Here is a 60948-nt window from a genome sequence, read left to right as displayed (position 1 = left end):
AAAGGTTCGACCACCTGACTTTACCGTACACGGACATGTTTCACCTAGGTGGACTGTTGCAAGAACAATAATACTGAGCCATTAAATGAAATGGTTCGGGCATAGATGCATTTTTTCTTTAATCAATACAACGACCTGTAAGAAAGAAAAATTCGGGCGACGCGCGCAAAAGCGATATTGTAGCTGACAGCTGGCGCCGCTTTTGCTCATAGCGGCAAAACAGCCGCACTCATTTTTCACTGTGCAATTCTAATGTCCCAGGTGGGATTTATGGGTTTCGGCGTGTTTCGCGCGTGTGTGAGCGACCGTGCGACTTTTCTCATCGGTTTACGTTATTGCCGCCGACGATATGCCACCGGCACGCAGCTTCGCAATGCTTCGCGAAGTGCACTACTGCGTTCGAATATTTCCGTCCACATCGAACAGGGCGATAGCCCGCAGGATGTCTTCATTCTCCTCCAATGAAAACGGTTCGGACGCGACGGAGTTTGATGAAGGTGATCCGACTTGAGAATGTCTGATGCGCTTGCTTTTGCTGGCTTTCGATGCACTAACACGATAGGTAATTGTTTCAATAAAACAAATGACTAGTGGTGCCTGAGAAAACTGTTTGTGACTGCGATGTGCATCAAGCCGGAGTGAACCTCCGAAATTATCGCTTTCGCTCGCGTTTGTTGCGCGAACATGGGTAGAACCTCTGGATTGTGTAAATCGTGAAGTTTTTTTTTAGCAGATGTCACTTGTAAGTGAGCACACTGTCCCGTGTTGTTTTCTGTATTTGTTATCTTGTACTTGTTTTAGTTACGAACACGCACAAGCTCTCACAGCGTACCTTGCCAAACACATACAAGCAGTAACGAAAAAAGTGATGCAGTTGTGCTTTTGTTCCAGAAATATTATAGTGACTGCAACTGGGGTGAAAAAAAGGCAGGAATATGATCTTTGCTATAAAAAAAGAAACAGTGCTTGAGAATTTTGTCAAACGATGCACTAGGCTTTTTGCTGCTTGCAGTATTCTTGGCGTAAAAGCTTATTCAATAAAGGTAATCAGAACGACTGCATCGGTGCGCACATGATGGTTTGCTTGCCCGTCATGGCTGATAACTTTACTCGCGAGTCATATCCAGCTGTAACATAACTGCGCTGCCGTTTAAGCTCTGCAGTTACTGGTAAAGAAACCATGTGATCAGCTGAGTTAGTACTCTACATTTGTTATTATGCTGTTCTTCGCAGATCGGAAGTTTCGAAAGCTGGATCTCTACAAGCCAAAAGAAGCACCGAGGCAAAAGAGGGCAGAAATCAAGTTTGATGTGAGCTCTTACCTGTGTCATTAGCAGTTGCTTGTTCATAACTGCATCTTCACAAAAACACTCACAAACTGCTTTTAAGACAAGGGGAGCGGATAATGACAATAATTTTTTGCTGTTCATTGTGTTGAGGAGTGAACGACCGTGTGTTTAAAAAAAGGTTCGCACCAGTAAGCTTGTTTTTGTTTTGCATCCACTGAATGTAGCAGCATTGCGGCACATCTTTGTGATGTGTTCTGTGTTTTGTTTGCATTGGTTCATGTGTTTCAGCTAAGTAGTCACATTCGTATAGAAATGTATTGGACTGCACATTTAAAATGGCATGTTTAATTTTTGTGAGTATTTGTAAAGGCTGAGTTTCCTTGATGTGCCATGCTTTTGTAACTTTTCAAACGTTTAATTTGTCATTCACAAAATAAACTGAAACAGGCAGAAGTTGCTAGCCGTTCAGTATAAAGGAAAAAAAAAGCTGTTTCAAATAATAAATGTGCAATTAATGAGATACTAGTCTAAAATTTTCCTGTGCAAGTCAGTGCAAAAGCATGGAAACATTTAGAATGAGAATGTTCGTTCCAGATGAAGCTAACCCATCATTGCCAGTAAATTTTCTATTACCTGCCTTTGGTAGTCATGAGTTTCTAATAACCGACATGGTTCGGTGTTTGTAATGCTATTGTGCCACAAACCAGCTTCCAGAAGAGCAACGGCATAGGCCTTTTAGGCAATTTAGAAAGATAAATTGCACATATAAGGCATGGACTGTACCGATAGGTTGAAACATAATTTAAGGCTAAGTAGTGCATATACTTTTGTTTCTGCTGCCTTTAGTTGGTGTCATATTGGCACAGTTTCCACTTGAATACTTATATCATAGCGAGGATTACCTTTAATGGCTAGGTTCATAGCAACATGACATGGTTATGACACATAGCAACGTGACATTGCAAATCAGTTCTGCGATATTCAGCAAGGTGGCAGAGTAGTTAATAAAGGGAACTTAGCGACCACCAATATGTAGTAGGAAGAAGACTAAAAAAAATTCTTAGATTTTTCAGAAAATTTCTTAGTTGCCAAAAAATTTGTCCTGGTCTGGTGATAAAACCAGGGACCAATGCCTCTTTGGAGTGGTTGCTCTACCAGTGTGACTAGTCTGAGACACTGCCCATCATACCAGTTATTGTACCAAAAAGTTTGGTGTGGCATTTGAGTCCATGAGGCTAAAAAAATTCTGCATGCAGGAACGTGACAAGGATGGGCTAGTTGGCAGGGGTTCATGGTAAAAGACGGTAGGCACACTAGTACACACAAAAGAGAGAAGTTTAGACTACACAAACTTTGTGTTGTCCCTTATATCTACGGTTGCACGCGTACCATCTTTTACCATGGACATGCCTGCTGTTTGTGCATGCAGTTCATTATTTTTGTAACACACTCCTGGAACAGGTTCCGCAACCACGAAGCGAGCGCATGCCAGTGGACCAAGACTGGACCAGCGTATGGCCCACGGCACAGTCCTTTCGGCCCTCAGTGGTGCCACTTCCGCTGCGCCAAGGCTATCGCGAGAAGGGGGCACCACCGGGCAAGTATGCCAATCTGGAGTTAATGAAGGTGCCCAACTTCCTCCACCTGACACCCGCTCACCTCGCCAAGCACGCCAAGGTTCTCCGGCGTGAGTAGGCTCCACCTCAAATCTTGAGCTTAGTAAGGTGACACTTTTTTGTATATCTGAACAAAAGAGGGTAATTGATTGAAGGCTCATTTCTTTTTGTTTGACACAGGCTAATGAAACCAACAAACGGTGAAGCTGAGTAAAGTATAGGGGACACTACTTGTACATTTCAGCTGTAGTAGTAATTATAACATAAAAAATAGAAAGCAATTAGAGTGGATAAAGAATTCATGCACACTCTAGCACACTGTCCATGAATTTGTGAATTAATGTTACTACACGTTTTTCTCTTCCTTAACCACAGCTTTGGAAAAATGGGGGCCAGTTATAGTGTACTCATTTACGAAACAAAGGTGTTTATTGTGCCTGGACTCTACTGCTACGATGTACTGTTTTCGAATTTGTATTATATCCAATGTGTATTTCATTATGTATCATGGTGTGCATAGGCAGAGAGTACAAGGTAAGGGGGGGGGGGGGGGGCTGGGTGGCTCAGGCCTCCTCCGGGCTGCTTCATGGGTGCACAAGCCCCCCTCCTCCTGCCCCCCCTGGCACTGGCCCGGGATACTTTTTCAAGAGTTTGGCTTAGGCTCTCGTCCATTGCCAACAGACTGTTGGCCAACCTGTCCAGCAGCAGCTCTTTCACAGGGGACTGCTTTTGCCCTCTCCTTTTCCTTTCAGGCTTTTAAAATTTGGATCATGAGTTAGTGGCAAGTAGGGGGTCTGGTGCCATGGTCACATTGAGAACAAAGTAGCAGGAAGGCGAAAATTGCGGAATTTGCATAGCTCTTGTGCTAAATAGGTAAGGGATGTACGCATCCAGAAAATGAAACTTTTGTTTTACGAAGCAGACACCTTTTTTTATTCTCTTAATACTTTTAATAGGTATTTCTTAATATATATAACCCCTTCCGAGAATACGAAAAGTCTGCACCTATGATGGTGTGACTGTACTTCTTTTGGTATACTATTGATAAAGACTTCTTCATTTGGCCACAAAAGGTACACAGTCTTGGTCAAGAGTTTCCAGGCCACACTTTCATAGAAGTACATGGGATAAACTTTTGACCACCCTGTACATATGTTGCCATGGTCAGTTTGCCGCTACACTCAAGCCTCAATACTATATTTAACAAACATAGATATGATAGATTATAGGCTATGGAAGTACAGTCACGTCATATGTACATACAGTGTTATGTAATGGCATTTGTAACGAATGTTTTGATAAAACAAGGTTATGTTTATCTGATATGCAACTGTTATAAGGAGTGCATGTCACACGTAGTATTTGTGCAAAACCACTTGCGACAGGTGTGACAGAGCAAATTCGTATTTCAGTGTCATGAAGAGATCTTGCACTGCAGCTCATTATGCTCTCATTTCACAGCATTCTGCACCCCATGGCCAGCTGGCCTGGAGACGGATGAAAAATGTGAGGAGCACTTTCCCGTGGAAGTCATCGACAGTGACTACTGCCATGCTGGCCCATCGATCAGGGACCCCAGATCCAGGATTGTCACACTGAGGGTATGATGCAGCACTTGTCTGTTATGCCACCACTCTCTTTCACTCGCTTGCGTTTCTTTATTTTCTTTTTTCTTTAAGCATTATACTAATTTTGGCTTTTAGTGTGCTGTTATGAACTTGTATGGGATATTTCCAGTGACATAAAACCACGGGAAAGTTGCAGTGATATTTATGCATAGAATGTAAGTAGCCATGTATCATGGTTCAGTTGGCTGCAGGCAATGATGCTGGTGTTCCATTCATATCCAGGTGGCAATGAAATGCGGCAGCGCAAAATTACGGGTGACCTCCATCAGAGATCAGATTGCTGTGTCAGAAGATGCTGATATCCAACAAGGTTCAATATGCATGTGAACGGCACCCCTTTGAGAGCCACATTTCGAGGGCCAGTGCCAGGTTTTTCACATCATATAACGAAATCTGTTAGCTGTAAAAACTGCTTTAAAAAAAGATATATTTCCACTTAGTACACATCTCAAATCGGACATCCTGACAGGAACACATCTTTAACTCACCAACTAGTGCAATTTCAAAAATTACACACCCATGTATTTGTATTTCAGTTTATAAAACAGCATAATCAACATGACGTGTGTATGTTCACTGAAATAAGACATTATCATACGCGTTTTAAAAATATGCATGCTTGTGCAAATGATACACTTATGTACATTCCTTGAGGAGTTTCTTTATAGCTGCTTATAAATTTTCAGGTGAAACTGTCCGACTTGGAACTAGACTATCATGCGAGGGATAAGCTCCTTCGGTTGGTTCGTGACCGCTACGATCCTGCTACCGACGTTCTCACCATTGTCACTGACAGGTAGGTCATACCGATGACAGTTCGCTTTTGTTTCTTTCTTCGCTCTTTAATTATAAACTAGTAGTCAGTAAGTAAAATATTATTGCGTCTGTTCACTTTTACAGCCGTCATAGTAATAAACTGTGTTGCTCTGCCATTTTTCACATTCACACACCTGCCAACCTTTTTAAAAACCAGCTGCTGTGGCATAGGATACATGTGCGCTTCATTTACACTGATCCTCGGATAACTGCAGTGCAGAAGTGGCAACAATAGCGATTGACAAGCAGTGAATTGTTTTTAGGTCACTATATTGTCACAGGAGTGGGATTATTCAAAATAAGAGAATGTATTTACAAAATATACAGACAGAGAGAGAGAGAAAAGCAGGTGCAGCCTAAATGGAAGAACAGCAGCAACACAGGCTTTGCTGCCACTGATCTGACTTGTTTCAGTAACTTGCTTCAACAAGGTTGAGGAGCATACTCTACTGCCATAGGCGAAATCGCTATTGCTTCTCATGCACTTTTTCTCCTTTTCTTGCAATATCGCCCTGCCGAATCTTCGATACTTAAAAACGTTCTTGTAGCCAGAACATATTTTTCGCAGAATGTGATGAAACATTCATAAAGCTAGCCCAAGTTTGTAAACTTGGAATATTCGAAATGGCAACATAATCCACATCCAATAAACAACTTGGTTTTTTTCTTACTATTGAAACAAAAACAAATGAAGGAGTTGTCGCCATTTCTTCTTTTTCCCCCACGGCAGCTGCTTTTTTTCACTTAGTTGTTGGGATAAAAATAAAATTTAAGAACAATCTCTCTCTTTGCTCGCACGCACACACTCACACACATCACGACATACATGCCTGCAGTCTTGCATTTGGAGAGTTCGGAAGTCCTCATTTTAGCATATGCACAAGAGTCATGTGACTTGCTTATTGTGATAAATTCTTAAAGTAGCCTTGCACACTGCCCAAGTAGATAGGCCTAAATAAACATTCTAAAATGACCAGTCAAGGTTGACATAAGCTACATTTCACTTAGCCATAATCCTAAGTATTGCTGACTTTGTGAAGGCACCTAGGTGTCTCCATGCGCAGAGTTTAAGAACTGGCATGCTTGTGCAGATTACGCATGAACATACACACATGCGCACAGAGACAGACTGTCTCCAAGTTTGAAGTGCGTTGCGAGTATGTACTAGGTTCACAAGTAAAGACATGCTGCTGCCTACATCTTCACATTTGCTATGCTCTAATGTCATAACTGGGATTGTCATGGCTGAATGAATTGTGGTACATAATATTGCATGTTGTACAGTCGCTTTTGACAGTGTGTATACTATGTAGTACATGTGAACGCAACTGTTTCCATTGTGCCTTGTGTTCTAGGTGTCCACTAAAGAAGCAGAACTACGATTACGCCCATTACCTTCTCACTGCTGTGTACCACGAATCTTGGGTGAGTGTGTATGTCTTGTGGTCAGTCATGTCCGTAGTACCGTAAATAGATTGCTGGCTTGTCTGTAAAGTACTATGAAAGTGAAAATCGACAGCCACCTTTATGTAGCACTAAGCTACAGTGAAATCCGTATAGATTCCTCAAAAACAAAGCTTCTTAGCTGACGAAAAATCCATCTGGGTCCAATTATTGAACCCAGGACCAATGCCATTCTGGGACGGTCACTTGCCGATTGAGCTACACTGGACGCTAGCAAGTGAGAGTGCGAGGGCGAATTAGTCAAAAACTCAAAGCACATGGGAACAGAATATTGTATTGTATATCACAGAATTGTTTAGTAATTTTAAGCTTATAACTGTTTATAAATTTTTCAGATTAGCCTTGAAAGCTGTAGCAACATCTTCAAATGTTTTGTTCAAATATGAAACAATAAAAAATTTTTTGTGTGGTGTGAGTACTATTTTCTAGTACCATAATCGAGTTCAAATCATAAAAAAAAACTGCATCTTAACAGTTATGTGACTACTAAACAACAATTAAGTCCAATATGGTAGATCACTGTAGTGCCCTCTAGTTAAATAAAACTTTTATCACAAGATGTTGTTACTACACATTTTTCTAATAAATTCGCTATTTCTTAAACAGCAATACACTTTCAAACAAGCTAAAACTGCAGTGTTATAAACGCTTTGTAGACATTGACGACCCTTTTTTTTGCATTTAGTCATCATGCCTACCGACAGCATCACTGCTGCATATATTAAGGAAGTCACATTTGTGTGCAAGCAGGTGTGCATACAGAAGAATGGCCCTTATTTCCATGAGTGCATACAGAAGTCTTTCCTTAGCTCATGTTTCTACTCATTTGTGTAATGCCAGTTGACATTTTAATTAAAGGACAAATGCTTTGCTTTTGTAACTGCCAAAAATGGAGGCATGGCTTTCTTTTAATTTGCATGGGTATAGAATTCGCAGCAGCATAAGGTATCATGGTATTGAAGCACATCCTTGGTGAAGCTTCGTGTGAAATTTATCTCTACAGTGACGTTTCTGTATGTTTTTGTGCAAAATAAGTTACAATGCAGCAGAGTCTTCTACCTTCAGATGCCTACTAGCTGCTTTGCATGTCACTTCTTTGTAATTTTCTAAATTCCGAGAGGAAGAAACCTTAATCAGATCTAACATAAATTCAAAGTCCCAGCTGTGAACCTGTTCGAGCATTATGCAATGTTCACGAGCTGTGAAGTGTGAAAGGCCGAACAAGGGCCCTCACGGTTGCGCAGAGTCTGTGTTCATCGTGTGTGCGAGACTAGCACAGAAGTTCTGTCTCTTGCAAACACAGAAAACAGAGCCATGGGAAGCAGACAAGGCCGAGTCTGACATGGAGTGCTACTTGTGGGAAAAGAGCCGGTCGGAAGCCAATGCAGTTGGCTTTTTCAAACGTATGCAGCAGTCACTGGCCGGTCAGGTAAGGCTGTCACTACACCAAATTATCCAGAGCATGCAACCATAATGTGTCACTAGTCATGTAGAGCAGCAAAACAGTAGTAGGGACCAATTTTAATACATCCGTGCTCCTTACTTCATTAAAAATGTACCTACAAGAAAATTTTCAGTTGTCTTTCTTCTGTTTTTTCATCAGATGAAAAACCAAACCATCAGGAGCCTAGAAAATGTACTAAGCTTGAGTGCACCCCAATAAAGTAAATACAAAATGTTTTTAAGGCTCGTTTGGGTTCCTACTGTACCCTGGTGTCACAAGATGGTATGAATTTTTGTCACGTGCTTGCACGAGATATCGTGACATTTCCACAGCCGCTCCCCTCCGTGGCTCTGTTGGTGATGCACAAAAGATAAATTTTGAAAGTTTTGGTACCTGATGTCATCGCAACTTGCCATGCTGGTTACGTGAAGTCGCCAGAATGGACGCTGCAGCCGGAAGTCAGAACAGTGTCAATGTCATTAGGTGCGCCATGCGAAAATCAACTTTATTGTCAATATAAGATATCTTATAGACCTTTACTGGGATTCATGTTTGCTTAGAGCGGTCTCTATATAGTACTGGATATTGGCATGGCAGAGTGAACTTGCCTTCTAAAATTGGCATCAGTACCCCTTTAATTTGCACTCAATGCAACCTAATCCTTATGTACCTTTCCATGGCCACTTGTTTAGTACAAAGATTTAACAAACTCATACTGTGTTTCTCCCTTGTAGGAAGAAATCACCCACCCCCACATACAGCATCTGCCACGAGATTGCACAGATGACGACGTCAAGGGTGTCGTTCAAGTGAAGGACTATGCCGAGGCCGTGTGCGGGATTCACAATGAGGGAGAAAGCCTGCAGTCGTGGGACAAGTACAAGCGCTCAGTATGCTCGCTGTTAGGCCTAAAACACAGTGAGCTCAGTTCGCTGGCTGGAGAAGTGCACGCATCGTGAGCAATTCACGAGTTGGACATCGCAGTTAGATATGGCTGCAAGGTTCTTCAAATGGCATAGTAAAGGAACTGCACTGTAAAAGAGACTGTGCGTGGTATCTTAAGCCTGCTCGCAAAACAATATTAACAGTGCCATCACTGTTGCTTGTCGCTGTAGAATAATAAAATATCTTGAGTTGTTGCACAACATGTTGTGGATGGATGACTGGTTTTCTTTTAAACACTTGCTCAAAGGTGTACCGACAAGCCATTTCTAACTTTTAATTTTGTGTTAGATTCAGTTCTTGAGGCTTGCTAGATACTCTACTATAGTACTAACTTAAATTGCACAATGCCAGCTTCGATGCATGTGTGTGAAAGTTATGTCAGAGCAGAACAATGTGATGTTCTGACACTTGCTGCAGCTCGCTCAGTAGTCTGTTATGTTGCTGCTCACTGCATGGATAGGTGTGGCAGCAAAGCTTGAAAGTGATTAAAAACTTAAAGCAAAACCTATTGATGCATAGCAATAATGCAATGTACAATGATATTCCTTCAAAAAATATATACAAACTTGAGTACCATGCGAGTTACAGAGTTTGTTTGAAGGAAACTAAACAAGAGGCAAGAAATGACCTTTTACAAGCATATTCTGATTTCGCAAAACCGGAAAGCACAGTTCTTGCCGCGAAATAATACCTGGAAAGCTAGGAGATGTGTAGAAAGGTGTGTTTTCTCAAAATCAAAAAAGAACAATTGAAAAAGATATCGCTATTGGGAACAACTAAAAAGAATGGCATTTTTGTCTAGTGATTGGTGTAGATATAAATGCTGCGCTAAATGTAGCTCCACTACTATGTTGCACGGGAGCCCAGCGATTCCCGTCTGTAGAGTTCCCACTTCTCTGTTTACTAAACCGCCGATGAAGCTAATGTTTAAGGTAAGTACGTATGGTTTGCCCGGTATGAAAAGAATTTTGTTTGGGACATTTGTAAACTTCATATTCAACATGCGCGCTACTTTTTGGAGCACTTTATCAACTTTCTGCTTGTTACAGTTGTTGAGATATGTGCTGTCTGCAGCGGGTGCTGCGAGGTTGTGTCCCCCTTCAAATGTAGCAACCAAGCTCTGGCGAAGCGCCCGTGGGAGCTAGGAGCGATCGTGCGCTTTGCCTAATGGCAGCACCCTCTCTTCCGCAGCGCAGGAGTAAACTGCACGAGTCTGTACCATTCTTAGCGATTTTAAATTAATTATCGCAATCACCTGTTTATTGTTGTTAATTACATTATTTTAGACATTCTGTTTTGTCCTAGTTTGTAGCGTTGCAAACCTTGTAAGCTTGTAATGATCATTGAGTGTGGTCATGCCACACGTGATCTACAGATTACAAGCTGGGCCCGTAGGGGTACTACACAGATGAAAGCGACACTGTTTCGTGGTTTCCGCCCTAACTCGCTGTGACGTCATAAATTCTCATGGCGTATGATGGGGCCCACACATGGAGGAAGGAAACAACTTCCTTCCCTCGTGGTCCCACATGATTTTCTGTCGCTCATAATTGGCAACATTGTGCTGCAATACATCCAGAGACTCACGGAGGAAGGAAAGATGTGCAGAGACTTGACTTGGCAAGTTTCACGCAATTACAATGTTACCAAAATACAAAGACAAAATGCGTGACGTCACGTTGACATCCAGGTGACGTATTACAGCGCAAAATTTAAAAATAACATTTTGATTTTTTTTTGAAAAAACGAATTAGTGGTGACGTGAAAGAATAATTCATAATTTCACATTGATCTGGATAAATTTGAGCTTCTCTTGAAATAAAGAAAGTAGAAAAATCGCGTTCGATCGTGCGCCGCCGATGATGCGACTAGTAAGCTCTAGACCAGCGACGCAACGTTGGGAAGCATATAAATAAAGCGCGCGCAAAAAAAATGGATAGTTCCGTTGTTCTTTACGTAAGTACCAGTGGTGCGAGAGAAACGCTTCAAATTGGCGTGGAATAAAACTTGTTCAGGCAACAGGGGCGGCCGTCATGGCCGCGCCCTGCTAAAGTAAAAAAAAAATTCTTGTCTGACCGTGTGCCTGACAATCCTACACGGTTTTCATGGTCAGCAGCCCTGCACCAAGTACTGGCAGGCGTGATGTGAATTTCATCGAGTAGCACCGGCATGAAATGCAGTAAACGAAGCTTGATGGAACCGAGATGAGGTTAGTATTAAGCCACCGATCACGATTGTAGCGTGCAGCATTCGGCGAATCTTCGGAATCCAGCAGAGTCTGTTCAGGCTTTACATTTCACGCGCTTCCTGTACGATAGTTTCTAGCAACTAACAAACTCACTCGCTCGAGCAAAAACTGGAGCGCGAAATGATTGGTCAGATGTTTCGGACATGAAGCAGGTTTTCGTAAGCATGCACCATCGAGTCCTGGCTAAAAACGAACACCAAAAAAAGAGCACCTACTTGATGCATTCATAATCCAAACGGTGAAATGCGGATATGTCCCGAACGAGGCGCTAGTATCATGCGCGAAAGTACAAAGACGAAATGCGTCACGGAGGACGGAAAGTGAAATGCGTAATAAACATCACTGCAGTTGCATTTTGGGAACCACTCCCAATGCGCCCCTCCTCGAGAAATCGCTAAACGACTGGGTCCGTGCATTTGTCTTGCTCGCGCATGATGCGACTGACGAATCGAAAGCTTTTAGTTAACGGTTCTCGTTTCGGTCAATGCGAGTTTCAACTCGTTTATGATAATCTGAAACACCTGGATCATAACAGGGAAATTGTATAAATCAACTTTGTATCAGAAATGGCTTGGCGTACTTCATGCCACAAGCTAGCTACAAAACACAAACGTATGTTTCAGAGATGCATGCCAATCTGCCTACTAACAAATTGCAGAGGAAGAAGCTACGTACAAATAAGTTTACGGGTGATTTGCGTGCTATTGGCCGAATCGGTAGGCTCTACAGTGTGTAAGAGCTTTCACAAATTCATAAATTTCAGGAGTCGCTTTATCATTTAAACATTTGCGGAATACATGTAAAAAAAAAAACGCACCATGCTTGAGCTACTCCAAAAGGTCTCGCACAGGTAATACATCTAGCCAATAGCCATTTTTTGCTGTGTTCTCTATTGATTTGTACCACTGAATCACTCCATAGTTCTGACAGCTATCTTTAATGGAATAGCAAAATATTTGTCCCGTCATCAATGTGGGGCACATCCACCATGAAAACACTGAAGTTCAACAATGATGAACGTTACTCTAGTTGGCAGAGTAGGTGAACACGATACACCAATAGTACTGGTGGGGAAAGAAATGCAGAGGAGAAATAGAGGGTGAAATTGGCATAGGCATAAGGAACTTTACAAAGCACAGATGAAAAATCTATTGACATGGGACGTCAATGGACAAACAGTCCCGCCTTCCCCAAGGCTGCAAATACAGCCCTTCTAACCTTTCGTCACGAATCCCCCACCCAACCCACTCATTTTTTTTTTTAGCTGACTGTTTTCTTTTTCTTTTTGACTTGTCTAATTCAGCACACCGGTTCCTTCTTTTTCTCAGTTTCAGCCAGCCTTGAAAAAGACAAGACTGCTCGATGAAACATCGGCTCCAGCAACACTTCGCACTCACTAATGTTTTCTTCTCTTTAAGCTTCATCTTCCGCTTATGCCTTTTTTTTAATTTACAAAGTGAGGCAATACGGTACTATAACTAGGCGCGACTATTTACTGACGTTTTGCCCCAAGAGAGATGCCATTAACCACCACTGATCAGCTGCATTGTATCCTCTCACAATATCTCGCAGTTGCAGCTGGCGGAGGGTTGTGCCAACACCGCGCACCCTCACCCTCTTTCTGGTACTGTTTGGCTTTGGGCTGGTGCTGTTCATCTACCTGCCGCGATCGTTCGAGGAACGCCTGGTCCGATCGCCGCGCCGAAGAATTCCAGTGCTGCTAGCATACGAAGGCGAAGCAGAGGTGCACACATTCTTCTGCGACACCCACACGACGCAGTGCCCACGCATCGAATTCACACCGGCATCCGGATGGCAAGGAGGGATACCGGGTGTACCTGACCTGCACCTGCTCTCCGCCCACTACGACACCCGTGTATGGGTGCACGGTGGAAAGAATCGGCATTATGTCAGGCTACTTGGTGTCATCAAATCAGAAGATGCAGACTCCCTCCGCTTCTTCTGCCAGATGTGGTGAGCACGGTGAAGCTGTTCGTGGTTGAGTCTTTCATGTTCATGCACCATTATAGATTGTAGGGAGACTTACCCACAGAAAATGGGTTGAAGTTCTATTTATATTATGAATTAGCTCATGCTGCATTAAACATTTGATGCAAGTCCTACTGTAATGTTCTGCATGCTTTGTTTATTACTTGATATGACCCCTACTGAAACTCTTACAATATTCCTCATGAATGTTTTGATTATAATGTAATATGCATGTTTATTTGAACGTTGTATGTTGTCGTGCCAATGTAAGGGTCTTCAGGGATTAAGTTAAGCTGCCTAGAGCAGCTTTTTGTCCTGAAGACCATTCTGAAGTTTCTGGAAAAATGAACTGTTGATTGATTGACTGAAACGGCGAGATTTGCCTGGTAGCTATGGAGATTTTTTCAAGTGAGTGCCATATTCATGCCGGTTATTAATATGCAGGTACCAGGAGCTGCCACATCCCATAGTTGTGGAATCCGATCGCACCGAAATATGGCTTCCAGCGTGGGATGGGCGTGCCCCGCCTGGCCGCTATTACCGGCCTTTCGTCTTCTCCTGCCCTGTGCCATTTAACGTCTCTAGTCCTCTCAGCACTGGTCCTGCCAATGTTTCGCTCGTTGCCGAGCCGTGTGCCTGCCCTCCCAATTCTCTAGCTCTCTCGAAGACTCCTGAGAAGGACCCGAAACGTGGGATTGCAGTGTGTGTTAAGGGGCTAGACTTCTCTGAAGACATCTCTGCCCGCCTGGTGGAATGGCTAGAGCTCCAGTTTCTTCTAGGTGCCGACACGGTGTTCTTCTACATCTTCCAGGTAATGCTTAGGGCAGTCTTAAAGGACCAGTAAATAGGCTCCAACTTTTTTTTACACCCCTCAAACGTGCTCGCCAATTAGTACAATAGACCGCAGCGATCAAATTTTCTGAATGTTACAGTGCTGCGCGCAGCACAAAACCTTCATTTCGAAAAAACAATTCCTGCGCCCCTTTCCTTTGGCTGTCACAAAAGTGTCACCGTGCACCTTACGAGTTTACTGGTGTCTTAGGACTGCCTGATTCAAGCAAGTAGTGTCAAAACTATTGGTCATGCTGACTGTTTTTGGCTTTCCATTTGTGGAGGATATTGCGTTTTGAGTCGTGTGCCATGATTTTGTAAAAGTGCAGCATCTTCACAAAAGGTTTCCTCGATAAACGTTGGAAGTTTATAATCCATAACTTTTGTGTAATGGAAAAGGAGAAAGTAAGCATGATGACATATACACAGAAAAAGATCCACAAAAGCTTTGGGTGGAAAGAGTGCCTTGTTCAAGTTTACAACAAATCAGGTTTATGCAAATGCAGCTAATAAGTGAAGTTGTTACCATGTACACGCACAACAAAAATGAGAACTTAAACACTGTATAACTTGGATATAATTATTGACAAATAAACTCTACAAAACACAATAAATGAAATCACACATTGTAAGTTGAATAACTATAAAAATAAATTCCTTTTTTAAACTGCCGATAATATGAGAGAGCTCGTTGTTTACAATTGACATTTAGTTCTCCAATATTGTGCACGTGTTTTTCAGAATGAAAAAATGCAACTTTGCAGCTGCCAATATCTAACGTATCACAGCTACAGTGCACGTAGCTGGAAATCTGCCTCTATAGTATAAGCTTTTGAATTAACACTCACTCAAGCATACAACTTCTCGCAAAGTTTATAATTGCAAGCATGACGGTTCCACATAGAGTCTGTCCATGTAAGCTTTTGTGTTTGTTTTGAGTGCTTGGATTTTTTTTAAAGTACAATTGGTACAATTCTCAGTACAGAATTCGAAAGCTGTAAAATTGCAATTTTGAAGCCATAGTATGATGCGATGATTAAGTAAATACCTACAAAACACTATTGTAATCACTGTTGAGTATTTTATGAGGTTCCTGCGGCTGCTTTGTGATGTACACAAGTAAATAAATGCACAATCCAAGTTTTCATTTATATAAGGGCTCGGTTACACCTGCAGCTACCACTGTTTATGTGACCATTTTTGACTGGCCTTCAAGAAGTAACTCTGCCCATCTTACTGTTCACACCTCGTGCGGACCATACCGATTGTCGCACACAATTCAGAACTGCTCACATTGCCATGGCCCCATAAAATAAGGCGGCATCCTGTTTCTGCATATCCAATTGGTTCAGAAATTTGTGGCTGCAGTTGTGTCACGGAAAAATTTAGCAGCTAGTGACTGATCTAAAGTAGTCACTTTGCGACCTCAGTGGCCATTTGCAACCGTTTGTGACAAAATGCTCTGTGACTAACTTGGTGGTGCGACCAGTGCTAGTTGCAGGTGTGTACTAGCCTTTAGCATTTGGTAGGTAACGGCGAATTTGGCTTGCAGGTGCATCCAAAGGTGGACCTCATCTTGCGCTACTACCGCCGGTTTCGTCGTGTCCAATTCGAAAGAATCCAACTGCCGGGTTCGGACGAGCCGCACATTCCAGCCAAGCGGAGGCAGTACCTCGCTAACAACACGTGGCAGAAGCGCCGGCACGAACTGGTCCCTTACAACGACTGCTATTACCGACACATCCCGACCCACGAGTTTGTCCTTCTCATCGACATCGACGAAGTTGTTCTGCCGCGCCGGCACTCAACGTGGCAGGAGCTGCTCGACGACATCGTCTCCGCCAAGCCTAAAATGCTGGCGACGTATGCCTCCCTGGCCGTGCCCAACACCTACTTTTTCGACCACTTTGAGCGCGAGAAGAGCTGGTCCTGGTTTCTCAGTCGTGTTACGAGATCAGCCAACTTCACCCGGCCCGGGTTTGCGGTGAAGAGTTTCTTTACCACAAATTCCTCCCTGGCCGTGTTTAACCATTACACTCTTGTCCCACTCTATGGGAAGCTCCAGCGAACCGTCCTGTTAAGCAAGAAAGACGTGCAGCTAAACCACTACAGAGCGAAATGTCCTGCTGAAATGGAAGCCCTCTGTAAGGATGACTACTTCCGCTTTACTGTGAAGGATAAGACGTTATGGAAGCTCGAGAGCAAGTTTCTGAGTAAAGTTAAAGAAACAAAGGAAGGTCTGAGAACAAAGTTTCTTGTTCATGTTGGAAAAGAGGGCACCAGTTAATGCCGTCACAAAGTACCAGTTGACTCAATTTCTGTAGTGCAAAGTGTCATAATTAAGAATTCTGCGCTGAAGCCAAATGAGGCCAAGTTAGATTATACTTTAACATAGAAAACTTTTGCTCTTAAGACTGCTAGAAAAGGTTGCGAACGAAATCTAAGAGCGAAAAAGGCCGTTCATGAGTTAAGTTTCCGTATTGTACCCACATTAGCAATATCGTAAACAAAGGTCATGTGAGGAATCTGAAATACTTGGTATAACTTTACTTTAGCAATAATGAATTTTTAAATATTATTCAAAGACCAACAGCAACAAAATTTGGGTAAAGCTTAAGGGCTGGACAGTGTCCTCTCTTCCTTGTGGTCAGCGGATGTGACACAAATCTCAGACCACGCCACGAAGATGTTTAGCGCAGTGCAATTCCTTGCGATCTCCGAGGTAATTTCCAAGAGTCGACCACACTGGTTCTTCTTGCAGGGCGGACTGTATTTTTACAACTTTGCTTTTAAAATTGTAAATATTTGGTAGCGTTTCGTTATCCATCCACTCAAACTTCAAACTGTACAACTGAACACGGGGGGCCGTTTTGAACCTACAAGTCACAAACCGAGCTTTTATGCATTTTTGAATTTGCTTGCGGTGGGCCTTTATAAGGCAACAGATGTCTTGCTTTTGTTATGCTCACTGCACCTTATCATGAGTGCAGCATTTAAAGAACAGTGTGCAAAAGTACCTTTTCACCTCACCCAATCCGGCCATGCCATCTCTTATCAAAAATGTGATAAGAGTCACCAGGTACATAGTGTAGGCTTTCTGTGATAGTGAATAGCAAACATGATAGTTTTGGTGCTGCTAAAAACTCGAACTAGTGAAGAGACAACAGAAGTCTGCATTTCTCAAGCTTTTACATCCACTTATCATACTTATGTTGCTTATGATATTTTAGTCATGACAATGAGCTTAGTCCATAGATCAATTTCCATAAGTGCCGATTTTGGCACTACGTGCATGTTAGAATGCAAGTTTGTGAGAAAAAATTCGCAATTACTATAAAACACTGGCATGCAGACTGTCAGAATAGCTAAGGCTGTACTACTGATACTTTCCTTCAACATACAGAGAGAAATGCAGGAAGAGCCCTTCATAATGTAGACATCACTCAGATTATAAGAACAATATTTACGATTCTAAAACTCGCAAAGGTAAAATTCCAAGTTCTCAATATTTTTTTTACTTATAGCCAGCTGCAGAGATGGAGTTGCGCTCTCCCCACATGTTCGATCAGGAAAACCACCGGTGGACTCGAGGCACCACTTTAGTTTCGTGCCACAGAGATGGGTCCAGCCCTTAGCCAAGAGACTGGATTTTATCCGCCATTGCAGTGTCTAACACCATGTGCCCATTTTTGTGCAGCATTACTCACTGTCAAATCACGGGCCATTACACCCACCTGTCTGGCCTAGAGCAGGATTTATTTATTTAGATATTGTGTTTCTCTATGACAAGATCACAGTAATTGGAAGGGATGTCTTTGCAGCGAATGCTTTGACAGGGGGACTTGGGCAATGTTACAGGGTTACTGAAAAACCTTTCCAACTAATCCAATGACCTCAATATCAGAGTCAGTACCTCACAAATTGGTTGCCATGCAAACTTCTTGAATCCGCCAAGAACGAACAGAGGTATAGGGATGTCTCGCAGCACTTGAGCGCTCCTTCTTTTGTCTCGTTCAGACCAGCATGCTTGAAGCTACACGGGAAAGAATGGCACGAGCCAAAAGACGAGGCAGGCCTCATCATCACAGTATGGTGGTTTTGGCCTCTCTAAATGCCCATTATACTCTCTTGCTCGAGTGTGTGCGTGTGTGTATTCTTTATATTTTTAACCCTCTTGTTCTTCCTTCTTTAAGCTTTTGTTCTCCCTTTCTCAGTGCAGGATAGGAAGCACAAATAATTTTCCCTGGTTAACCTCTATGGCTTTCACTTAAGCTCTCTCTCTTGGCATGCTGGACACCAGAATTGTTATCACCCTCAACTGGGTAGAAGAATTAGCATCGGCACCAGTCAGAGTGTATACCAGTCGCATGGAGAATTTTATAGATTGTAATCAAGTCTAATTGGGATAAGTTTTCTAGATTGTGACATACCCTCTTATACAGCTTACATAAACAAGCCCATTGCGATCAAGAAGTTTCATCATGATTAAACATGGCCTGTGGTTCAAAAAGAGGAGGGCTGTACTGCAGATTCACCCAAGTAATGCTAAAAAAAAATTATCACTCTCTAAGTCTGTTTTGGCAACCCAATGAGCTCGTTTGCACTTGACATCTAAAGGGTCCTTCATCCACGTCTGTTTAGGCTTCTAGCATCGACAAGTAGTAGCCTTGACAAAGTAATGACTAGACATCCATATGCCTTTTTTCCCTTCATCCTACATCATTTTAAGAATGCAAAGTTACTTGCGGACATCAGCAGAGCCATTTTGGTGACTTAATGCAATCTCAAATGTTTTTCAGCATGTAAATTGAAACTGTGGTTTATTTTTTTAACTACATCCATTGAAGTGATATGATGAACAAAGTCAATTTTGATGTGTGCCATTATCTACTTGTGCTAGTAGACATGATTTTTTTATAATGAACTTTTTCATTACTTGTTCATAATTTAGTGGATACCATGGGCAGCTGTTTTAACTCTCCCCTGCAATGAAAATGTTTTTACCGGTGGCCATGGAGCCCTGAACAGTGCCTTACCAGCATGGACAAGCTGTGTTGATACCAGTGTTTTTGTAGGGAATGAGTGTAGATGTGTAACCACATGTCATGATGCCAGCTGTATCCATTTACTTGGCCATGTTTGACCTTTTGTTACTTTTTTAATGGCATGCCTTTTCATGCTTGTGTGTATCTCGTCTTTAAAGAATCTCACATACGTAGTTGCCTTTTTGTGCACTTTTAGCAAGAAAGATTAGCATTGCCTTTCTTGGTTCTTGTTCAGACAACCACTGTGTGAAAATTGATGCAGCTTTTGAAATATATCTACATATTTACACTTTGGTCATTGCTGTGTCATTTTAATGCTCACTTCAAACCAATTTCGAGTGTTACTGCAGTAACGACAATCCACTTGTTGACGTAAACATCAGTTAGCGTTGCTGTAAAACGTAGTCGACGAGAGTTGCGATGTGGGCTTGTTGGCGACGCATTTGATAGAAATTTATGTAGCGCGAAGCAAAATATGGAAACAGGAAGGCACAGATGAACCTGTCCATCTTTGCCTTCCTGTTAAAGTCAACAAATGGTGACTTTTACGATGTAAGCATGAAAAGTGACTATCAACAGCGAGTGATGCGAAAAATCGTCATCATGTGACGATGTCATCCTATACTGTCACAGCACGCAGAAATTTCTTGGTCAAAGCTGAGAGAACCCCAAAAGCACTCTGTAAAATCATGTTAGGTGCAGAAAACATCTAAGTGGGGCAATCGGTACAGTCAACTTGGAAGAAAGAGAAGGTGCTTTTCTCTTTAAAGTAATCACAGGCAAATGGGACCATGTGTGTTTTTTTTTATGTTTAAAACCATGCTCTACACTACAGAAATAGCATGCTTTCAACATCAAATAACGTACATTTTTTTCATGTTCCTTTAAATGAGACAGAAGTTAAAGGTTGAGGACAAGAAGTCATGAAAGGGGACCTGCAACACTTTTTCGAAGTAAATAACCATTGAATGGCTTCATTACAGTTTATTACATCAAAATTGACTGTTTTCAAAATTTTCAGGATCTGTCAATCTCTTTCAGCAGATCTTTCAGGATCTGCTTTCTCTTGTTCTGACAAGTACGTTGAAAGCTGAGCTGAGAGGGATGACATTGGCAAAGAAGTCATGTGATATGTCATGACTTGGCCAATAGGATTTGAAGAGAAGACTTCCTTTACCATGGCCCTCATGAATACAAGCCCCATATTTTGAAACAGTGGCCCCCAACAGTTTCTCATTGAAGTTCCAGCTAGGCACTTCCCTCACATCTACATTTACCAGGACAGTATTCAAGGATTGAAATGCGACATTCTTTATCATTACAGCAACTACTATGAAAAATCGCTCACAACCGCACCATGTCAGTGCAAATCTGGCCGCTAAAGGTAATGCTTGCTATGATTTTTTTTTCTGTCAGAATTGGGCCAATATAAGACAAAGCATAGATTTTGACAATGAGAGTACGGGCATAACTATTCCTAAATTCTCACATTTCAATGTGCGATCACTGCACATACTGCGCTCCTCGTAGTGTAAATTTCTAATGACTAAAGAAAGGACGTCAAAATCAAACTGTAAAAGTGCACAGAGCAAATGTTAAAGGCCACCTGAAGAAAATTTTCGCTTTGACCAAGTTTGTTGCATACACACACCACATTCCATCAGTTTCAGTTTATTATCGTAGCATTTGAAAGCAATCAACTTTCTCTGTGTGTGAAAGAAAGTCCTGGTTAAAATCTTGAAAAAAAAAGAAAAAAGGATATTGGCAAGGTTCCAATTATCAAAGCTTCCGATGAATCGGATCAGTCTTGTTTGCCAGGAAGTGACATTGCTATTTGGAAGTTGGTCAACTGAGAAGAGGACATCACAACCTTCCAAACTCTCTATGCAGTCGGTTATTTCATTTCATCAGGTTCTAATATGCATAGGCAGATCAGACAATCAAGTGAGAGTGCGAAAATGAAGATATGAGATGTAAACTTCATAAGCAGCAAACAAAAAACACGAAAATCAGAACAATTATTACAGAAGCTGTAGAGCTAAACAAGGCACGTGATTTCTATTCAATATTAATGAAACATGGAGTGTTGCAAACATATGCAGGCTTGCTGCACAAGGTGGGTATGATGAGTTAGTTTGACAAGAAATGTTACATTAGTAAGGTACAACTTTTAAAAGAAGTGGCATTTCCACCTCACAGAATTTCTTAAATAAAAAAATTCGAAATTGCAATTTCCTAAATTGGGAAAAAATGTCTTAAAAGATTCACATCGATGGTGTTCGTATTGATGACAAGATGCCATTGCAGCACATGTTAATATCCATTCTTGCAGCGTGTTTTCTGTTCTTTTAAAAACAATGTTAATCCAGCTATTGTCGCTATGCTTCTTGACCAGAAGACAAAAGCAGCACGAGGCCCAGGTGACCTTTCAAATGTTCATCAATATTCTGAAGCAGTTGCCCCATTTCTTGCATACATTTTTGGCCGGATGACTAGTGAACAGCATGTGTAAAGTGCGCACTCAAGAAAGGGGACATTGCACTTACAAATTATTGTCCAACTTTCAGGCAATTTTTGGAGCAGCAAAATGTCACTTGTAAAGCACGAAAATCCAAATTTCGAGCAGGTTATGGGGAAAAAAATTATTTTTATCAAGAAATCACAAATTTGGAGCAGTATAATAAAGGAGGCTTACATTTAAAAGATATGCACAAGCAATTTATTGCCTAAAACATGAACATCATCACTGCTATTTTGATTCTAGTGTTACTTTCAACCATCATCACAGTGAGAAAAACAAAGAAATCCACATTAGTATTTGCAGTGCCTGTTATATCCTTTGATTACCTGCAAGCTCAAATCGATCTGCCAAGCAGGTGACCTTCAAATTCAAGATATTTGTAAAGCAGTAAGTGGAGGTGACAAAAAAACTATCAGTTGTGTGTACGAATATTTGTCATGACTGCTGAATGACTGCTCCAAATGACTGCCAGTAATATTTGTACCCATCAGCGATCATACTCACAATCACGTGGCGTGCACACACATAATTGATGAACAAAATGTGCTGCGACCCATGATTATTGCTAAAATATCCTTCTAAATCTTAAACAGCTTTTCCGCAGCTGCGGCAAAGGTAGTTTAAGAAGCATTCCACATGAAATGGAACAATCCCAAAAAATGTTGGAACCGCTACCTCTCCCCACAGCCATTTTTTTAATTTACAGTGGAATTAGGTTTAAGAAACAACTAGAGTTCAACGGCTCACCAGTTTAGGGTTCACTACGATCCGGTGGGCTCCAGGTGAACTGCAGCTTGCAACATTCATGGAGCGAGAGAAAATACCAAGAGGGAGAGGAGGCAGAAAGATGCCCTTTCCCTCCTTCCTCCTGGAGTTTTGAACACCGTTTCTTGTAGGCAGCTTGAAAGAAATGGTGCCTACGGTTGCTGCTGCCAGATACACCTCTCCCCGCCACCCTTCGCCTATACACCCCTCTGCAAAAACTTATGGACCCGAGATGATGGGATACGAAGCAGTAGTGATGGACCCGGCAGTAGTATGGACCCGGCTGAAACAGGCGTCGACGCAGGAGCTGGAACAACGGTGTGAAGTGAAACTTGGTGTAGCATTTACTCGTGCAAATGTTTATTTGAAACGCAAGGACACGGGAGACGTGTTAGGTCTTGTGTAAGTTTCATCGCAGATAAACGAGTTGAAAGGGTGCTTCCACTTGACGTGCGGTCAGTCGAGCATTGTGGGCAGTGGTGAGGGTGAAGCGAGATAGAAGTGTGTTGCGAGCGGGCGGAGGAGCAACACCACCTAGGTGTGTTGGGAGGATCCGGCAGCTGCCGCTGGTAAGGGATAGAGTGACGTCAACATGTAGCTGCAACCTGACCTACTTGGCATAATTCCAACAACTGCGGTGGGGGAACGCGGTGCAGCGCCTTGGCACGGAGACACGACAGACAGCATTACACAGGCTGGTCAAAGAGCTGCTTCGCATCTAAAAGTTCCACAGGCGCCCTTGAGCGCCACGTGCTTTCGCGAGCCTCGGCAGGCCAATCTGTCACACTACCACTCTCTCGTCGAATTTTAAAACTTGGACATGATATTGGCCGGACATGATACTGGTCAAGTCTGCGGAGGCTGTGCATGCTACCCATATAATGGATATTGCTGCTCTTAACTATCGTGACTGCAAAGGCAAAGGAAAGCTCCCTACCTAAACGCCAGGTGTTGGCAGGGCCCACACTAGTCACGTCAAAGCATGGCATCATCTGCTTATTAACGCTCCTCGTGGGCAATTAGCAGCTTTTTCTCTCTATTTGCTGTGCAGTGCTCATGTCTACAGACAGTGGCCACGTGCCTGAAATTAAGACTAGTAAGTCAGTGCTGTTGTCGTCCCCTTCATCCCTGTTGCAGCAGTAAACCCACTTTTTGTAACTTTGGAACCCTTCACCTTTTGAGAATTCATATTACTGCTACAAAGTAAATGATTACTAAGGTAAAAGAGGAAATACTAATGGGCACTGTTGCATTGTCCAAGATATTCTTTAACGAAAAAAAGAAGCACCTCTTTTTTGTGCTGCTGCACAGGAGTAGATCCAATGGCATCGTTACTGAAAAGAAAGGTCGCCTTTTCAGCATCAAGCATATTTACAACATCTCCACAAGCAATTACAGCAAGTGCACAAATGCACTGCAGCCGTAATTTTTAAACAGATGCACTGACGGTTGAATTGTCCACACTGAGCGCGAGAGAATGCCCTTTACAGTTGAAAAGTAGATGAGGGATCTACTTCCAAGCGAAGGAACCATCCGAAAAGCAGCACCTGTCGGCTGTGATCGCTGCCTAGTGCCGGTACTCGTATCAAATTTTGTCGTGCATCACTGTGAGTGGACTCCTTTTTGGAAGACTTCCTTCTACCCATTGAAAAGTGTGACGAAGCAGGGAAAGCGAGAGCAGACGACGGAGTGGCCGATCGCTGGAAGGCGAGAAAAACGAAGGAGCTCGGGCTGCAGAGAAGATTAAGAAGGGCGCGCGCAGGCGAGACAGTTTTTTTTTTTTTGGAACGCCGGCAGAACGGGCGGCAGGTTGTTGGAGAACCCGCATCTACGCGCGAGGTTCGCATACACAGGGCGCCTGTCTTCGGGACAGCGAGCGCCTCACGGTCCTCGCCTGGCAAGACCTGGGACGCGGCCTGCTGCTCTCGGAGAACCCGCACCTACGCGCGAGGTTCCAGATTGTCCACCGCCGTCGAGACGAGCGTCGCAAGGTCCTGGCCTGGCGCGGACGAGCCCTGTCTGGCTACCGGCTACCGAGCGACGGTTCGTTCACTCGGCCCTTAACCCCTGCTGCTGCTACGTCGTTTCCACACCGGACATCTACCCGACGACGATTACGTCATCACAGGGACGCAACCAGCCCACAGCCTCCTGGTCCCCAAGCACCGCCACGTGAGACAATTGACTAGTAGTGTACGCTGCCGCTTTATGCATTTCGTGTGTGTATGCTGTCAAATACAATTGTAGTGTGGTTTGTTAACGTCAGATACCGTCTCCTCCATCCGCAACGCGTCACACGCTCTGCGGCGCGACGAACCTCACCAACAAACATCACATCTGGCGTCGGCGCGACAGGACCGCTCTTATCCTATAAAAGAGCAGCGCGTCGCTTATGCGGGTCTGACGGTTGACGATGGAGACGGACAAGCTCACAGCAATTGGAAAGGAACTGGGGTTGAGCGGTCCAGGGCTAAAGCAGTGGATCGATGAGGAGCGCGTACGTGAACGAGAAGCGCGGGAAGTACGTTTAGCCGAACGCAATGCGGCAAAAGAAGCTGATGCCGAGGCACTGGCGAGGCTACAAGCAGAAAAGGAGGTTCTCGAACTAAGGTTGAAGCTCCGAGAGTTAGATGCGACAACGGGTAGCGTGACTACAGGTCAATCAGTAGAGGGTCCGCACATGGGTTCTCCTCAAAGCTACGAAAGTCCGCACAAACTCATACCGCCCTTCAACGAAGTTCGCGACGAGCTGGACGCGTACATCCAGCGCTTTGAACGCGTCGCCAGGAGCCAGGATTGGCCGCAAGACAAGTGGGCCCTTTCACTGAGCCTTTGTTTGACAGGTGAAGCGCTAAGTGTTGTTGGCAGGATGGCACCTGACCATGCCATGGATTACGCAACGTTAAAGAAAACGTTGTTGCAGCGCTTCCGGTTTACAGAGGAGGGCTACCGCACTAAGTTTCGGTCGGCGAAGCCTGAGGACTGCGAAACGGGTCGACAGTTCGCTGGGCGATTGCTAGGTTATTTCGACCATTGGCAAGAGATGGCCAAGACCGAACGGACGTACGAAGCTCTACGAGACGTTATTGTTTCAGAGCAATTCATCACGCAGTGCCACGAGAAGCTGGCAATCTTCCTGCGGGAAAGGGATTGCCGAGGAATTGAAAAGCTAGTAGAAGCTACTGATCATTATATGGAGGCGCAGGGTTTCGTCAACCTTGGTAAAGGTAAGGACGACAAGGACCATAAAAAGCCACCAGATCGAGCGCAGGCCGCACTACGGAAAGAGGAAAAGGACAAACCACATTGTTTGCTTTGTGGAAAGCGCGGTCATAAGGCCTCAGATTGCTGGGCAAATACTAAAGGGCCAAGGACAAAACCAGCCTTCTGCGGAAAATGTAGACGTAGTGGGCATAGCAAAGAGGACTGCCCTAACAAGGGAAGCGGTAAAGCCTCGTGCCTGAAAGAGCAAGCAGAAGGTCCGAAAGCATCAAACCAGGAGACACAGGCTTCCCGGCAAGGTACTGATTGCTCGAAACGTACGAGAATCAAGTGGGAGGACAAGTCTATGCCTACGGCCGAAGGCGTCCTTGAAAACCAGCCCGTTACGGTCTTACGGGATACAGGATGCGACTCGGTTATTGTGAGAAGGTCCCTTGTACCAGTCAGCAATCTGACGGGGAAAGTTTCCTCTGTGTGTCTTCTTGATCGAAGGGTACTGAAACTGCCGGAGGCAGACGTGCGAATTATTTCACCCTTTTTCTCAGGCAAGACTCGCGCGATCTGCATGGATGACCCACTGTATGACGTCGTTCTGGGAAACGTCCAAGGGGTCCGTGACGCCTCCGATCCTGATCAAGATTGGAAAAGACACCTACGTCCAGCTAGTCCGATGAAAATATCATCTAGGGTGGGAGCGGACGACGGATCGCTGACTGGATCTTATACTACAGATGCATTCACTTCGGTTGCGAGGCAATCAAAGGAAAACGAAGTCGCCGCGACAGTCGGACGGAGTTCTCGTCGCCTGCCGGTACCAACAATAAGTCCCCTAGATATGAGTGCACGTGACTTGCAGAAAAGTCAGAGGGATGACGCTAGCTTACAGAAATGCTTTGAGGCCGTCGATAAACCCATCCAGACCAGGTTTGCCGAGATTCTTTTCTTTACAAAAGAAGAAATTCTATACAGGAGGTACAAGCTCAGATCGAAGAGAGAAACTGAACAACTTGTTGTACCTACAGCCCTCCGCCATTGTGTAATGCAAATGGCTCATGAAGGAATTCTTGCGGGCCATCAGGGTATAAAACGCACAACAGACCGTATCCTCGAGGAGTTCTATTGGCCAGGGGTACTTTCTGACATCACACGATTTGTGAAATCGTGCGACACGTGCCAGAGAACTTTCCCAAAACACTTAGTTGGGCGAGTACCGTTGGGTAAAACCCCCGTCATTGATACACCGTTTAAGAGAGTGGCCATTGACATTGTGGGACCATTATCTCCCAAGTCAGAAAAAGGGAATAGATACGTTTTGACAATGGTGGACATGGCAACGCGGTATCCTGATGCGGTGGCGCTGCCAAGCATTGAAACAGAAAGGATCGCTGAAGCACTGTTGGAGATGTTCTCGCGAGTGGGGGTACCTCAGGAAATCATCAGCGACCGAGGCACGTCTTTTACGTCCCACCTAATGCGCGAATTCAGCAGGCTTCTATCCTTCACACAGTTGCCGACGACACCATATCATCCCATGGCAAATGGTCTTGTCGAGAGGTTCAATGGCACACTTAAACGAATGATAAGACGAATGTGTCAAGAGTGCCCGAAAAGTTGGGACCGGTACTTAGCGCCTTTACTTTTCGCATATAGAGAAGTTCCGCAGTCAAGTTTGGGCTTCGCCCCGTTTGACTTACTGTATGGCCGTTACGTCAGAGGGCCCATGTCAATATTGAAAGAGATGTGGACTGGTAATCATCTAGATGATGAGACGAAGACCTCGTACGGCTATGTAGTTGACCTGCGGAGACGTCTTGAAAACACTTGTCGTCTAGCCAAGGAGGAGCTGCAGAAAGCCAAACTTGTGCAGAAGAAGCACTATGACATGAAGACTAGACCACGGCGTTTAGCTGTTGGAGACAAGGTGCTGCTGCTACTCCCGTCGGACAACAACAAACTGATTCTAACATGGAAAGGGCCTTTCACAGTTCTAGAGAGGAAGAATGACGTGGATTACGTTATTGATTTAGGAACGCGAACATCTCTGTTTCACGTCAACCTCCTCAAAAAATATCAAGAACGACCATCGGTACCACAGCCAACAAAAGAAGCGTCAGTCGCGTGTCTGGCTGATGATACTGAGCACGACGATCTACCATGCGTACCTTTTCAGCAAAAAGAATCTGCTGCCGATGTGAACATATCGGAAGCACTCTCTACTAAACAGCGCACGCAGATCGCTAGAATACTGCATACCTACGAGAATGTATTCACCGACATTCCCGGCAGAACACATCTCACCCAGTGCAAGTTGAATGTCGCAACGGATACACCAGTGAACATACGGCCGTATCCACTACCGTTTGCTACCAAAGAGGCAGTTCAACAAGAAATTAGAGACATGCTGAAGCAAGGCATCATCGAGCCATCTGAGTCTCCCTACCAGTCGCCGATAGTAGTTGTCAAGAAAAAAAACGGGACAATACGTCTATGCATTGACTTCCGGCAACTCAACAAGATACTGCTGAACGACAATGAGCCCATACCTCGAGTTGATGTTATTTTTGGACAACTGGGGAAGGCACGATATTTTTCTAAGTTCGACTTTGCTAAAGGGTATTGGCAAGTCCCGATGCATGAAGAGTCCAAAGCAATGACAGCGTTTTCTACATCAGCAGGCCTTTATCAGTTTCGTTTCATGCCGTTTGGCATTAAAACCGCCCCAGCTGTCTTCAACCGTCTAATGAGGAAGGTGGTAGCAGATATACCCCATATTTACTTTTACTTCGACGATGTGCTCGTTGCAACCGAGACGTGGACAGAACACGTGGCCACACTTGAAGCCTTTCTTCAACGAGTTAGCGAATCCGGGTTGACGATTCGACCAACGAAAAGTGAGATTGGTCAGCGGTCAGTAAAGTTCCTCGGTCATCACGTCGAAAATGGCATCATCAAACCCCAGATCGAAACCCTTGATAAAATACGGGCAGCCAAGCGCCCACAGACGAAAAAAGAAGTACGCTCTTTCCTTGGACTTACGGGCTATTACAGAGATTTCGTCCACAAGTACTCCGAGATAGCAGGACCATTAACTGAACTGACTAAAAAGAGAGCCCCTAACAAAGTAATTTGGGGAGTGCAGGAACAGAAAGCCTTCGATGCACTCAAGACCATGCTGTCTACACAACCTGTCTTGAGAGCACCCGATTTCGCTCAGCCTTTTGTACTTCGCACCGACGCCTCGTCAACAAGCGTAGGTGCCATACTTATGCAGCGGCATGGTGTTATGCTACACCCAGTGTCGTACGCTAGCCGACGACTGCAACCACGAGAAACTGCCTATTCGACAATCGAGCGCGAAGCCCTGGCACTCACGTGGGCCATCCAGAAATTTCATATTTACTTGTTCGGGCGAACGTTCATACTACAAAGCGACCACAAGCCTCTCGTTTACATCAACTCCGCCAAACACATCAACAGCCGTGTTCTACGTTGGAGCCTCATACTCATGGAGTACGACTTCAGCGTTGAATATATAAAAGGCAGTGAGAATGTAGGAGCAGACTATATGAGCCGGTTGCCAAGCGCATGAACATCATCGCTACACGGCTTGAGGATTTCGCAGTGTCGGGTATAATTGATGGAATTTTTTTTTTCGGTGCACATTACTTACCGTGACGGACCAACTTTCATCTCGTCTTGCGAGTACCTTTGAGAGTGTCGGGTGTGCGGGGCCCTGAACACTGGTGACAACTTTTGTGTCTCTTATGTGTGCCGAGTGTGCGGGGCTCGGAAGTGTAGTGCAGTGCTCCGAGTGCGCGTGTACTACGGTGTCCCAAGGGATTCAGTGGCAGCTGCAAGTTCTTCACAGCGAAGAACCTTCTTAAGTGGGGGGGTAATGTGACGAAGCAGGGAAAGCGAGAGCAGACGACGGAGTGGCCGATCGCTGGAAGGCGAGAAAAACGAAGGAGCTCGGGCTGCAGAGAAGATTAAGAAGGGCGCGCGCAGGCGAGACAGTTTTTTTTTTTTTGGAACGCCGGCAGAACGGGCGGCAGGTTGTTGGAGAACCCGCATCTACGCGCGAGGTTCGCATACACAGGGCGCCTGTCTTCGGGACAGCGAGCGCCTCACGGTCCTCGCCTGGCAAGACCTGGGACGCGGCCTGCTGCTCTCGGAGAACCCGCACCTACGCGCGAGGTTCCAGATTGTCCACCGCCGTCGAGACGAGCGTCGCAAGGTCCTGGCCTGGCGCGGACGAGCCCTGTCTGGCTACCGGCTACCGAGCGACGGTTCGTTCACTCGGCCCTTAACCCCTGCTGCTGCTACGTCGTTTCCACACCGGACATCTACCCGACGACGATTACGTCATCACAGGGACGCAACCAGCCCACAGCCTCCTGGTCCCCAAGCACCGCCACGTGAGACAATTGACTAGTAGTGTACGCTGCCGCTTTATGCATTTCGTGTGTGTATGCTGTCAAATACAATTGTAGTGTGGTTTGTTAACGTCAGATACCGTCTCCTCCATCCGCAACGCGTCACACGCTCTGCGGCGCGACGAACCTCACCAACAAACTTCACAAAAAGAAAAACACTAAAAATATCCATGAAGTCCATTCAAACAGATAAGAACTAATGTTTGAGAGGCTGGGTGTACAAACACCAACCAAAAAGGTCACAAAGCAAATGCCCAACATTTGTGGTGTTTATACTTCTCTCTTGCGTCCATGCTTGCATATCCATTAATTCAACAAGAGTAACTACCAACTAGCTCTTCTCTGTTATTCCAAAACTGCTTTTTATAAAAATGCTAGAACTGTGTAACGAGAAAAATGTGCTCAATACTCAATCTGATTGGTTGTAAGAAAACAAATTAAACAATATATCACTTGGTTAAACAACTGCTACCATTTGTTATCACTCCATGGCTGGCCTGAAGTCAGTGTTTGTCATATGTATGCAGATACGTATATAAAAATACACAAAAGCACCACGCCACACATAGCAAAGTTAAAGGTCATTTATTTTTTGAAGTAAGGTAACGAAATGCAGAACAGTTTTGTGCTCGTGTCCCTCTCTAAAAACACTTTCCAAGCGGATCACTCGCAAGTATTGTTTACAAGTTGACAAGTAAGCTAATCAATGTACCCGGTAATGAGTGAGAATGTCTCGTGAAGAGGGGCAAAGCTGGCACGGAAAAAGTCTCTAGCACAGCAAGAGTGTGCTAAAATGCTTTCCTCAAAACACTACATGCAGTCCTGCCTACAGGGCTGGCAACAACACACATAGAACAACACACATGGAATAGAAGGCTAAAAACACAATAAAAAGACACTACCAGCTTGATGGCATTGTAAAAACACTAAAACAACTAGCAAAGCTTCCACAGAAATAGAAAGAGTACTACTGTTGAAAATTTTGCAGTGCATTAAATGAACACTCAATAAAAAGCCTGTGCACTTACATATAGTGTAAATATGATAAATATATAGCTTAAAAGCATTACTGCTTATCACACAATCAGAGATAAAGGATTAGCTTTCTGCAGCAACTTGAACACATGCTTTAGTAGCTAGAACCACATAAAAAAAAGAAAGTTATGAAAGAGCAGGCCAGTGGCTAAATGTCGCATAAGCTACGGTTGTGCAGAGCACCCGCTTCGAAAAGTAAAGTCTTGCGTGCATTCATGAAGAGATGGAATGCAAAAGAGCTTAGTTCAGTGTGGATAGATTGTATTGTCTAAACTCCACACAGATAACAGTGTGCCTCAAATATATTACTTATCCGGGATAAACACGACTTTTAAAAATATTTTTCAGCAGCGTAGACATCTGTAGCGTGCCAACTTGCACCTTTCTTTCCGGCAGGGAAATCACAACGAACGTCCAGAAAGAAAGTCAACGTCACACACAGACTGCTCCATTCGATAACCGCATTTTGATTAGAGCTTAATGATTAGAACAAAAAGGTGAAATTGTCAGCTGCTGAACAGATAAGTCATTATCACAATCTGCTGATCTCTATTAATGAGCATGAAGCTGCATCATTGACATTAAAGGACGACTTCAACAACGTTGTGGCCTGACCACAAACAGTAATACATTATAATTAGCATTGCCGCGAAGCCACATATGTCTCCGCACACCTCGATCAGCAACTGCGATCTCTGGTAACAAGCTTCTTTGATTGTTTTTTTTCTTGGACCCAGAATTTCTATGCTGCAATGCTCCGTTAACACAGTATGATTTCATATGTGGATCAGTCTTCCTGTGTGTAGACAACAAACACATGACATCACTGGACGCAATCACATGCCGGATTTCTTAAAACTTGTAATGCGTTGTAACATTCACCATGTAACAAACACATCTTTACTTTGTCAACTTGGACATTTTATGTTGATCGAAACAAACTTACACATGAAATAATTTTTTTTTTGAAAGAGTACTGACATGTTTTAAAAGTTTAGTACAAAATATACCATTCGTTTATAAACTGTAAAAAGACATAATTTAGCTAGCTTGAAAGTTGGAAAATGAGTAAAAGATATCTCCTCGACTTGGTACTAAAGGTGGACCCGAAACATCATACCTGCCGCAAGCAACGGCATCATGACACCGTGACATGAGCTAAATTAGTTCATGCCATGTAGCTGCACAGTTAGGTATTATGATATTACTCCTGACAAAAGTAATGAAAGTGATTTGCTCTGGTTAAACTTTCACCTAGTGCCCACAGCGACGGCAGGAATCGGGCAAGCTAATGTGTGAGAATTTCATGACACGTTAGCGTTCCCTGTACAGAGAGTGAAGCTGCTTCGTAGAAACTAATAATATGTATGTTATGATAAATAATTTAAAGGCGTTCTGATCCTTGCCAATATTCTCGTTCTAGAATCGACAGGGCTGGAACTTTCGTTTAGTTTAAAAAGCGAAGCCATAAAAGTCGCATCACTACTTTTTTAAAAACCATCCAACTACACACTTATTATACACATTTTCACAAAGCTTATGAACGAACAGGCAAATATCAAGTGCACAGATGCTGGACAACAATGACAGTCTTTGAAATGCAAAGCTGGCACAACGAACACTCTGTCAACAGGATACAAAAACCACAGTCACAACAAGTTCAAGAACAAAACACCATCAATGTCTCTATGCAACGCTGAAGACTGCAAGCAGAAAATTTGGTCGAAAACTGTTTAAGCAACTTTGAACACATTGCACTATGAAAATGGCAAGTGCAAGAGTAGGGAGAGTTTTGTGAGCTCTGTCTAACCTTTTAAATATATACCTCAAAATTTCGGTAGCGGAAATATACGACCTTGAAATATGGCTCTTGGGTTGTTAAGGCACATGTATCACAACCTGGTAAACAGCCAATCACATGCACAGGACGTTTACTCACTAGCCATAAAAAGCTGTCACATGAAAGGTCAACGAACATGTCTAGCATGTCATTCATGTTGCCTAGCTGCATGCTGGAATGTCTATATTAAAACATGTAATTATGCGCAAAATGATTAACATCACCAAGTTACTGTGCAACGTTCACTATGAAAACAGCGTGCCCTGCATTAACTCAAAGATAGACCTTCCATTAACTAGCAATGCACAGAGCATCAAATAGCTCAAGGAGACGCCAATTCAATGTGTTGACGAGCTAGTCTGTGTGAACCCATAGTGTTTTTATAGCACAAAACGACACCGCAAGACAGAATTAAGACAGGACAAAGTGCAACTTTTTTCCCGCATCAACCTACACTAGATCAACAAAGTGCATTCATGTTATCGCATTTGAAAAAGAAAATGCAGGGCTAAAGAAGGTTAAAGAAGAAACACTAATGCATAGCGCACCTAATGACTGTGTGAAAACAATCTCCCAATATTTCCCGGGCAGTGGTAACACGGATTTTTTTTTCTTTAAATAGTGAACTGTCTAAATAAAGTTTGACATTTGCACTTTTTGTAGTGCAGCACCAAGAGAGCCCACACCGGTTGACAGGGATCTCCCATGTTCTTGAAGATGCTTATTAAAACAGTGGCCTGATTGATTTGCACACACTTTTCCAAAAGAGTGGAATCTTGTAGACCACACCTACGCTGCATTCTACAAACTTCAGGTGGTTCTTTCCATGTTGCTGTTTTTTTATTTTCTTCACAATTATCCTTGCACAACAGTCAGCCTTCAGAAGGCAAAAAAATACTATTGGGTTTTGGTACCTAATGGCCTCATCAAGTTTGTGAGCCACGATTGATTGATATGTGGGGTTTAACGCTCCAAAACCACCATACGATTATGAGAGATGCCGTAGTGGGGGCTTCCAAAAATTTCGACCTCCTGGGGTTCTTTAAAGTGCACCCAACTCTGAGCACACAAGATTGTGAGCCACTATGTGACAATGGGACACTACCGGCCTGCTCTTCTGTGTATCACTGTTACTTTCCTAGTGCTTGCCTTTTAGGTTGACACGCGAGTTTAATGTCCCAAAACTACCATATGATTATGAGAGACACTGTAGTGGAGGGCTCCGGAAATTTCGATCACCCGGGGTTCTTCAGCGTGCACCCATATCTGAGTACATGGGCCTACAACATATCCGCCTCTGTCCGAAATGCAGCCGCCACAGCCGAGATTCAATTCCGCGACCTGCGGGTCAGCAGCCGAGTACCTTAGCCACTAGACCACCACGGCAGGACACTTGCCTTTTAGGTTCCGAAGCGAAACCTAAGACCGACATCACTACCACACTTCGGTAATGCGCATACTGCAACCTCTTCCACTGTTCACTAAAGCTCTTGTTCATAACAATGACATAAGAACGAGATGTTTCGCAATATTTGAGTGCGCAGACTCGCAAGACCCTTTCGTGCACAAGGAGAGTACATCCAGCAGGCCTGACCTGCTTGTAAGAACAATTGTAGATCTAGAAACTGCGGCTAATCGTCCCTTGTGAGCTCATCACGCCCATTTGTCTTCTCGCCTTTCGTTTTCTCGTCTATCGTATGCACACGGAAATGTTTACAAGAATGTCCCCAAACCAACTCGCCGAACCTTCCATACTATTACAATATACTTAATGTGTGAAAGCTAGACCTTTGCCACTGTCATTTAACAGTTATACTTTCTACTGTGACACAGCTTTTGTAGTTTGTTTTATTACAACAAAGAAATAATCAACATATGTAATGGTTCTGAACCAGGCCATTTTCTAAAGCACTTCAATAGCGTGGTAAACAAAAGATTGATAAAATATTAAAAAGCGCAGGCCCCACACGGGAACCGACAGAACGCTTCGTCTTGTCTCGTGTTTTGTGGCATCGTTTTGAGCTAAAAAAGCAGCAGCGAGTATAAATTAAAAAATTGCTTTCAAACACCTGGCTACCCTACAAGACCAGATGGGATGGCAGCAGTGTATAAAAAATGAGCAAATGATGGGGTTACGGCAGATGCACGTGTGCCTTCGAGTTACAGAGAGAACAAAAAAATAAAAAAAGAGAGGGTCACCTAATAAACGTAATAGCTGCAAAAGATCCAAGGTTTTCTTGTGCTTCTTTCAACATTTCTCAGGTTGTTCAGGCCTCCTTCCAAGTTTCTCAGGACATCTTCAAGGCGAGATTCATGCTGTGGTTCTGTCGGGAGCATTTATCATATTGTGCGCTGCAATGCGTGCGCTGTATCTGACGTCAACTAGAAACCGGTTTGATTGAAGATTCGCAATGTGAATGTCAGTTGACGGTAGAGGTAGACGTTCGCCTCGACCGTGCAGGGCTTCAAGAAGAGAGAAAAAAGAACGCAAGGAAAGTGCAGCACAGTAAGTTAATAAAGTTTCACAACTATATTTGAATTTAAAAATAGATGTTTTTGTTCCGAAAATTTCTTATTACTGCCTAGTTTTGCTTTCTTATTCTATCAACCAACCTGGAACTAATTTCTGACATATTGAATGAAAACTGCAAGCCAAAATACTTAATAAATATTGGCATACAGGATCTAAAGCATAAATCTTATATCTAAAATTTACCAGGTCAGTTTATTGGTTTTTTCCTAGAACCTATGTATAGGTGATAATCACAAATATTGCGAGAATAGGACAAAAAAAATTGCTTGATTGTTTTGAGCTATGGTACTCACGTAGAGTGTTGACAAACCCCATGACTGCAAAATGAACCAATTTTTTAGTCATGAAAAAGATTAACTTCCAATTTTCATTGAAACCATAGGTAATAAGACCAAGTATTTTTATTTCAGTCTCGGTGTGAGAATTGCCAGTTCAATGCAGCAAATATAAACGGTAGCCAACGTGGAAAATGAGAGAGAAGAATCACCCATATATTAGATAGACAGATGCAACGAAACGTCCTGATGAGCTTAAAAAAACTTGTCCTAAGTAGATGTCACTGGCACTCGTAAACAAACAGGGCTGCCAGAAGTTGTCAGCAAGAATAGTACTATGTAACAACAACAACACAGCTAACGCAACGAAAAAAGACTGGTTCTTAAAGCAGCGAATGATACATTGCTGAAATCAGACAATCTTTCTAGTGCATTCAATAACTTAGAGCCACTTTAACATACTTAACACAGACCAGTTCCGCAAAAGTAGGACATGTCCTCACCTAGGAGGGGGAGGTGTCCTAGGTGGGCGGCTGGGGGGAGGTGTTGACCTTGGAGAAGGGCGCTTGCGCATTCTCAAAGATGAGTACTGTGAAATAAAAGCAAGAAAATAAAAAGAAGAAAAAACGAACAAGGCCATGAACATTGGTTGATGCCATGCTATCCAAGCGCCTGAAAGCTTATCTTCTGAAAGGATAAATGTACGACTGCTTTTTGTAAGCAGCCATGTGATATGATGACCAGGCTGGGTGGCCAGGTTGTGTTCTATACAGCGGCAAATTCAGTGACCCATTTTAGGGGGGGGGGGGGGGGTCCTGACTATTTTTAGTAGCACAAAAACCCTGTTGCAGCATAAATACTCTTAATGTGTTCTCATAGTGGTTTCCTCCTTTGCTCTAATTGGTGATAGGAGGTGACCGACAAGCACGGAAGAATGTGGGTGGGGTGCTGACAAATCTTTCTTAGGGGGGGGGGGGGAGAGAGAGAGAGAGAGAGATCGCCCCTACTGCCCCCCTCTGGATCCGCCACTGGTTCATGTTGTGGTGTTGAGACTGCACCGACACTTCTTAGCTTGCTGTCTTACTTTTGCTGCATATCAAATCTTAACTCTCATATCTAAACGCTTAAGAGAAAGAAATTTGGATTTCAAGTGTGGCTGTCTGGCAATAACCCATCAGCTTGTCAAAACATCTGACTGTGGAGAAAGTATTTATTGAGCATGATGCTTTCAAGGATGGTGAACGCTTAAAAAAGTTGGCCTGACGGTATTCATCAGGTGCATAAATTCAAATCATCTGTGCAATATTGTATGTTTCACTGTCATAAAAGGAGAGACTGAGTTACCTGCCAAGCCAGTGTTTGTTAAGTGTTGAAATATGCAGGCTTAAAGAACTGTTTTGCAAAAGAGGCCTCACTTGGAACTTTTTAAATTGAGCCTACCAATATCACTGGGTGTAATGCAATGCTGTAAGAGTGATTTTGAACGTTCTTAGCCCGAGTACATTTCTAACTGCAATTTGAATGTTTTTGTTTAGGCAAAAAAGAAAATGCGGGCTTTGAAACGTTACTTAGGAGTAGTAACCAGGCCTATTGATAACACTTCGAATATATGGCAAAAATGATTAAATAAGAGAAAACCTAAGCTAAAGGCAAAAACACACGACTCTGAAAGACAATGAAACTAAGCAAGATATAGGAGAAGTGAAATGCGGCTCTTGCAGTGCGATTAAATAAAAAGTTAATTAGGAACAAAGTTATGCATCGCACGAGGAGCAAATGATATTGTCCAGTCCAGGTTCCTGAAGTATGCACCAATGTTCTTTGTTCTTCAGCAGTAGCCCATCACACACAAATAAAATTTAAAGCGACTGGAAAGGAAATGATTACATTCGAATAACTTGTACAAAATTAAAGCCAAATTTTGGTTTAGAACATAGAAAGATGTAGCGCTTGTATAGGAATCGAAGGAAATGGTACAAACTGAACATTTTTCTGCTGAAAGTGAACCAAATCTAGTATAGGAACTCTGTGCCTATTCAACAAATTAAGGCATATTAAAAAAATTTTTAGTACATACGTTAATGCACCCACTTCAAAATATAGTCAGAAGCTTTTATAAGGTAAACATATGCTTTTGATGACACTGGCAGCCTTGCACACAATGATATCCAATGTGGTTATTTTTACTAACAAACTGAGCGTATACTACCAGCACTATCAGACAATACAAAGTGACCAACTATTGTGTCAGCAGTTTAGTGAGAACATCTCTATGGTACCTTCGTGTTCCCTATCTAGATGAAAAAGTTAAGTTTAGAGCAGGACATGGCCTTGCTGTCACACTGCACAGATTACTGTAACTTCAAAAATGGGCTATGCAATGCTACTGCAATCTCTCTCATATCTGGACAGTATTCAAGCTGAGAAGCAAAAGCTAATTTTGAACTGTTTTTGCAGAAATCAACAGACAGCCATCCTTGTATATATTAGTGTGTTTCAAATAATTTTAAATGAATCACATACATTCACTAGATGTTCCCACAACCACCAGCTGCAGCAGGCCACATCACCTTACTTCAACTATTTTAAATTGCAATATAATTTAAATTCAGTGTAGTTAAGACTTGTTACAATCAAGTCACACATACAGCACAAAAATGCCATCATATTCAATATTTACTGTCAGCACATAATTATTGGAAAGAAGGATTTTATATTTAGTTGATAAAATCTAGTACAATTTGTTGCATAAAATTAACAGTACACGTTACTAAAGAAGCTTAACAATGCGTAGGTTAGGTCATGTATGCATGCCACCAAGTGTTAAAATTTAGTGCTACTTACGTGGAACACATTGTACTGCAAAAGACATACAGAGACAAGGTTACATCTTAAATTATGATATAGATTAATAAATTTCTGAACTGATTTATCTACACTGTTAGATTTGGATAAGTAAGCTATGAAAGTCCAGTGGTGTTACTTATATATTTAGCCTCCATGCCGTACCATAAATAATGAAAAGAACAATGAAAAAAGATAATGTCAGCTGCACTTAACAGCACACAAAACTTCACAGTATTTGCATCCACCTGATGCCTTAAATGCCTATTAGAAATTGCGAAAACTTCCGAAAAATATGTAATAGTTTGGGTAAAGCAGTGTTCTTTAATAGGAAACACATAGGCCTACTCAAACCTCGATATAACAAACCCGGATATAACAAAATATTCGTTATAACAAAGTAAATTAGAAATAGTCTTGCAATAAATATAGTGTTAGAAATACACCTTTATAACGAATTTTCAGACATAACGAACTTACTCTGCTGTAAGATACAATTTCGTCATAATCATGTTTGAGCATATTTACATACACTAAATGAAGCAGCAAAATAAACTGCCACTATGCATGTACCATAAACAAAATATATAAGCTAACAAAATATTAGCACTTTGGAAAATGCTAACACCACAGAACCCTCTGAATTCAATCAAACGCTATCACAGCTTGCTGCTTTATCCACTTCTCTACAAAAATGCAGGTTATTTTACTTGCCAATTCAATTTCACGTGTCTTGAAACAACTAAAATTTATTCAATAGCGCTTTATTTGCTAGATACACAACGTTTAAAATTTTTTTTGTAACGAGCAGAGGATTGCCTTCTTTATGGCCCATGGATTGGCTTCTTCGCATGCTAGATATCATGGCTGAATCAGCCCAGATGAAAGCCCGGAAGACTTCTTCCCGTTTCCAAAACTCAAGAAACTCCTAGAAGGTCACCATTTTGTGGGTGTTCTCGTGACGCAAAAAGCTGTCACAGAGTCTTTGATAGAGGTCACAGTAGCCAAATTTTAGGGATCCCTAGCACCGCAGGAATCGTGTTGGAAGCGGTGATCTGATGCCCGAGAAAACTATTTTAAAAATTATAATACGTACCGATCGGATCAACAATTAGTCTTTACCAGACCCAGACTCATCAACTTTATGGACAGACCCTGAATTTCTTTGTTATGGCATACTTTTTTTTAAAATTTTGCAAACATGGAGAGAAAATAGAGACAGTCCTACACAGCATAGCATCAGCATGAAACTGAGCATAAATTAGTTTAGGGGTTCTACTTACACAGATATTCTTCACAAAACCAACAAGATCTAAGACATCCTACAGCTGTCCTCTGTCTAATGAGGCTCACACACAATAAGTATCATGACTGATTCAGCTGTGATATTTGGCATGTGAAAAAGCCAGTCCATAGGCAGTCAAGTCAATTCTCTGCTCATTCAAGAAATATTTTTAAAAATGGTGTGTACCTTGCGAATAAACAGCTATTGAATAATATTTTAGTGATTTGAAGACCCATGGAATCGAATAAGAAAGTAAAAAAAATCTATCTTTGTAGGAATAACGATGATGAAAACTTTATTTGGGTCCAGAGAAGACGCAGGGGAGACCTCGTGCCGCCCAGCTAGTCTCACGTAAGAACCGCCAAGCTCCGCTTGGCGGCCTTTTAGTGGTTAAAGTAGCAAGCTCTGATAGCCTTTGATTGAATTCAGAGGGCAGTGTAGTGATTGATAGGTATGTGGGGTTTAACGTCCCAAAACCACCATACGATTATGAGAGACGCCGTAGTGTTCGCATTTTTCAAAGTACTGATATTTCGTTATATTATATAGGCTTCTCAAAGCCTTTAAATAATAAAAAATACAAGTTTATCGAAAGACGAATGCTAAGAAAAGCATCTGCAGCATCGAAGTAGGCGAGTCTCTTATTCGAAACATCAGTTCCAGCAAGGCCCCATGTTCACGAATGTTTATCTTTAAAACATGTAGCGTGATACGAGCATCAAATGTGTACTTATTTATTAAAAAAAATCAACAAATGCATCAGAAAAGAAAGCAAGACAATGAGCACTTGTGCAGTATTGACGAGAGAGCACAAATGGAGCTGGACCGGAAAAAATTCCCACGACATATCATGCGGCTGCTTGCGCAATCAGTCATGCAATGACTGATTGTGCAACCACAACATATCTAGAGCCACACACTGTCCTTATTAGTCATTATTATTATTATTATTATTATTATTATTATTATTATTATTATTATTATTATTATTAGTTTAAGAACTCACGGGAGAACTGCCCCGAGAGAAGTTGCTGTTGGCGTAGATCAGAAGAGCCGTGTCCTTGTGACCCGCTTCCATGGCTATCGTCAATGCTGTGCTTCCGTCCTGTCAACAGAAAGTCAAATTTAAATGTGGAGATTACGCTCCACGGTAGAAGTGCTCAAGGCGTAAATCGACTCCCACAACTACAAAACAGCGAGAGAGGGAAACATAAGCTTGTAAGGTTAACGAAACAGATGCCGAACGAAACAAATATCATCAATGGATGACTGGCCTTTTTAATTTATCCTTCAGTAGGCAACCAGTAAAGGTTTTGCAAAACTTGAATGAGACAGGTAAAGATAACGAAACACAATTGCCCCTCGAGCTTTAAGATGCGTGAGTGTGCCCCTTTTGCGCCTTATTTTTGTTAAAGGTAAATAAAAAAATGCATGGTCTTCCCTAAATGTAAAAGCAGCATGAAAGAAAAAACTGAAAAACAAGAACGATAACCACGTCATTTCATTTTCGCGTGTATAAGTGAATGAATAAACTTTATTTGAAGTCCGGCAGTTCCCTTCGGGCAAGATGGGGGAAGAGGGGATGAACCCTTGTCCCCTCCCACCCTTCGTCGATGACGATGGCGATGCCTCAGGTGACCGCTCGAAGTCCTTAGACCTGGGCGGCACTTTCGGCTTGCCTGACGGCCCAAAGTTGGTCGGCCAGCTCGTTAATGGTGAATGCCATCTCCCATCGGCAGCAAATCTGGCGCAGCCGATCCGCAGCAGTGACCTATGCAATTTATTTTTTCCAAACTACTTTTACATTTAAGATAGACCTGCACCAACTTGGTTAACTATCGATTCAAACGCAAGGCCTTTTGCAAACACTTCCAAGTATTATTCATCACATGCACGCAATATAGTACCTAGTTTCATCTTCCTGCAATCATTATACAATGTGAGGCACAGTGCTTCTCTCACAGCGTGATCCCGTTTCCTACAAACATGCCAGCCAACATGCAAAGCACCCGTTCAGCCAGACAGCGAGGTGCGCGTGGTTGTACTCACATTGTCTGCGAGGCAGACTTCGGTGTCGGGATGCGCAAGCAGAACGCGCACTATTTCTATGTACCCGTGCTCCGCGGCGCACATGAGCGCCGTAGACCCGTCATTGTCCTGCACGTTTGGCTCCGCGCCGGCGTCCAGAAGCAGCTTGATCATCTCTAGCCGTCCGTGACTAGCTGCCAGCATGAGGGCCGTCTGGCCATTCTGCGATGAAAATGCCTCGTGATGAGACTATACAGGACAATAATTGTAACACTGAGGCTTAGAGGGGAGGTACTGACACAAAAATTTGAGAGCCGACAGCTTGTGGAATAGATCTGTATGAACACGCACACACATCATGTGCGAAACAACGACGACTAGTACAGCCTTCAAAATATTTCAAATCAATATCGAAGTTCTCATCATGCAATTTCAGCGAAACGCCCACCTCCTGAAATTGACACCAACATGGCTTCAATACGAACAACCAAGAGCCACTTGCATCACGAGTTGGTGTTGGCGGCCACAATCTTTGCAAGCGCTCTCTCCTAGCCATAGTCGGTGAACTCACGAGTCCACTCACCTGACTCGAACTCGGATCAAGCCACGAGTCTGAACCTGAGCGAGTCTGGGCGAGTAAAATTTGTGAGTTTGAGTCCGAGTGAGTCCGGTGTTAGACAATTATCGTGAGTGTGAGGAGTGAGTACGACTCAGGAAAACTTTGGTGAGCGTGAGATGGAATGAGTCCAAAGCGCAACGTATATTTCTTGAGTGAGCAGGAGTGAGTTGAACTTTTTTTTGGCAACCCAAGCTCCTGGCAGATGTTTTTTGCTGGAAAGAGGGGGCAGACTTGCACTGGAGTACAAAACCTACTGTCCTTGCCTCAGCAGTGCACTTGGGGAGGTGGGGTCACACATATTTACAACAACCCAGGGGAGATCACAGTGGCATCCGGAGAGCTTTTTAGAAAAAGTTGTCAATGCGGTGTTCATGTGAAGTGTTTTTGTGTGCTCACACAGCCAGATATGTTTACATGAAAACCAGTCTGGGTCCTGCCTTGCTCCGCGCCCTTTGAAAACGGAACTGTGACTGGGCGTTATGAAACAGTCTCTAAATAATAACACCGATGTGCTGGCACTGACAAGGTTTTCAGGCATGATAAATGGGTCGTCAGCTACTTAACGAAGCAGAAAAAACTGGACGTAATATTTTTGTGTCAGTGCTGCTTTAAATAGCCAGTGTTTGTCGAACTGGGTTCTTGCCGAAGCCGAAATTTCAAGCAAAAAGACTTGTCTCTGCTAAGGCAATCCCAACATGATAAAGACAACACCTCTCGTCGAAATGTTCGGGCCAGCAACATCAAACGTACAGCGACTGTTTATGATAGGTTAGACTGCAGCACAACTATGGAGTAAAAAAAATTGAGGATACTCATATGTAAGCATAGTCTTACAGAATGTGTTTAGCTGCAGAAAGCATTCCAGATTCTTTCCAGAGGCAAGGTGCTGAAGTTGTGATGTTATGATAGTGGTCTACACAGCAATCCTTTGCACAAGGAGGAGCTCTTTATTAGAAGGCAACAATCTCCGCACTGCCTCGTCTCCAGCACCTGTCTCACCCTCCTTCCCTCTCTCAAACACAAACACACACACAAAAGAAGAAAACTCGCTTACACAAAGTGCACGATTTATGTCCAGGAAACATCTACTTCAGTTGATATTTAACTGAAGTTCCAATGCTTAATGACTAATGCCAATCACTTTTTGAAGCTGGTACGTAATGCTGTTGGATACACAAACAGTACACAAAAAGCAACCAGCACGCTACGTTTCCTGCTTTCTGTGCAATTTTGCTATTTATAACATTTCCAGAGCTTTTTGCCACCATTTCATTAATACATACTATTAGCTTCCATGCGCTGCTTGTCAAATAATGAAGTGTAAAAGACCGAATTCGCACACACCCCCTTCCACCCCTGATCAGACAGCGAGACAATGGCCAACCTTGACCCTGCCCCCAGTGAGCACGTCTGTACTAATAACCGAAAAACTGGTTTAAGAAAAGTACATAGAGTGAATCTCACCTGCATAGCCTTGGTATTGACATCTCCTAGTTGAAACAACCGCTGAACTACAAGGCGATGTGTGTCGTTCTTGATTTCGGCCAGAGAGACCAGCATGATGCAAGTGTACCCCGCCTGAAGAACAAAACACAAGAAAGTGAGTCACGACAAGAGACTACTTAACACCCTATTGTATTGGCCAAAATGCAATGCCGAAAGCTGACTCGGTTGTGCTTAGAAGTTGTGCTACCTCTTTCACACAGGCTGCCTGAACATACTGGAATGTTAATAATACTAACGAGGAACGATAAGCATTCAATAACACAAAAGTGAACAATATGTGCTAGCTGGGTCTCTCTTGCCAAACCTATTGCAACAGAACACTACAGGAATGCAAGCAAGGTAACATTACATCTTCTCTGCGCTCAACGCAACACATAAAGCGTACTAGCTGGGGTGCTTTGATGGTCCTGCATGTGCAGGTGCATATAAGTGTCACTCTTTGCATCAGAGGAGATTTATAGGCAATATATGTAGCACTAATATTAATTCGACTTTTAGTACTACATATTGCAAACTGAACACAGTTTTCGAAATTCAGAGCAGTACTTTACTCTGCTGGCATCTGGCTTCCTTGCGTAAGCAATATTGAAGATAATATAATCATGTCCCAAAACCACGACATGATTATGAGGCACGTCATCATGGAGGGCTTGAGAAGTTTCGATGATCTGATGTTCTTCAACATGCCCTGATATTGTACAGTACACAGGCCTCTAGCAATTTTTCACCATCAAAATGCACAATACTGAAGAAGTACAATGTCACATACATCATTTAGTATAGATAGGCAGGCATGACATGATGGCTATTGTGCAAACCAGATTCACAAACTTTTGTGCAGTTTATGATGAAAGTTCACAAGTAAACCATGCCACTTCTTATCTTCATCATTATTGATACATAACTGACAAGCGAAAAGAAACAGTACAGGCTACTCTGTTATAGCTCATGTTGAACCCACAAACCTTGTTCTGCTTGCTCACATCGCACACTTTGGAGTCGAGAAGAATGCTCACAACATCGAAGTTGCCGTGAGACACAGCGTAGTGGATGGCCGTGTTACCCTGCAAAATGAGAGGACATTTGTTAAAGCAAAAGCGGCACCGTCGCTGATGCAACTGCGCATACATTCACATCAGCCATGTTCACAATACGGTGAAGCAGGTGACGGGAGAACTCCTCGAAGGTGTCCATGTAGTCTTCTACCATGTTCGGATCTGCATCAGCAGGACTTGAAATCTGGAACCACTCTTGCTGTATCAAAGATACGGCCGTTTTCTGCAAACAAGAATAACCGTGTCCAAGACAGCACAAGACTTTTTATTTAACATGCCATATTTGCACAATTACGCCCAAACTTAAGCACGGCACCAGGCTGTGCTACAACATAATAAAAGTTTTTGCATGCACAATACGAAGACACAAACGAAAAATTCACGAAGACCAGCACAGGCTTTTTTTTTTAACTTTTCTTTAGAACTTTTCGTTTGTGTCTGTGTTGTGTGTGTGTGCAGAAATTTCCATTATGCAGCCAAACCAACTAGCCCGCCATTTTGTTTTACTGTACTACAACCTCTATATGTACTGTGGGTGTTGAGCAACATAGAGAGCAATGCGAAAAAAAAAAAACAAGCTGGGCATAGCAGAGGAGGTGTTGGTCCAGAGTACATAGGTTGAGTTTGATGCGTCAGATAAAATTTGACGGCACATCATTGCAATGTAATATTCTTGACACAAAAAAATGTGAAAATGAAACACACATTCAGTCAAGCTTCTGAGACAAGATTTCCCAATTACCATATGCTTTCATATGATGGGAAGAATGTTCATTTACAAAAAAAAACAAACAAAAAAAACACAGATTGACATCACGTACACTTTTCTATGCAGCTGTAGTACACTAAGTAGAGAGAAGAGCATTACAGGTGTATACTTAAGAAAAGATGCAAGTAAAAATGCAACCATGCGACTATTAAATACGTGGTCCAAGTAAGTAACACTCAAAATCAAAATTCTAAAAAATCATCGTTCAGACAAGCATGACAAAGCCTCCACAACAACATCCACGTATCTTCGTAGGATAAACAGCTTCTGCAAACGAGGTCATGCGAGCGTGCACGAAAGGTTCGAAAGGAATAAGAAACACCAACGAAAGCAGAAATGACAAAATTACAAGGTTGTTCCCATACTAGAGGTCTATTCACTCCCTAGAGTGCTATAATTGAAAAAAAAAAAAAAAAAATGTCGGCTCCCCCAGAGCCTTCAATGTCTCAACCACTGAGAGAATTTGCATAGGTGCTTCATACTCTAGCACTTACTCATATTTGTGACATCAATAACTTCTCCAGCATTTCATATAAACTCAAATCTGATCATAATAAAGTTGCATCATACACAAAAATAACTGTTATATCCAAAAATTCGTTACAAAAGTACTACATTTCTAACACTACAACTATTGGAAGACTAGTATTAGACTTTGTTATAACCAATATTTTATTATATCCACGTTCCCTATATCGAAGTTTGAGCGTACTAGTTGATTTTCCATACAGACATAAGTTTGTGTCCCTGCTTTTAGGTCACAATCTTGAATATCCCGGCAAGTATCATCAGGGATTCCGACAACAGAGTTAAGAATACTTGATGTAGTGACACACCTTTAACTCTTATATATAGCATAGTATTTACATTAGCCGAGAAAATGTACTTCCAGTTTGAGCGACAACAGGTTAGCACAACAGTCGGCAAATAGGAGCTGCGCCATAGCTCTCTAGGTGGAGTTTACCTTCTTTTTTTTAGTTGTAACTGAGTACAGAGGTCCGAAAGCTACTAAAATTAACCTCCCCTCAGAAACATCAGTTTCGCTTGGGAGCCCTTACTTTATGAACAGCTTTATCATGAAATGAACCAGCTAAATGAAGCAGTTATTTTTGCAGGTGGCACAACAGTAACTGATGTAATGTACAGAATGATGCAATGCCTTCTGGAACTGTTCAGTGCTGAAAGAAAGCCAAACTTACAAGTTTGTTTGGGTCTCCCCTCTCAGGCTTCATGAGGTAGTCGTTGAGGACCTTGCAAGCCGCCTTCACCTCCTTGCTCGGTTCGTGTCTTCAAAAGCAAAACAAACAAGATTATAAGGATTTATCAAATACTGCACCAAAAATCACATGAAGTGACTGTTAGGCAGCGACATTACAGACAAGAAAGAAAGAATTTGATAAGTTTTTTGCCACAGCGTTAAACTACTTTATAAATATTTACCTTAAGCCCAGAACCGCTTAGACTGGTATGTGTTCATGAATATATAAACACAGCTATGTAGGTATGTGCACAAGTTGGCAAAATAAATGAAACTCTTTAACTCAAAACATGTTTCTTTTGCGTGGGTCTCGCAAAGACTCAGACCCCCTTTCAGTTCCCCTCTCAGGTAGCAAAGCTCAATTCTACTGAGCTTTCCTCCCTTGTACTCAGATTCACCTAAGTCCTGTCATACCGGACATCCCCCTTTTTCAAACTCACCAAAAGCTTTACATAGCAGAGACCACCTGGATGCAAAATCACCCATAATTAGCTAGCCGAACATCACTCTGTCTCAGATCTTTGCCAATATCTCTCTTATACTCAAGTTCATGATAATTTTGCCCAGCCACAGTTTGGATTCGCAGGTCAGTCTAAGTCAGAGCAAGTTGATTCACAAGCCAATGTCTGTACAGGGTTACATAGGCAGATTAGATGCCATTTTTTGTTAAGTTTCCTGCTACGTATGCCTCACAAAAATCCCTTCAATAAAAAAAACATCAACAAGAAGTTTGTAACCTTACTTTTCTGCTCTCTCTGCCATCCTGGCCGGAGGCTCCCTCAACTGCTGCTGACTCATTGCAGTCATCTTCTGATCACTGAGGCTTCCCATGAGAGCACTCCTGTTCTCGGAAGACGGTGGAACCGAAGAGGCACGAGGAGCCGTGCATTTTCTTTGAGTTCGCCCCGACAGCTTTGGGATGCGAGATGACAAGGTAGGAAGAACTGGGTCTAGCACGTTTTTGTCTATGAAGTCCTTCGCAACACTAGTTATTTGGCAGCTGCACTTGTCGCACAGGCGCACGCCTGTAACGGCACCCGGAGACCGTGGCTCTTCCACCGAGGACGTCATTGCCATGCCGACAGACTGTGTCGAGGGCGGCTTCTCCTCGGACGTTGACTTCTCCATACATGCATCGCAGACGGTGCAGTTGACGTCGAAATCACCGACACCAATAGTCTCAGTCTGCTTCAACTGGCACTTCTCACAAAGGACATCAGTGACAGAACAATCCCCACTACCCTGCGACACTCTTTCCGCTTGTAATGAAATAGAAACGGCCATGTCTCTACGACTGACGTGGTTTCCGACCGCAACAGACCGCTGACGGAGGTTCGCGCAACGGTCACAAACAACCCTTCTCACATCCGTGATACCCGTTCCCGTGGAAACCGTGAGTGGTTTTGCTTCGACTGTTGTGACTTGCAGACCGACATGCCTCCTCTCAATGACGTCGGCCTGCAGCATCACGTCACGTTGCCGTATGGGCCCTGGAGAAAACTGAACACCGACATTTCCTTTCAAGACCCTCTGTGTCTGCGCTCCTTGACTTCGTGACCGGCGTGGCCTCTGTGGACTCTCAGGTGGAAGACTTTCAAATGGCTGCAACGTCAAGACCGAGACGCCGACACTAGACGTGAGCACAGCTTCCGTGTTTGTGGAACTGTGACCGAATACTAGCTTGGAACGTTCTTGACAATGCGGGCATGGTCGTGGCTCTGGTTTGACAGAAGTTGGCTCACAGACGTCGAAAGTCAACTGTTCCAGTTTCTTGCGCACGTCTTTGCCTGCTTCAGGATCTGTGGCTGTCTCTCTGCTCTCAAACTGCCTATTTGCCCTCTCGGTGCATTGTGCACAGACATGCAGTTTGGCCCTAGGAATGTGCTTCCAATCTGTGTATTCTTTCTTTGATGAAAAAATTTCCTGGCTGCCTTCGTGCTTCGATATCGGAAGCAGCTCTCCATTGTCACCAACTGCAACTGACTTTGTTGGAACCGAGCACCCAACGCCTACTGTCTTCTGGATGTGAACAGTGGCTAGCTTCGTGCGGTCTAAACTTCGGCTTGGACGCAAAGGCAGAGATTCGGGCAACGGTGCATCTTCTTTCGTCACTACAGTCATGGAATGTGTGGAAGTCGTCGGGACACTGGCTTGAACTTTGGCATCCGAAAAGCTCTTTGTCTTTGGCGAAGTCGCTATGCCTTGCTTTTCCAACTTTCGAATGTACTCGTCGAGGGCATCACTACTGTAATCTTTTTTCGTCGGACCTAGAATGTGGTTTTCGCCGACTCCGACAGAACGTTGGCCCAGTTGGTTTGATTTTGTTTTCAACTGCAGCATGAGTAGTCTTTTTTCTTCTTCCAGGAGCGACAACTTCTCCTTATTGCAAGAAAAAAGAAAAGAGCACCAGAAAAGGCAAAGAAAATCAATTTTATATGTTTTTTTTTAATATATAAAGTGTGCCCGAAATATGGCAAAGGGATGTCTAGACCACTTGATGTGGTGGCTGCATACTCAAATACAATGCACTAAACTAGTTACATAACACTTGAGAGTAACCAACACTGCCAGAACAAGCAATGCAGCTGAGGGGCGATATCGTGACAAGGTAATGGCTGAAATATTGGCTATACATGTAACAACAAACATTCCTTGCTTGAGTATTGTTCATACTGCTGACCCCTTCCTGGTTTCCACATACCAGTGAACCCCTTTCTGGCTTGAAATAGATAAAACACTTCAATGTTTCCCGAAAGTAAAACTGTACAACCAACGCATAGCCCTTTAAAATAAAAGTGCAGCTTTATCCCATTTCAGCAGTCCCTGAGATTACCATTAGTGTTGCAGGTTAGTCCAGCACCATTGACCAAGCTCAACGCAGCACAAGTGTGAACAGCTTATGTTAATCAGTTTGAACACAGTTGTTAAATCACAGTAAAAAAAGCCTAGAGCTGTACTAGTTGACATGCTCAGCAAGAAAGCTTCAGTATTCATGAACACATACTAGTGGCACTCATACCTATCATCAAGACAACGAAACAAATGCTATTAGAAACAGGGAAAGCGAACGGGGAAGATATTTTGCATAATGGAATGAAAGACAAAGCCTCACCTGAGTCACTGTAATAAGTGAAAACCTCGTTATAACAAGGGTGCATCTTACATGAAATTATGTTTGTTATATCCGAAAATTCATTATAAAGGTATATTCTAACATTACATCTATTGCAAGACTATTCTTCATTTACTTCGTTATCACCACTATTTTGTTATATGTGGTTTAATTTATTGAGGTTTGGGTCTAGTATTTACTGCCTTCAAAGGGGCCATTGAACACTTTCTGAAGTAATAATTGATTGGCTTCATTAAAACAGGAGGTTATCAAGGCAAAAGCCTTCAATAGATGCTTCATTGAACACGAAAATTGGTCGTCGACATTTCGAGTCAGCAGCGTCAATATTTGTGATGCAAAAAATCGCATAATGAAGTCACCACGTGACATCACGACGACACAAATATTCGTGATGTCATTGTGACGTCACACAATGTGACATCACATGATGAATTCATGACATGACATTGTCGCCTTGCATTGCCTCGTGACCGGTGGGCTCGTCACGAAAGTGGTTCGAAATAATGTGAAGTACAGAACGCTTTTGGAGGAGGGCAGGGCAGGATCAATACATCAACATAAAAAGAACATAAAAGCCTTTGAGTCATCTTAGTTGAATGAACAAGAGACCTCGCGAGTTTACTGCCTCGTAAATCAACCGCTGCAAAGATTTTTACAATCCGTCAAGTAGGGGCGGAGTTACAGGGACTGATTTCATGTTTCAAGTGCATTCTCGCTCATTTTGTATGAGTGAGTCAGCTGAAAGCAATGCAGAGGGGGAGGGGGTCACAAAACTATGCTTGTCCTTTAGCATGAGTCGTCATGATGAGCACACTTTTTTTTTCTTAAAACACTGTTTACGTGGCCGTGAGTGAGCAAATCGCGGCATTGCATGATGGCCGTGGTAAGCCAGTCACTGTGCAGCTCACAATGCTCAATTCGGCCACTGACAATGGAATTTTGGGTTTATGGAATCGTTTGTTGAAAGAAGAGCAAGCAATCTGGAGTTAACTTTGAGAATAAATTGTACATTCCAGTCCATTTGCTGCGCTATAATGCTCGGCTCACATGTGCTCAGACATCTCGACTACCGATCAGAGGCATCTTCTGACCGTGCTGAAAAAGCGCTGCAGGACCCATTTAAGAAAAAAAAAAAAAAAACACAATAGAGTATCTTTGTAGACCAACTCACCAAAAAATATTTGTTGAGCACACTAAGAATAAACATTCGCAATGTGCAGAAAATAACTGCCGTCTGCACAAAAACATTCTGACGTGATACAATGTCTTACAGTTCGATGTACTGCAGCTTGATAATTTTCTTGATGTGCATAAAAAGGATAGCAGCGCGAAGACATGTTATAAGACAGACTATTAACAGACAGTTGTTCTAACTGAAATGTTGTGACCTGTAAAAAGTTCAAACATTTCCACCATAGCTAGCGGCACTGCGTGTAGTATTCAGTCCTGCATAAATTTTCTCTCTCATTGCACAAGATTATTTGAAACACCCAGATTGAACCAACTCATTAATATTCACTTGATGCAATAAAAGTGACCTTTTGATATTCATGTCCTTTGTGTTCTATATTGTCTTAATTGAGGTAGGGTGGGTCACTTCAACTGTGAACTTGATGTATGTGGTGATTCAATGCTCACAAATATAACAAAGTTTCAAGATCAAGCGTGCTCTTGAGTCCAGTAATGAAATATGGCACTAGCCTCATAACTAAGCCTCGTTACGTGAAAGAAGTTTTAGCACAGTGCAACGTTGGGACAATTGGCACACAGCTTCTCGATCATCCGGAGCTCGAAATTTAGTTGCAGTGTTGCACGAGTCTTCACAAAACACAGCACCTAGAATTGGTATTCCTTAGGACTGTGCCATAGTTTCTGCTGATAGTGCTGTGTGATACTTTGCATACACTGTAGCATCTCTACACGTGCATTTCTGTAAGTATATCTGTCTGAGTGACGTGGGGCAAATACACTAGTTGAAAGTCTGGTGCCATATCCTGTCCTCTTGATTTTTTTCCCCATTCTTTTGTTAAGCGAAACATATTCTCTAGCCGACACAACAAATACAGTACAGCTGCTTAATCGTCAAGCATGTACCTGCAGAAGCGGTATGGTCTTGACCTCGTCTTCAAGATGCCTGATTCGGCTAAGACTCGTGGCCATCAGGTCTCTCACGTTGGCTAAGGCTGCACGGTTTACACCTAGTGGGTTGCTGCTGTCGGCAGGACTCGTTGGGGCTTGCTCCTTGTGCCCCGCGGCGGACCGGCCGATGCCCGCGAGGTGGTGGCGCTGGGCCGCCATTGCCGCCCGAAGCCCCGGAAACTGCGAGTACAGGGCACGGTGCTCTTCGAGCAGCGGCCACAGGTCCAGGATGGCGGCCAGACGCCCAGACAGCACGAGAAGCCACACCACCAGGGCCGTGAGCAGGATGCCCACAGCCAGAAGTGCATACATCACTGTCTCTCAACGTTGTGCGCGCAAGAACTAGAGAGATGTTTCAAGCTTATGGCTCACTGCTCACGGCCTTGGTGCATTTGTTTGTTTGTTGGTTTCCTTGAAAATATGGCTCATACCCACTCAGGAGGAATCGATTGTTTTCCTCCATGACTCATACCCACTATGGGAAGTTAATAATCTGAGCGAGTTAAAAAAAAGGGGGGGGGGGGGGGGGGGCATGCACTTGGCAAATGTTGGTACCGCTTCTGCTCTATGAAGTACGGCCAATAAGTGATAAACTATCGAGAAAAAGCTACAAATATAGAAGATAATCAAGATAACATGTGCTACAATAAAAAAAGTCCATGCAGGTTTTTTTTATAATTGTTTTGAATCATTTATAAACAAAGGTGCTTACCCACTACTGCAGGTTTACAGAAGAGGCAGTTTTATACATGGGTACAAGCAGGGATGTCACAATAGCACAATCTTGGAAAAGACTAATTGCCTGAACAATTCAAGGCACTCACTTGCTAGTAAAGATAAACCAGTGTGTGTACCTGGTGTCTTCATACTATCTAAGCATGAAAGGTCCACTCAACCACTCTAGATATGCTCTAGAAAATAGTCATGCCACCTCTTGCACTATTGAAATGCACGGTTTTTCCCTCCTTGACCTGTATAACCTCTCAAAGCTACGTTTTTTACCTGTATAACCCAGTACGCAGACACGTGCTCACAGGAACGTCAGGAGTGAATTTCCAGATTTTCAAGCGCGCGCTTACGGTGTACGTCCCCGTCTGAAAATTTTACATTTTAATTACGTCTAGTTTTCTTCAGCCCTACTTCATCTTTTCATCTGTATATTTCTTATGGCCATGGAATAATCTACATGTCCACTGAAAAATGAGACGAGCGGGCCAAAGATTGTCCAATTCATTTCATTTTTCGTCCTTGGTGAAGCAAACTACAGCTACAATAACAAAATATGAGCTCAGCGTATAACTGGTCTTGAGCTCACCCTAAAACTAGGTTTATAGAATCTCTGTCTATATAAAAGCGACTACAGGGAAGTTTGGAAATATTTAGTGACTTAACGATAACAAATCCAGTGATCCTCATGTTGTAACTGCAAAGGATATCTAATATACGCCATTCGCAGCAGTGATCCATAGGTGACTACTTTCTGATGTGAACAAAGACACAAAGACTATAAACACGCTCAAAGGGAGCTGTAAGCTTCTAAGAACACTAATAAAATGCAACAACAGTGCTGCAGCATTACATGCACTAGAACAGTTAAATCTATTAGTTAAGTTCAAAAGTCAAGGCTCATGCTCGCTTCGGTGCAGTTCACAGCAGAAAGCAAGAAAAAAATAGTTCATTCAGTAAAATGTTATGAAGCAGTTAATTGAAGAGGTTACATAGGATGGACTATGACTATGGTAATAGCACAGCATAGCATGCATGCATGGGAACGGCAATGTCATCTGTCGACTGCTGCGGCTAAACTAGCACCAAACATACCTCATTTACACACATATTTGTATGAGAAAGCAATTTACCTAAACATTCAAAGCAAGAACCTTCCTGAAACTTAAAAAACCAATCCACATCTTCAAACAAATGGTCGTTACACATATGAGACACATCTTAGTGAAAGGCTTTGGGTAGTTTCAACCACCTGGATGGAGTTCTTTATCGTGCATTGAAATCGCCCTGCACATGAACCTCCTGCGTTTTGTATACGTCGAAATGTGACCACAGCAGCTGGAAGCGAAACGGCCGTCTTCGAATCCGCAGCTAAGCACCGTAATCAGTGGGCCACCACGGCAGCTGTCATTTAATAACTACCAGGTAATAGTTAAAGTACCAAAATGCTATGTCGCAATTAACATCAGGCATTTGTTAAGTAGCTAAAGCTAGATGGAAGCTGCACAAATTTTGCAATGAAATACATCAACGTATACACAGAGTTTCTCATTTTGCGACAACGCATGATGCAATAGATTTAAGACGGCTGCAACAATAAGTCCAGGCACCGCCAGTGCACTTACATCGTGAATAGCACTGGATGAGTTTGTTGATAAAGATGATATCGAGCTTGCAGAGCCGCTCCTTGAACGAGCTGGACCAAAGACCATGTCCAGTATTTCCCTCGCCTTTCGTTGATCGGCGTCTCGCCAATGGGAGGGCGAGGTGTGCACTGTTTCTAAAGAAAAACAGCATGCCACACAATCAGGTGAAGCCCTGACATTATCACAGGAATTGCTAACCAGCAGATGAACAGTGAGCCTTCACAGAATATACCATGTATCTTTACACAAAGGAGAGTTTTTTTCTAGGAATATTACTATTCATTAATTCAGGGCTAATTATTTTTAATTAGAACTGTAGTTCTATTATTGAAATTCTATTGATTGTTCTAACTAGAACTGTAGTTCTAAAGCCTGTAATAGTTTCTGTCACGAAGAACACTTTTCATCCATGAGATACAATGTAATTTTCAGCTTTGAGAACTGCCAATTCCCGACCTATGACTGTGATGGTAATCGTTGTGCATTTGATCGGACGAACAGCAGAAAAGGTCAAAGCAAACGGAAAGAGGGGTCTATCCGTTTACTCTGTCCTTTTCCTGTGTTCGTTCTATCGAACGTGCAACGATTCCCATCACATTTATGCACAAACTCGCCCCTACAAGAATTTCTTCTAAAATACCGACACATGAGGGTTTTGAAAAACATACTGCAAGCCTGTTTTCTCCAAAATCTAGTAAATATACAAACAATGGTTTTGAAGGAATACAACAGTGAACTTCCAACTTCCAGCACACAATTTCATTCTGACAGTCACCGTCCAATGAGCAAAATTGTCCAACACCAGAATATAATACATCATCACCACCACATTGTTTACGCATAATACAAATGACATGACCCGTTGAGACGCCTACACCTGGTGTTGGCAAATACGCGGATGCTGCCGCACTTCCAGCCCAAGCATTTCTTTACGTCAACACAGATTGTAAGCTGACACTGCGTTGAGCTTTGCTTCATCAGCATGCATTAATTGAATCAAGGATAAAATAAAAAATCTACCTAGTAACACTACCTTTCTGCAAGCCATTCATATTACTTTTTTCCCAACACAACACGTAGTTTCATCGCATAGTTCTGGTTAGCATATGAAATAAGCCTGATCACTACCGACAATACAATGGAAGAATGACAGCCTCCAGTGTCAATAAGATATTCTACAAAACGATATAGTATCTTCCATGGTGAAAAAGCGGCTACCATTTTTAGAGCCTCATGTTCAAAACAACATGGCACACATGGAGGAAAGCTGCTTATCGAAATTTCTTTCTTACCGGCACCTGGGGATACCGTTGGTGAGTCTGCGTACTTGGGAGCGTTTCGAAGGAGGTCCACTTTTTGCAGCTCCCTTTTGGTCTCGTGCCTATCCTCGATATGGCCATTGTCCAGGCCTCTTTCATGGCTTCTGAGGACGTCTTCAAAGTTGCGGAAAACTTCGTTCAAGGTATCATCGTTCGATGCAAGCAAGTCAGGTGGGGGTGCACTCAAAAGTTCCTGCAGAGTGTGACGCAAGGCCATTGCATTGTGTAAATTTAAGCTGTCCTTGACAGCTTGACAGTTGCCTACTAGACATGCACACAAATGCAACAGGGGACACAATTAAAGGCACACTAAATAGAAACAATGTTTTTTTTTGTGTGTGTAAGTAAACTGCTCTTCCACAATACAAAAATCGCCATGCTTGCTGCGAAAAGGCACTTAGTAAGCGAGAAGTGCCCAAAGAGAAAAAGCGAGTGGTGCAGCCACCTTGATGTTCCCACATCAGACACAGTGACATCATATATTTTGATAGCGTCTGCTATCGCCCACGTAGTTCTAAATTGGTAAAAGTTAAGTACATTGTCTTCTGAGAGAGAGGAAACGTAGCAAATTTTGGAACATTTTGTTGAACCGATGTGACTGAAATTATAAGAGAACACTTTGAGATCAGTGACATTACCATTTGAGATCAAGGCAGAATACTTAAAATTGAAAGATCTGATATTGATATTCTCATCTACAATGAACCTATGGAGGTGATGTTCTGAGTATAGCTACTGCATGTGTTACCACTCATGCAGCCTATGCAATTCATGTGATATGAAACGGTTATAAAATTTAACAAAGAAAAATTAGGAATTGGTCGTAGTCTATGTGTGCAGTTGCAAGAGCTGTTTATCACATTCACTGTTCATTAAACCTGTCAGAAGTCACTTAACTTGCAAAAAAAAAAAACTTAGTATAGATGTCCAAAAATATGTACACAACTAAGGTGACAAATGAAAATAATCAACCTTACAATTTAGAAATGAAGGTTTTAATGAGGCTATAGCATTTTTCGAAGATAAAGAATTCAGGCAGCTCATTCAACTTGACGTGCCAGTTACAGAGAGGAAATTGCAAATGAAATATGCCTGAGGCTAAACCAGCTATACTACCAGCAAGTTGCATAACAAATGAGCCAGCCCCTACCAAAATAAGGGTGGGGAGTAATTGAGAAAAAATTTGGAATATGCAAAAGGAGTAAAAAAAAGCACAAACCAAGAAAAGATTCTAGCAAAGGTGAGCATGTTAGCTATACAATGAAAAGGGGCACAACCGAACTGAAACTGCTATTACGCAAAGAAATGTTTAAAAAATAACTTCAGATTCACTCTTGGATCCAAAATAACAACAGAAGATATTTCCATTATTTTCCTGTCTTTGTGACATGTGTTAAAGTAAAGCTAGCCCAGGACTTGACAAATAGTGCACTTCTAAACATGCTTTAACAGGCAATATTGCAGTGAATTCGAGAATGCATAGACACAGATACGGATGATGAAGCAGACCTTATCAAGTTCCCACATAGAATCATACTGCCTAATAATAGTACACCTTATAACAGTATAGCTGTATGCCTGTGATGCTCGTTAAAAAGGTTACTGTGAGTGAACCTCAGAGATTATGAAGATAAAAACTTTGAAGTAGATGTGTTTACCTCACAACACTGATAACAAGATGAGTAATCCATAGAAAACGCCCAGACACAAAAGCAGCTTAAAAAATGTATGTCAGATCCCACGCTCAAAATGTCCCCAGGCCGCCAACTGTGCTACGAGAAGCAACTTAAAACAACACAAAAAAGCACGAGATTAAAAAAAATGTCATTGGACAATATGCCTGGGCACCTACAGATGTATCAATGTTGCACTTAACACTAGAAGCTCAGATTAGCTCAAATCCCTATCTTACTAGTCACTATATAGACATGGCCACTATATAGACAACCTTTCTAATCAATAGTATCCAACAAACGTTATTGAATTACTAATGTTGCTCTGCCATTTGTTTGCCGTATGATGTGATAAGAATAGAAGGAAAGTTAAATGGTTGATTTGTATGCGCAACTTACTTGCATTGTTCTTCAATATGTGCGAAGTGTATATGCAAATAGCTGGCATGGGTGTCGAGCTAAATTTAGCAAGAAACATTAATCTTATTCCTTACCTTAAAAAAAGTTATGAAACCAAATTTTATCTTTATTAAATCACATTACTTCTTTTGTCCCTTAATTCCTGCCCACATTTTTTTACGTCATTGCGCACGCGCACACACACACACACACACACACACACTCTTGAATATATATTTTTAACTCTTGAATATATATATATTCTTATATGCAGAAGAATAACTTCGGTTGCTGCAAGGCTACAAGTATGAAAGTAGACGCGCTTTCACATAACAACTGTCTATTTAGCAGACGTTTCGACAGGAGCCTCATTTTTTTCAAGGCCTTGAAAAAGATGCTCCGTCGGAACGTTGGCTGAATAAACAGTTATGTGAAAGTGCATCTACTTTCATACTTATAGCCTTGCAGCAACCGATGTTATTCTTGTGCATATAAGAATATTATAAAGGAGATTTATTAAGCAGAAAGGTTGGTGCTTGGAAGGCTTGGAAGGCGATGCACCAGCCGCAATTTCCGAGCTCGAGCCGCTGCTGCACACTCGATGCTGCTGCCTCTGCGCCGGAGTACTTCCTCTTCATTACAATGGCCCCACGGAGAAAAAAGGAGCCATCCTGGCGACTTAGTCCAGTGCAGGCGGCGTTGAACCGTGGTATTGCTTGAGCCTCTGTACGTGTACAACCTCGCGGTTGCGACGTCACAAGTCTGATGGTGGCGTAAGAGGCTCAATGAGGTAGTTTACTGGCGAAGTTTGTTCGACAATACGATATGGCCCATCGTACTTTGGCAGAAGTTTGGAAGAGAGCCCAGGTGTGCGATGCGGCACTGACAGCCATACAAGAGAACCCGGAAGAAAAACGGGAGTTGAGGTCTGGGCATCACGAATTGCTTTTTGCCTGTTTTGGTCATCGCAGGTAAAGCGACGAGCTAACTGGCGGCATTCTTCTGCGTGTCTGGCGGCGTCCAAGATCGGTAGGCACTCGGACGCGTCTGGTCGATAGGGCAAAATGGTGTCAATGGTGTGGGAGGGGTGACGGCCGTAGAGGAGGTAAAAAGGGGAGAAGCCTGTTGTCGCTTGCGTTGCCGTATTGTAGGCGTATGTAATGAATGGGAGAACTAAGTCCCAGTTAGAGTGGTCAGGCGTCACATACATAGATAGCATGTCACCGAGAGTACGATTAAAACGCTCGGTAGCCCCATTGGTTTGTGGGTGGTAAGCGGTACATGTGCGATGTACAATAGCACGCTCAGCGAGCAATTTTTCAATGACCACGGACAAGAAGGCGCGGCCGCGGTCACTGAGGAGTTCTTGAGGGCCTCCATGACGCAACACAAAATGACGCAGTAGGAAAGTGGCAACCTCCTGTGCTGTAGCCGTTTTAAGAGCAGCGGTCTCAGCATAGCGCGTTAGGTGGTCGATAGCAACTATTATCCACCTGTTGCCAGTCGGAGTCAATGGAAGTGGCCCATAAATATCTATTCCAACCCGTTCGAAGGGTCGGGAAGGGCATGGTAAAGGCTGCAGTTCACCGGCGTAGGCGTGTGGTGGAGATTTTCGGCGCTGACATTCGGCACAAGAGCGGACGAAGTTGCGGACGAAGGTATACATGCCACGCCAGTAGTAGCGATGTCAAAGCCTTTGGTAGGCCTTGAAGACTCCTGCGTGGCCACATTGTGGGTCAGCGTGAAAAGAGGAACAAATCTGCGACCTCAGGGTTCGTGGAACGACGAGCAGCCACTTGCGTCCCTCTGGTGCGTAGTTACGTCGATAGAGAAGCGTGTCACGTATCGAGAAGTGTGGAACTTGGCGCCGAAGCGTTCGCGTCTTTGGGAGTTCAGAAGTGTCGGAGAGATGATTGAGGAGAGACGCAGTCCATGGGTCATTGCGTTGTTCGATAGCAATGGTGTCAAAGTCAAGCGATGACAATGTGGAATCGCAAGCGGAGTCAGCTGTGGCATTCTGGGACAGGGGGGAACGAGAAAGGGCGTCGGCGTCAGCATGCTTCCGTCCTGACCGATAAACCACGCGTATGTCGTAATCTTGAATTTTCAACGCCCAGCGAGCGAGGCGGCCAGATGGGTCTTTTAACGTCGAAAGCCAGCACAGCGCGTGGTGGTCGGTCACGACGTCAAAAGAACGACCATATAGATATGGGCGAAACTTTTCAAGGGCCCACACAATGGCCAAGCACTCCTTTTCTGTGACGCTGTAGTTGCTCTCAGCCTTGGTAAGTGTGCGACTAGCGTATGCCACGACGTATTCCTGATGTTCCGGTTTACGCTGTGCGAGCACAGCACCCAGGCCTACACCACTGGCGTCGGTGTGGATTTCAGTTGGAGCTTCAGGATCGAAATGGCGTAGAATTGGTGGCGTCGTAAGAAGCCGTTGCAGGGTGTTGAAAGCCTCGTCGCAGGTAGGGGACCACGATAAGAGGTCTTTACAGCTGCTGAGAAGTCGCGTGAGAGGTGATATAATAGACGCGAAGTTTCGGACGAATCGCTGGAAATACGAACACAAGCCGATGAAACTTCGAAGTTCTTTGATGGTGGCAG

The 60948-nt window shown here is 43.1% G+C and overlaps 3 protein-coding genes across 4 annotated transcripts in view; 2 read left to right on the top strand and 1 right to left on the bottom strand.

Annotated features, from left to right (window-relative positions):
- Positions 1-252: 252 nt before the first annotated feature.
- Positions 253-9402, top strand: mRpS35 (mitochondrial ribosomal protein S35). The gene is made up of 8 exons (XM_037431932.2): positions 253-497; positions 1234-1310; positions 2751-2976; positions 4367-4506; positions 5220-5329; positions 6705-6774; positions 8117-8242; positions 8992-9402. Exons 1-8 carry the CDS (start codon positions 350-352, stop codon positions 9214-9216), a joined length of 1122 nt encoding a protein of 373 aa, XP_037287829.2. The 5' UTR covers positions 253-349; the 3' UTR covers positions 9217-9402.
- Positions 9403-11271: 1869 nt separating this feature from the next.
- LOC119181929 (uncharacterized) lies at positions 11272-16887 on the top strand. The gene is made up of 4 exons (XM_037433177.2): positions 11272-11411; positions 13023-13424; positions 13884-14250; positions 15823-16887. The coding sequence occupies exons 1-4, from the start codon at positions 11407-11409 to the stop codon at positions 16555-16557; spliced, it is 1509 nt and encodes a 502-aa protein (XP_037289074.2). The 5' UTR covers positions 11272-11406; the 3' UTR covers positions 16558-16887.
- A 13935-nt stretch (positions 16888-30822) lies between these two features.
- The window catches only part of Kank (KN motif and ankyrin repeat domain-containing protein 2 kank), an 81587-nt gene continuing 51461 nt past the window's right edge, over positions 30823-60948 (bottom strand). Inside the window, exons 6-17 of one of the 2 annotated variants that reach the window (XM_075875065.1) lie at positions 56240-56459; positions 54927-55081; positions 52531-52755; positions 48046-49682; positions 47245-47332; positions 45350-45499; positions 45187-45285; positions 44180-44293; positions 42118-42318; positions 41075-41173; positions 36443-36528; positions 30823-35594 (exon numbers count right to left, since the gene is read on the bottom strand). In XM_075875065.1, coding sequence (XP_075731180.1) covers positions 35552-35594; positions 36443-36528; positions 41075-41173; positions 42118-42318; positions 44180-44293; positions 45187-45285; positions 45350-45499; positions 47245-47332; positions 48046-49682; positions 52531-52755; positions 54927-55081; positions 56240-56459 — 3117 coding nt within the window. In that variant the 3' untranslated portion in view covers positions 30823-35551. The remainder of the gene's footprint in view (positions 35595-36442; positions 36529-41074; positions 41174-42117; positions 42319-44179; positions 44294-45186; positions 45286-45349; positions 45500-47244; positions 47333-48045; positions 49683-52530; positions 52756-54926; positions 55082-56239; positions 56460-60948) is intronic. The other variant, XM_075875066.1, reaches the window with a different exon arrangement.

Source organism: Rhipicephalus microplus, chromosome 10 (genome assembly GCF_043290135.1).
Source record: "Rhipicephalus microplus isolate Deutch F79 chromosome 10, USDA_Rmic, whole genome shotgun sequence".
NCBI classification, from domain to species: Eukaryota; Metazoa; Arthropoda; class Arachnida; order Ixodida; family Ixodidae; genus Rhipicephalus; species Rhipicephalus microplus.
This window is presented reverse-complemented; position numbering and strand designations above follow the sequence as displayed.

Coding starts and splice junctions, on each gene's coding strand:
- mRpS35 (XM_037431932.2), top strand. CDS start 350: ATGCCACCGGCACGCAGCTTCGCAATGCTTCGCGAAGTGCACTACTGC. Junction 5,330..6,704: donor CTCACCATTGTCACTGACAG/GTAGGTCATACC, acceptor CTTGTGTTCTAG/GTGTCCACTAAAGAAGCAGA. Junction 6,775..8,116: donor CTGTGTACCACGAATCTTGG/GTGAGTGTGTAT, acceptor TTGCAAACACAG/AAAACAGAGCCATGGGAAGC.
- LOC119181929 (XM_037433177.2), top strand. Junction 13,425..13,883: donor CGCTTCTTCTGCCAGATGTG/GTGAGCACGGTG, acceptor ATTAATATGCAG/GTACCAGGAGCTGCCACATC. Junction 14,251..15,822: donor TGTTCTTCTACATCTTCCAG/GTAATGCTTAGG, acceptor TTTGGCTTGCAG/GTGCATCCAAAGGTGGACCT.